Genomic DNA, 60,948 nt, shown 5'->3' on the forward strand with positions numbered 1-60,948 from the left:
TGCAGCCCGAAGGTGGGACCCGACAATGGCTGCCCGACCATTGCTAAGTCAAAAATGTCTATAAGTACAATGGGCTCGCCACACCCTGGTCCGAACTGCCAGTGGATGTCTACAACTTTACACTGAAAGTCACATTGACTATCCTTTTCCCACCCCCTTGTGGGGTGCTTAGCACAAGTCTGAACATAGATATATGATTTGCATTGTAACGCCTCAACCTGGGTGTAACGCCCCGAACCCTTAAACTCGGGTTCGGTGCATTATGCCTGATCATATCCTGATAAATTATATTCCATAACATACGCAGCGGAAAACGTAATCATAATCTCAATCTCTATATAACATAATATCAGAGTTTACTAATTCTATCTATAATCTATAATAAATCATCCAGCACCTGCATTTCCATAAATCTACATAACTCATAAAACAAATAAGTATTTTCACAATCATTCCTTATTCAATAGTCTTAAAACATAAAGACATAAAACATAAATTTTGTACATCCCAAAATTAATATAGAAATATACCCTTTTATTTTTCTATTTCCTAATAATGCTATAAAAACCTTGAGCTCTCAAAGCTCGATCTCGAGGAAATCCTGAAAAAGATAAATTCATATTCCGGTGAGACACATCTCAGTAAGAGAAGAAACCATATATTAAAACAGTGTGTGGCCAACATGAGTTTATTTATAACATAAAATTTAACATTTGAAAATCCTTAACATAATTTTCGAAATCATTCCCTGATCCTAATCAAACACATGCAAATGTCTAACCCACGAGATTACTCGAGGATAAGGGTGATTACCTACCCATACAAGTAGCACCCTTCTACTCTGATACATAAGACAACCCAAAGGTCACAACTAAAGCATACCAGGGCACTCACCTTACTCAGTAAGCTCTCAAGTCATAAATTGATCTCGTATTCACACAGTTCATACAAAAGTTTACCGGCAAAGGTCTTAAGGATAAGGAAATTTACCCGCCTATACAAGTAGGTTCCCTCTGCCCTAGTATGTTATGTGGCAACTGCCACATTTGTAGCTACTAGTGCACTCGCCTTATTTAGCAAGCCCTCAGACAAAAGGTACGCCTCCCAATCGTAACATGTTCTACGTACATACATACTTCTAATATCATAATACATCATTCTTTTTTGTCATTATACATTCATGCACATTCATTCATGTTCATGACTTAACTTTGCATTTCGTTTTACTTTAAGTGACTATTTCCCATTTGTATCATTCACATTTCACATTTCATTTCATTGCATTGTCATTCCTTGTCATTTCATTTCATAACATTTTCATTTCATTTCTTTATACTATAGTCGCTCTTTAGCCGTCATTTGTTAGTCCACATAGAAATGCACTAGAATCTACTAACACAGCTCCTTTTAGCTGTCATCAGTTAGTCTACACAGAAATGTGTTAGAATTTGCTAACTTTACTTTCAGCTGTTGTACCTTTATATGGTTGCATTTAACATACACAGTCAACATTGTCCATATCATATTTTATTCTCATTGTTTTACTTACTTAGCCTGCATCTTATATATTTAACATATATTTGCACACAACATTCTATTTACTAATGCCACACAATTTAACAATAAAATTCATACACTGCCTATAAAATAAGCCAACTAACATTTAATGTTTATATACTAAAAATACCTTTCATGTCTTACATAAATATTCTAAAAATATTTTTCCACTTTCATCAGTTCATTTTCACACATACATATCTAATAAACAGTTTTAAACTCAAAAAAAAATATAATTTAAACAATTGCCATTTTACCAATACTGAAACATATACACGTACATATAACACAATTTATTTTTTCATTAAATTCATAAAAATTATGATTTAATATATATTTTTTCCCTTGGTTTTTTGAACTACGCCAATAAGAATTTCGAAAAATACCTGTGGCGCTCACTCGGACCCTGAATCAAAAATCCTAATTCCATTAAATTAATCCTAAATAAAATATTTATTTAATACTTCCTAGACCCTTAAATACCCAATAAATAATTATCTCCTTAAATTTAGCGAAATTCACAAATCTCACTCTCGCTTTTGTGTAGGGCTTAGAAAATCTCAATTGGAAAATTACCTACGTCAAAATGATGACGACAACGACTAGGACCACGTGGTAGTGTCCAATCGTCAATTTAACTGCATATTAACAACGAAATTAAGAAAATAGGAAAAAAATACCTTTCCCCATGAGCAGTGCCTAAGTCGTTCCCATGAAAAATATGCTCTAATAGAAATGTCGGCAGTGGAACCAGGATTCCAACGACACCTTCCGTTTCCCGATACGTCGCAAACTCGTCGAGAAATTGAGAGAAAGAGAGAGACGAGGACGAACATGCAAGAAAATATAATTTTCAGAGGGGGGGGTTGCGTGCAGTTCTTCTCCTCCTTCTTCTTTCTTCCTTCTTATCTCTTCAAATTACTTTATATATATATTCTTATTTCAATTAGTTTTTTTTTTAAAATCCAATGTAAAAATATTTAATTTAATAACTTAATTTCTTTATTTTTAATTTTTTTTCTTCCTTTTCCCACACCATTCCTTTTATTTATTTATCTGTTATTTTATTTATATTTTTTTCTAATTATTTTAATCCTTTTAAATTTTCGGGTCTTTACACTGGGTTTGTCAGGGAGCACTGCATTTCTCCTCCTCCACCTAGACTAGATAACAGGGGGCGGTCGGGTCTTATCAGACTAATGACTAACCTCACAAACCAACACGCGTCTTTTTCAGTGTGTTTTGTCCTCACTCACACACTTCCTGAGAAAACTTCTCAGGTGGTCACCCATCCCAAGATTGCTCAAAGCCAAACATGCTTAACTATGAAGTTCTTATGGGAAAGCTCCCGAAAAGAAATGTGCACCTTGTTGATATGGGTAGTAACATCTAATCCTTTTTAAGTCTTTCATCCATAGGGTATCACATTCTCCCCTACTTATAGAACGCAACGTCCTCATTGCAAACCCACATTTCCAAACCCAGGCGATGTGAATCTCATCACACTTTCAGTTGAGTGTTAGCTCTGATACCATTTGTAACACCCCAACCTAAGTCTACCAGGGAGCACTGCGTCTCTCCTCCTCCACCTGGACCAGACAACAGGGCGTGGGCCTTATCAGACTAATGACTGAACCCACAAACCAACACATGTTCTTTTCAGTGTGTTTTGTCCTCACTCACACACTTTCTGAGAAAACTTCCTAAGTGGTCACCCATCCCATGATTGCTCCAAGCCATGCACGCTTAACTATGAAGTTCTTATGGAAAAGCTCCCGAAAAGAAAGGTGCACCTTGTTGATATGGGTAGTAACCTTTAATCCTTTTTAAGTCTTTCATCCATGGGGTGCATGTATAGCAATGGTATCGTGTTCCTGTAACTGAACTGAACTATCATCCGGGTTCTAATAATACATAATACATGATAATATACAGTTTAACGAAAATAGATTCATAGCATATGCTATAATAACATAAAAACATACGACCTTGCGCCGTTTACTTTCACATTTGTGGCCTTGTGCCAAAATCATATATACAGCCTTGTGTCAAAATCATTTATCATATACGGCCTTGCGCCGACTATCAATCATGGTATTGCACGTAACATTTCATAAATATCATTCTGGATAAATAATTCAATTATCATATATTTTGAAACCATAATATACTGCATTATCTCGTAATCTATAAAAATGTGCTTTATTCGTAAAATTTCCGTCACATAATACTTTTTAGGTAAAATAATATTCATACATTTCAACATAATAGCAGTATTTTCCCAAACAAGCATTACTACTATTCTTTTCATATATATTATACATGCTTCCTAAAAATAAATTTGTTCATAAATAATAATAATATAATTTGCATGGAAAATAACTGCTCTAATTTATTCCCTTACCTGACATTAAGAAGAAACCCCCTAAAAATCCATTGGTCCTGCACCCGTAGGGTTCCCTGTTCAACACCCTGAATTCAACAACTCTTATAACTAAACTTCAGTATTTCTCCGTGAATAACATTTCCTATAACTACGAGAAGACCAAATTTTGTATGAAAAACCTTACCTAAACTCAGGGATGAATTTCAACTCAATCCCACCAATGATCCGCTCCGGCAGATTGGGAAAGAACTTCCCCAGGAGCGTTGTGGTGGCCTCAGATTGTCGATCCGGCAAACGACGAAGCTGAGATCAAAAAGAGAGGAGAGAGAAATTGTAGGGAGGAGAGAGAGAGATTTTTACCGATTTTTCTGTGTAAAATATGATGTTTACACTATTTATAACATGAGCTTCGTCGACAAGCCACATCACCTTGTCGATGAGGTTAAGAGGCAATTCATCGACGATCTCTCCTCTTCGTCGACAAAATTCAGAGGCCCAAATATCCTTTCGGTATCTTCTCGTCGATGAAACACACCTTTATCAACGAGCTCAAAATGCAACTTTGTCGACAAATGCTAGTCTGCTGTGCCCCCTTTTTTTCTGTTTCCATTTTTCCACTCTCTTAATTATTATTTAAATACCATTATTCTTTGGGTCGTTACATTCTCCCCTCCTTATAAAATTTCGTTCTCGAAATTTACAATTCATACAACTTATCATCCTTTAAAAGTAAAACGGTCTACTTATTTTATTGCTTACCCTCACTTATGACAGAAGAATACCGTGGTTACATTCCAAGTCATGGGAGATTACATATACCAAAAGAAAATTCCCCCCCTCCCCCAAAACTAAAATACCACTTACTAACTAAAGTATTACATGTACCTGTAAAAGAAATACTACATATTTACTTACATTTTCTAATTACATCTGAACTTCTTGGAATAATTGCGGGTACTTTTGTCTGATCCGCTCCTCAAGCTCCTAATAAGCTTCTTCTACTGCATGATTCCTCCATAGAACCTTTACTAGAGAAATCTTCTTATTACATAGTTCCTGTTCTCTTCTGTCCAAAATTTGCACGGGTACCTTCTTATAGACTAGTGAATCACTGGGTTCTAATTCACCATAACTGATAATATGAAAAGAGTCTGGGACGTACTTTCTCAACATAGAAACGTGGAATACGTCATGAATTTTGGATAACACATGCGGTAAAGCTAACTTGTAGGCAACCGGTCCTATTTTCTCTAAAATCTCAAACGGACCGATGGACCTAGGGCTAAGTTTACCCTTCTTTCCAAACCTCGTAACCCCTTTCAACGGAGTTATCTTCAGAAATACATGATCACCAATATCAAATTCTAAATTCTTGTGGCTATTATCGGCATAACTTTTCTGTCGGCTCTGAGCTGCACTGATTCTATCCCTGATAAGCCGAACTTTATCATACACCTACTGCACAAGCTCTGGTCCCACAACTCTCTGCTTACCCATTTCATCCCAAAACAAAGGAGATCAGCATCTCCTACCGTACAAAGCCTCAAACGGTGTCATGGCAATACTAGCCTGGTAACTATTATTATATGCGAATTCTACCAGCGGCATGAACTGAGTCCAACTACCCCCAAAATATAATACGCATGCTCAAAGCATAACTTCTAGTATCTGTATCATCTTCTCAGTCTATCCGTTTGACTAAGGATGGAATGTCGTGCTAAATGATAGCTGAGACCCTAAAGCTTCCTACAAGTTTCTCTAGAACCGTGATGTGAAACGCGGGTCTCAATTTGACACTATGGACACAGGCACTCCGTGAGAACGAACTGTTTTTTAAATGTAAATCTCTACCAAATGGTTAAAAGGAGTAGTTTATCTTGATAGGGAGGGAATGGGCATTCTTAGTCAACCGATCTACTATCACCCAAATCGCATTCTGGCCATGTGATGTCGATGGCAGCCCTGAGACAAAATCCATAGATATATGATCTCACTTCCACTCTAAAATAAATAGTGGCTGCAACCAACCTGCTGATCTCTGGTGTTCAACTTGTATCCACTGGCATGTCATACACTGTGCTACATACTCAACAATTTCCTTCTTCATACCACTCCACCAATAGAACTCTCGAAGATCCCTATACATTTTCATACTTCCGGGATGAATTGTATACAAAGATCCGTGAACCGTATCTAAAATAGTATTCCTGATGTCAGCATCAGTAGGAATACATAATCTAGAATGGGACCGTAAAGCTCCATCATCTGTAATGCAGAATTCCTCTCCCTGACTAGTCTGCACTCTATCTATTACCTCTGCTAATTCTGTGTCTTCCTTCTGAGCTGCTTTAATTATTTTTTGCAGAGTAGGTTGTACCACTAAACTGGCGATACACTCTGGAGGATCACTCTTGATCACTTCGATATCGAGTCTCTCCAAATCCTTCATAATCAGATACTGGATCTTCCTACTCAATGCATCAGCTATCACGTTTGCTTTCCCTAGGTGATAACTGATGGTACAATCAAAATTTTTAATTAACTCTAACAACCTTCTCTATCTCATATTCAGTTCCTTCTGAGTGAATCAATACTTTCAACTATTGTGGTCAGATAAAATCTTACACTGTTCGTCGTATAAGTAATGCCTTCAAATCTTCAATGTGTGTACCACTGCAGCCAATTCAAGATTATGGGTAGGGTAGTTCTTCTCATATTCTTTCAATTGTTTGGTAACATATGCCACCACCCTGTCATGCTGCATCAATACACAGCCAAGTCCTTTCAAGGACGCATAACTGTAGATAGTATAACCCTCGCCCCCTGATGGAATGATCAATACAGGTACTGTGACTAGCCTCTGCTTCAATTCTTGAAAACTCTACGGTTATAACTAAGTGTCACATCAGATGAGATTTGGAGAGCTCAGGTAAAGAGTTGGTGGTAGGTGATCATCAGGCTTATCTTGCTGGTTTGGTGGTCCAACCGACTTTGTTTGAGCGTATAAAAGCCGCGCAGGTCAGTGATGCAGAGTTGGCAGAGGTTATAGAAAAGGTACAATAGGGACTAACTATAGAGTTTAACATCCTTGAGGAAGGTGTTCTGAGGTTTGGGACCAGATTGTGTGTTCCGAATGATGATGAGATCAGAAGGACGATTCTAGAGGAGGCGCATCATTCTATGTTTACGGTATATCCTGGTAGTACGAAGATGTATTGGGACTTGCGTGAGACCTTCTGGTGGTCTGGTATGAAGAGACAGATTGCTCAGTTCGTGGAGCAATGTCTGACATGTTAGCAAGTGAAAGCTAAACATTAGAGGCCGGCAGGGCCGTTGCAGCCTTTGCCTATTACAGTGTGGAAATGGGAGCATATTTCCATGGATTTTGTGACTGGTTTGCCACCAGCGCTTCACGGGCAGAATGCTATTTGGGTGAGCCTGGATAGATTGACGAAATCTGCTCATTTCATACTGATGAAAGTTAGCTATCCTTTGAATAGGTGAGCAGATTTGTATGTGCATGAGATTGTGAGAATGCACGGGATACCAGTGTCCATAGTATCAGATCGGGACTCGAGGTTTACTTTCCGATTCTGGATGAGCTTGCAGGAGGCATTGGGGACGAAGCTTACTTTCAGTACAACGTTCCACCCCCAGACTAATGGACAGTCGGAGAGGACGATACAAATATTGGAAGATATGTTGCGAGTTTGTGTGTTAAACTTCGGTGGTAGCTGGATACAGTTTATGCCACTTATGGAGTTTGCTTATAACAACAACTTCCAATCTAGTATCGGGATGACACCATTCGAGGCTTTGTATGGTCGGAGGTGTCGATCTCCTTTGTGTTGGGATGAAGTTGGTGAACTTCAGGTGTTAGGACCTGAACTTCTGCAGCAGGCGTCTGAGAAGGTGGGTTTAATCTGGGAGAGGATTAAATCGGCTCAGAGTCGGTAGAAGAGTTATGCAGATGTTCGCCGCCGTGAGTTAGAGTTTGAAGTAGGAGGTAATGTATTTCTGTGTATCGCTCCGAGGAAATGAGTGATGAGATTCGGCAGGAAGGGCAAGCTGAGCCCAAGGTATATCGGACCATTCGAGGTATTTGAGCGAGTGGGTCTGGTAGCCTACTAAGTTGCATTACCTCCAGCACTTTTGAGGGTCCATGATGTGTTTCACGTCTCCATGTTGAGGAGGTACATGTTGCATCCTTCACATGTGATTAGTTATGATGAGTTGGAAATTGGGGATACTTTAGCGTATGAGGAGATACCTGTTCAGGTTCTGGACCGTAAAGTTTAGAAGTTTCGTACCTGAGAGATACCGTTAGTGAAGGTATTGTGGCAAAACCATGAGGTTGAGGAAGCTTCTTGGGAACTGGAAACGGAAATACGTCGGAAGTATCCACAGTTATTTTGAGCACTTGTACATGATCCTACTGTGGGTTGGGATAGGTGGTTAGTTGTCGGGAGTGTAACTATTGTGAACTCCTGAGACTGTTATATAAGTGAGGGTATGTATGTGTATGTGTATGATGGGACCGTGCTGTGATGATCGTCAGTTCGCTCTTGAGTTGTGTCTATGTGTATGTGTATGATGGGACTGTGCTGTGATGATCATCAGTTCGCTCTTGAGTTGTGTCTATGTATTTGATTGTATGTATGAATCTAGAAATAAGAGATGACAAATTTCGAGGAAGAAATTTTTGTAAGGAGGGGAGATTGTAAGAACTCAAAATATAAAAATGGGTTTAAATATTAAGAGAGGGGCAAAATTAGAAATTACCGGGTCAAAGGGCTATAAAAGGAAATTTCCTTTGCTTACTCATTAAGAAATCTCAAATCTCTCTCTCTCTAAACCTCTCCCTACTCCTTCACTCTAGAATTCTTCACCGATCGTTGACGGAATCGGAAAACAGAAGCTACCACAAGGATCGTGGAAGGATTCTCTACAACTTCTACAGATCGGAATCTCGTTTCGGAGATTTTTGGGTTTCGGCGTAAAATCAAGGTAAGGCTCGATTTTCAATTCTGATCCAGTAGATTTGTAGGTAACTATCTTGTGAACATATTTTGTACTGTGATTTGTAGGTTTTGAAACTCGGTTCGCTATTTAGGGACCTCAGAGTTCGGGATTTGCTTACGGGGTTAAGGTAAGGAGAAACTGTGTTATATTGGTTATTTTTGAAATCGAACTCGGTGGAACTGTGGTCCACGGTCCTGTGTGTGTTTTGGCTACTCATTTGGGGGGATCTAATGGGAAAAACTATGAGTTTTTCATTATTACAGTTTTTGGGAAAAAGGGGGCAACGAGGTGAATCCCGAGTTTTATTGAAAATCAAGTATATGTGTGATTTATACTGTGATATTGGGATAGCCGTGCCTTAACTTTGTTTAAACTGTATTTGTTTAGAAAACCATGATTTAGATTACCAAATGAGTGTAGTTTGTTTGGTTATATGAGTATGCATGTGTGTGTGATATACGGAATTGCTGATAGGAACGCGGTTCCGGAATTGCTAATAGGATCGCGATTCTAAAATGATTCCAGGTGCTAAGAGTGTCCGGCTCTATATCCGAGGGTGTGAGTCTATTCCGGAAGATCAGGCCAAAGGGTGTGGATCCACCAGTTAGCACCGGTACGATGCCATGGGAGTCGAGGACTAACCATGTGTTGGTGGCGCCGTGCTTCGCAGGTTGGCTACGGGCCAACGCCAGAATGCAGGACCGGCTTCGGGCCGATGGGTGTGACGACACCGGGTTACTGATCATGTGTGTGTATTGTTATGGGGATGCGTATAAATGGCCGTCATGTGCGTGCGTGTGTGCACTCTGTAAATTAGTACTAGATTGCATTCAACTGCTTGTATGTTGTGTCATGATAACACTCAAATGCCACATACCGATATAACTTGTGTTCTTCCTTACTAAGAGGTGTCTTACCCCTACTGTACGTACATTTTTACAGGTCCTTCGAGTAACTGGAACTAGCGTCTTGGTGTAGGGAGCGTAGTGGCCGGTGTACTGCGTTAGCGCTTAGATAAGTGCTAGGACTGTAGTTTTATTGTGTTGCCATTTTGAGTTGTATTTGGGCACCCAATTTGTACGTTTTGTTAGAGCCATGTTCTGCTCTTGTATAGACTCTGGTATGGTACTGCATATGTTGATATAAAATGACTTTTTCCGTTGCATATATGATTATGATTGGATGTGTTTAGGGTGTCTGGGAACCCCACAGGGTCGGACCCTCATCCAGTGTACTGTATCTCTGATAATTTGTATGATACAGGGACATGTTAAGTTACAATTTTCACCCCCGGGTCCCATTTCCGAGTTCGGGCGTGACAGCTGATTTCCTGGACGTTCCTCATTCTAGCTCAATTCACTACTGCCTTAATCTTACTAGGATCCACAAAAATTTCGTCTCCTAAAATACATGCCCCAAAACAACTTTCTTAAGCCAAAATTCACATTTACTGAACTTGGCATACAACTTCTTCTCCCTGAGCGTCTGCAAAACCTACCTCAAATGTATCTTATGCTCCTCATAACTCCTCGAATAGACCAGTACAACATCAATAAAAACAACCACAAACTGATATAAATATAGATGAAAAATCCTATTCATCAAATCCATAAATATAACAGGAGCATTCATCAGATCAAATGGCATAACAAGGAACTTATAATGTCCACACTTGGTCCTGAAAGCCATCTTCAATACATCTTCTACTCTTACTTTTACTTGATGGTAGCCTAATTTGAGGTCGATCTTAGAATACACCCATGTATCCTAGAACTGGTCAAACAAATCATCGATACGAGGTAGATTGTACTTGTTCTTGATTGTTACTTTATTAATCTCCTTATAATCTATAAACATCCTCATATACCCGTCCTTCTTTTTCACAAATAGTACTAGAGCTCCCCACAGAGATACACTAGGTCGTATAAAACCCTTATCAAGTAAATCCTGCAATTGATATTTTAATTTTGCCAACTTTGCCGGCGCCATTCGATATGGTGCTTTAGAGATCGGTGTTGTGCCTAGAAGTAGATCGATAGGAAAATTCACCTCATGATTAGGTGGCAAACCTAGTAATTCATCTGGAAACACATCTATAAATGATGTCACTATTGGCGTGTCAATCAGATTCAATTCATTCTCCGACATTTCTTTCACAAAGGCAATAAATTCCTGACAACCACTCAAGAGTAGCCTCCTCACTTGAATAGCTAAGACCATCTGAGGTAGAAATTGCACTCGTGGCCCTGTAAATCTGAATTCTGGTATTCTTGGCGGTCTGAAAATCACTTCTCTTGAACGACAATTAATACTAGCAAAGTTGGCTGCTAGCCAATCCATGTTGAAAATGATATGAAACCCATGCATGTCTAGTACTACCAAATTAGCAGACAGAATCCTCCCCTGAATATCAACTAGACAATCCTGGAGCATCCTACTACACCTCACCGCTGACGTGGTCGGTGTAGTCACTAATAATTCAATTTCTAGTAATTGTTTCTACCCCACATAATTTAACATATTCCACAGATGCAAACGAGTGTATGGCCCCTGAGCCAAATAGTGCAATAACTTTAAATGAAAACATATTAATCGTACCTGTCACCATGTCGTCGACCGCCTCAGCATCACCCGACGTCAGAGCAAAGACTCTGGCTGGAGCCATGTTCCTCTGCTGGCCTCCACGTGGTGTCTAGTAACCTCCTCGAGCAGGTCTAGGAGTAGGAGCAGCATCAATTTGAGCCTGAAAATCCCTCATCATATGCCCTGATTCCCCACACCAGTAGTAGATACCTCGCCCAGCACGACACTTCCCCAGGTGTCTCTTGCCACAAGTCAAGCAAGCTGGAAGTGGCTGCATAACCTGAAAATCGCGAGTCCCTGTCTCTTGCCTCTGGTCTCTATAGTAACCACCTCTCTTCCACGAACCACGGCTGACTCCCTGTTGGGAACCAGAAGGTGTGGACCTTTTCTTCTGTCTCTGATCCTCAGCCTCCATCTATTATCCAATATCTGCTATAGTGGCTCTATCAACCAGCTCAGCAAAATCCTACAACTTCAATATCGACACCTGCTTAGATATTTCTCTCCTCAAACCTCTCTCAAATTTTCATACCTTTTTCACCTCATCCGGTATAATGTACGGGGCAAAGTAAGATAATTCGATGAATCTCGCCGCATACTGTTGCACGGTCTGCTGTCCCTGTTTTAGATTAAAAAAATCCTCTATCTTAGCTTCCCTAGACGAGGCTGAAAAATACCCATTGAAGAATATCTCTTTAAACCGCTCCTATGTCATCTTCACAGGTACTGTCCTCCGCTGCTTTAAGAGTTTCACCGCCGTCCACCATTCCTCGGCCTCTCCAGTCAATTTATAGGTAGCAAACAACACTCTTTGCTCTTTAGTACACTGCAACACTACAAATATTTTCTCTATCTCCTACACCCAGTTTTCAGCAACTGTAGGATCAGTTCCTCCTGAGAAAGTCAGAGGATTCATCTTAATGAATTTCTTGATTGAGCTGTCGTGGCTTGCCGACGGACGACCCAATTCACTGAAATTCCTGGCAATTTTCGCCCTAACCTGTTGTGCCATGCTGCGTAAAACTATATCTGAATCACCACCCACAGTGCTTGAGGGCCCAGCACCCTCATTTCCATTGGTGTGGGCACTATTGCCACTATGGTCCATCTTGAAAAACAAATAACTTAATTTAAGATCGTATCTCCATTACATATCATCTAACTAACATAATATATCCTTAACTAATTCATCACTCATGAAAATCACTCAAACCACCATGGAAGTTTTGCATTTAGACTAAAAAACCAGACCTCAAATTCCCTTATCCTATACTCTAGTATTATTACTGTTGCATTCTAGAGTCTATAAAACCTAGTATTTTAGGCTCTGATACGAAACTATAACGACCTGCTTATTTTATCATATAATAAAACATATTTAAAAATAAAGTAAACTCGAACCTGTGGGTAATGGTGACACATCTGACACTCACAGCGGAAACCTAAGCGGCAATAAATATAAATCGATACTCATACAACCATAAATTACAAATACCAGAATCAACTACATTTCCAAATATCTGTGTTCATTTACAATCCCCAAAAATACAGAATACATGCATACATACATATATATATATATATATATATATATATAGGAACCCATAATGCAAATCTTTTGTTCTTAGATTAAAACTTACCCTCCTAACGGGGTAATAACGTACTATCTCAACGGCGGCCTCGATTCGCTGGTCTTTCTAGGTTTCCTGAAATTTATTTAATGTTCGAGGGTGAGACACTTCTCAATAAGGGAAAATAAACTAAATAAAGTTGTGTGACAACATGAATATTTGGTGCTATCGTACATATACAGTGCATTTCATATGCAAGAAAACATAAATCATAACATACTGAATAATCATATACTTTCATAATTTCTAATAATTCATAATGATCATGAAATATCTGATAATGCTGAAATTTACCCAGGATGTATAGCTAACTGATGTCATGTATTACCCCCCATGATGGATTGTGCAACCCGACGGTGGGACCCGACAATGGCTGGCCGACCACTACTTAGTCAAAAATGTTTGTAAGTACGATGGACCCACCACACCTTGGTTCGGACTGCCAGGTGGACGTCTACAACTCTATACTGAAAGCCACATCGACTATCTATCTCCCACCCCCTTGTGGGGTAGTTAGCATGTAATGACCTGAAATTTAAAATAATTAGGAAACATAATAAATGAAATGGGTTAATGGGTAATAAGGGAAAAAGGAAAGAAATTAGAACAGGAACAGCAGGCCTCATCGACGAATGTCCTATCCTCGTCAATGAATGCCCTTCTAAGATTGTCTACGAACACCAGTTCCTTATCGACGAAGGAATCCTAAGAGAGTATATTTTAGAACTCTGAATTTCGTCAATGAAGGTATCTTCTCTTTGACAAAGTCTCTATATTGCCTCGTCGATGAATCCACGTGTCTCGTCGACGAAACCCTGCCTTTAAATAGAGAATTCTTCATTTTTCAGAGTAATTCACGAACCTTCTTCACTCTCTATCTCTAAAATACGAACCTCCAACCTTCTCTCTTCGATTTTGGGCCGATTTTGACCCAGTTTGATGATTCGGAACCACCACAAGGTTCGTAGGATTGTTCTCTGCAAGGTTGTAGAAGTTGATCGTTGGGTTGTGAGGTTTGGAAAACATACCAAAATCAGGGTAAGTAAGTTATTTTGGGATTTTCTTAAGGAATAATGTTGTATGGAGCCTAGGAAATAATAAATAAATATTTTCCTTAAGATTTGAGTTAATTGGAATTTATTTTAATTAAGTTAGGATTTTTGGATTCAAGGTCCAAGTGAAAGCTGCAGGTATCGGTTCAAGGATCCTATCAGCATAGTTTAAAAGTCAGGTAAGGGGGAAATTTATATATTAAATCAGATTTTTCATGAATTAAAATGGATTATGTTATATATATGTGTGTGTGTGTGTGTGTTTTATGTGGGTTTAAAATGCCAACCATGAAATTTATGTTTTGAGAGCCTAGGAATGTTTATATAGCTATGTATATTTGAAAGTAAATGGATGAAAGTAAAAAGGAAATTTTTTTAGGAATTTATATGAGAAATGAAATGTATTTTCAGCATTTAAATGTTAAATGTGAGTTGGTCTATTTTATACGAGTATGTATGAATTTTACTGTTAAATTGTGTGGCATGAGATTTTGTTCAAATATATGTTAAATATATGAGATGCAGGTTAAGTAAGTAAAGTATTATGAATAAAATATGACATGGACTATGTTGCCTTTGTATCTTAAATGCAATCATGTAAATGTATGACAGCATAAAACCATGTTAACAGATTCTAGCGCATTTCTATATGGACTAACTGTAGCAGATTCTAAAGCATTTCTATGTAGACTAACTGATGATGGCTAAAGAGCGGCTGTAGTACAAAGCAATTAAATGAAAATGTTATGCAATAAAATGACAATGGAATAACCATGGAATGAAATGACAAACATGAACGAAGTAAATGGGAAATAGTCACTTAAAGTAAAACAAAATGCAATGTTTAAGATGTGAACATGAATAGATGTGTATGAATAAATAATGGCATAAATGAATAAAGTATCATGATATTAGAAGTATTCATGTATGTAGAATATGTTACGATTGGGCAAGGCAAACTCTTCGTCTGAGGGCTTGCTGAGAAAGGCGAGTACACTAGTAGCTTCAGATGTGGCAATAGCTTCAGATCTGCCGATTTTTCTACGTAAAATTTGAGGTTTACACTATTTATAACATGAGGTTCGTTGATGAGCCATGTCACCTCGTCAACGAGGTTAAGGGGCAATTCGTCTACGAACTCTCCCCTTCATTGACGAAATTCAGAGGCCCAAATATCCTTTCGGTATCTTCTCATCGATGAAACACACTTTCGTTGATGAGCTCATAATGCAATATCATTGACGAACACAAAGCCTTCGTCGACGAAGCCTGCTGTGCCCCCTCCCTTTTTTTTTTTTCTCTATTTCCATTTTTTCACTATCTTAATTATTATTTAAATACCATTATTCTTCAGGTCATTACAGCTTCCCTCTACCATTACTACTATTAGGGCACTCACCTTTCTCAACAAACTCTCAAAATTATCCTATTAATTATTCGTATTCACATAAATTAACAGATATGCATATAAGATACTTCCTGTGACAAGCACGCCATTTACTTCCCCCATGGCATGAATTGTGCGGCCGAATGCTGGACTAAGTCTAGGTGATTAGCCAAACAAAGTAAAAAAAAACAACATCCTCTGCAACACACATCTGCAGGCATCAACAGCAAAGATGCAGGTCCGACGCCCTTACTTCAACCTCACGCAGGCAGTTGACTTGACCTCCTATACTTCTATCCAAAATAGTGTAGGTGCACATGACCTAACTAGCAATGGTACCGTGCTCACAATATACTGGTCTTCAATCGGCCAAGTATTCGCTGAGAAAATGAGGAGAGGGAGAGAGAGAGAGACAATGAGAGAGATGAGAGAGAGCGCTGGGAGGGGGAACGAATTCTAGAAGATGGAATTCTTCTAATTGCAATCTCATCAAATTGCTTTAAGTATTCTATTTAAAATCATATTATATTAATATTATACATATATCCTTTTTTTTCATTATAATACTATTCATTTTATTTGTTCATCTAATTAATCAATTTAATATAATATTAATTTATTATTATTATTTTGATTATATATATATATAATTACGCTTACTCACATATTATTTTTGCTGTCGTTACAAAATGTATGTTCTTTATTGTGATAGAAAAAGTGCAATTCATTTGAGTAAAAATTCTATCTTCCATTCAAAACCAAAACATATTGATGTTAGATATCATTTGATTCGGGATGTGTTGGATGAGAAATTGTTGCTGTAACGACCCGAATAAAATGGTAGTTAAATAATAAAAGAAAAGGGATATAGAAACCAAAAACAGAAGGAGGCCGCGTTTGTCGATGACATTGAACTTTGGAAGGACTAAAGGAAAGGGGGTCAGCAGGGCTTTGTCGACGAATACAGGAGATTCGTCAACGAAGGCTTTAAAGATTTCGTCGATGAACACAGGGCTTCGTCGACGAGAAAATACTGAGAGGGGTATTGAGGCAGCCTGAATTTCGTCGACGAATACAGGGTGTCATCGACGAAATTTGTGAAGGACTCGTCGACGAAGAATGGGCTCGTCAACAAAGAATGGGCTCGTCGATGAAATCTTCTGTTTTATATATATGAAAATCAGGATTTTAAAGCTTCATTAAGAAGCTAACTCACACTCCCTCTCTCCCCTTCAGCTCACTCTCTCTCTCTCTCTCCCTCTCTCTCTCTCTCTCTCTCTCTCTCTCATCATTTTTGGGCCAAATATACATCGGATCGACAATCCGAAGTCACCACGACGTTTCTGGCGGAGTTCTCTCCAAATCTGCTGGAGCGGATCGTGGGAGAAAGCTAGTTGGAAATCATTGCAGAGTTGAGGTAAAACTTTTTAAGCCATATTTGGTCTTGCGCTAGTTATAAGAAATGTTGTGCGCATGAAAATACTGAAATTTAATATCAGAGGTTTCCAGTTTCAGGTATTGGTCAGGGAACCCTTCAGGTGTTAAACTTGAATGCTTTTGGGTAAAAACTTTCTACTTAATATTTGGGTTTTTGACAATTGAGGAAAATATTATATGCTTAAAAATACTGAACTTTAATTATGAGATTTTTCATTTTCAGGGTGTTAAGTTAGGAACCCTGCGGGTGCGGGGCAGTTTTATTAGGGGCTTTCCAGGAATCAGGTAAGGGGATAAACTAAGCTAGTACTGTTTTGAAAAATGCTTATATATATATATATATACAGTTATCATTTGATTTATGGAAAATGTATATGTTTATATATGTATGTTTTATATTTGCAAAATACTGTGAAAAATGATCATATGTTGAATATGTGGAAAATCTACTGTGTGGCATGAGTAAAAATGTTGTGAAATGCTGTTTTATGGGAATGTGGATGATATGGATTTTTATGATGGAAAATCGGCATACGGGTCGAGATGTTTATATATATATATATATATATATATGTATGGATATGTTTGCCGGCGTACAGGCCATGTTATGTGGTTTGCCAGCGTACGGGCTGTGCTATGTGGTTTACCTGCGTACGGGCTGTGCTATGTGGTTTGCCAGCGTACGGACTGTACTATGTGATTTATCGGCATACGGGTCGTGTTATGATAAAATGTGTAATACTGGCGTACGAGCCGATGATTTTCATGATACACCGATATATGTGAAATGATATGATTGGTGTGAAAATAAATGATATGAGATATCTACGTATCACGATTTTAGTATATGTATATGATATCAGAACCTGGTTGGCTTGGCCTAGGCTAGCACTTACACGGTACCATTGCTATGTGTCCATGGTCCTCGTGATCATGATATCTGTGTTAACGCCGCTGTACGGAGTGGTGTGAGATTGGATGGTCAATGTGGTTATGTTAAAAAAATGTACTGTTATCGCCCCTGGTGTACGGACTAGTCTAGGTAGACCCATCAAACCTACAGACTAGACTATTGACTTGGCAGTGGTCGACCAACCATTGTCAGGTCCCGCCTTCGGGCCACACAACCCAGTCATCTGGGGGTAATACATGACAACAGCCGGCTAACCTACCAGGATGGTTTTTATGTTATTATTATTATCATGATATGAGATGAGAAATGTTTATGAAAATGCAGTATGTTCTACCATGTTTTGATATACATATGTTTTCCCAAATTTGATAAACAGTATTGAGTATGTTATGTATGGTATATGTAGAACACAATATACTCATGTTGTCACACACTAGTATTAGTTTATTTCCCTTACTGAGAGGTGTCTCACCCCTAAATTTTATTAACTTTTTAGGAGCCCCGGATAGAAGAGCAGGAAAAGCCCTGTAGAATTAGTGTTGTTTATCTGCCCTCTGCGAAGGGTAAGTTTTTGGTAGGGACAGTTAGGTTTTTGCGGGAATTGTCCCTAGATTCCATTTTTGGGATGTATATGTAGTACTCTGGTATGTTGTATTGCACATTATAGTGAGATGCATATGATTATATACTTTCTACTGCGTAGGCTTCTGTTGTATGTTCTATTATATCCCTGGTACTCACGGGTTCAGGTGGATAGTGACCTGTTGAGTTGGAGTCTATGATGTTGATTTTTACTGATTATAAAAATAAATATATAAATAAATATATGTGAAAAATGAGCAGGTTGTGACAGTTGCAGCTGGAAAAAATTCACACCAATGATAATGGTTTGGATACGATGACAAAAGCATTATCTAGAGACAAGCATGTGCAATGTAGAGTTTTGATCGGATTGGTGTAGTCATCCCCATAAGTTGGGAGGGGGAGATTTGTTCGGTTTCCTCTTTGTGGAGCCCAATTCCTTGAAAAAGTTCATATTTTTTTATTGATTAGTTGGCTTCTCAAGGAAGCACGTTGGAGCATGCCTCGCATGCTTTGTCTCCCACTCAATCTCAAAGCATCCGATCATTTTCTCCCACGCAGAGCATTACGCGCAACAATGCAGTAGCCCCTCTATTATGGTTTTTCCCACACAACACTTTACCAACTTCCTCTGCCTGCAGAGCTGCTTGTCTTCTTCTCTAGCAGCTGCGGCTCTCCTCCTCCAAATGCAGTAGTCTCTCCTCGTTGGCTTTGCTCATCAACGCAACCTACCGTTGCCCTCACTACTGGACTCCGACGGTGTATTATTATCAGCATATTGGGATTTCTTTGGTTTTGCTACTTTGGTTGGTTGTTTGGAGTTTTGTTCACAATTTGGTGAAGCCTTTTCATATTTGCTGCATTTGTTATACACCTTTGTGTATATGCAACGTTTGTATCTTTTGTACCCACTGTGTATGAATTTGGTGATAGTAGATTTGAATCGTAGTGTCCCATAGACATACCTCAATATTAGATGGAATTGCGTTAAATTTTTTATATCTCATTTTTATTTATTATTTGCATTACACCATTGATTTACTCGTGGGAATCGTTCATATATATATATTTTTTCCTAACAATTTCTGAACTCAAAACAATCAATAGCACTGACGTGTGGGGCTAATTTTTTTTAATTTTTTAATCATTTCAAAAATTTTAAAATTTTTTCTTTTTTTAGTTTCATGTGGGCCCTACTAAATTTTATTTTTTTCTTAAAATCTCCTCTCTCTCTCTCTCTCTCTCTCTCTCTCTCTCTCTCTCTTTTTATATTGATTACATTAATTTTATTTATTATTTTTAAAAATCTTTTATTTTCTTAGAGCATAGAAAAACCAACATGAATGAATTCCACTAAATAATTTTTGGAAAATGATTAAAACTCAACAACTTTCTATCATTTTCTTTTTCAATACTTTTATATTATACAATTAATTTAAATTATTAGTATATATATATATATATCCTATTATATTTTTGTTTAAATGCATTATATATATATTAAAATTAGCACAAATGACCGGGATTATTTTGAAAACATTAAATATCATATATACAATATAATACAAATTTTCTTCACTAAAATTATAGATATGATTTTTGAAACATTAAGGTTCATGTGCACCTTACACGTGACACAAACTTTTTTTTTTTTTTTTTGTCTTACTCACTATTAATGTTGATGCATAAAGCCATTTTCTTCTTCCTCTTTTCTTTTTTGATTTCTATTTCCTTTTTTATACATGACATTTAGGCCATTAGTAGAAAAATAGAGTCCTACTATTTACATCCTTTCAAGAATAGGCAACTAATGTGAAAATTTTCTCCTTTGATTAAACATATTTGATTATTTCTTTAAATAATGCTCTCCTATTGTTAAAATTGTCGGCTAATCAAGAAACTGATATATTTTTCAAGTGATTTAATTGGCAATCAATCGCACTAAAAACATACAAAAAAATTATACTCCAATCTTATTTATATGTATGTGTTTCAACGTAATGTTTAGTTTTATGTTAAAATAATATATTGTTGCAATTTTATGTTTTCCAAGTTTTCTACTAACCAAGGAAGTTAAGTTAATTTGTTTTTGCCGTGATTTAATTAACAATTAATTTCACTAAAAATATACTTAATTTTTCTTTTGCCTTATATGTTTTTTAAGCGTACTCTTTAACGAATTTGTCTATTTCATATATGCTTTTTCTATACATTTTTACTAATAGTAAGATTGTATTTATATTCAAACTCTATGCTATAAGTATATATTATTGCAATTTTGTATTGTTAATATTAGTCTTAATATTTAGATTTATTTTTTAACTTATATCATATGTATTTTATTTTATTTTTCTATTATGTTATGTAACGACCCAAAAAAATAAATAATAATAATTATTAATTAAAAATTTATTATTATTATTATTAAAATTAATTAAATTAAAAAATTTGAAGATTTTGGGTATATATATATATATGTATATTTAAATATATATAAGGATATATATATATATATGTGTATATAAAAGTATATATATAAGTATATATAAAAGTAAGGATAAAGGATAAAGGAAAGGGAAAAAAAAAAAGGAAAACTTAATGGTTAAGTTTCCTTGAGCAGAGGTAAGTAGAGAAGAAAACCGAAAGTTCCTTCTCACCGCAAATAAGAAAGGAAAGAAAGAAAGAAAAAGAAAAAAAATATATTCTTTCATGCTCTCTATTCTTCTTCTTTTTATGATTTCACGGCGGATTCTTACCCAATTGGAAATCTGAAAATATCACCGAACTTTATTCTCCACTATTCACATATCTACTGAAGTGAATTTATCGTAGGAATAACGTGGGCATATCTTCTAGGGTAAACCAAATTCTTATTCTTGCCTCAAATTTTTTTAATTTTTAAGCCAAATGGACGATCAGACACCACCACGAGAATCTATGGATGATTCTCTATAAGTCTAGCGGAGCGAATTTCTCGTGGGGTCGTTGTAACCATAATCCCAAAACTATGATAAATGAGTTATTTAGAAATTAATTGTTATTTAATTATTGTAAATTAAGAAAGATTAAAATAATATTTTATTGGGGTTGAGATGATTGAATCAGGATTCGAGTGAGCACCGCGGGTATAAGTTTGGGAGCCCTGCAGGCGTGATTCAGGGAATCAAGTAAGGGGGAATAAAATTATATTAGTATTTTATTAAAGTGAACCAATTATTTACGAGTGTATGAAATTTATTATTTATCTATATGATTTTCAGAATAGCCTGATTACTGGAAAAAATGATGATTTTGTTTAAAATTTATATTTGGGATAATTGTTTATGATATTAAATTCCTGTGACATGAAAGTAATTTTTCCTAATAAATTGAATATGAATTACTGTGGTATTTGGGTTTGCATGTGGGGGTGCTTGAAATGATTATGGCATGATGAATGAGTTGTTATGTCTGACTCCTGTGTGGAAATGTATTGATCTATTGGGATACTGTGTGGGAAATGTATTGATCTATTGGATTCCTGTGTGGAAATGCATTGATGCTTCTGTGTGAACTAATTGGTGTGGTTATTCGTATGCATCTCAATATAACGTTGGCATAAGGAGGTTGTTATATTGTTTAGATATAAATCATGATGTGATGTTGGTAGGTCGAGGAGCTCGTCATATTGTCATTTATATGGGGTAGGGCATTGGCAGGTCGAAGAGCTTGTTCTACTGATGCATGACGGGTAGGTCATGGGAATTGGATACTGGTGAATAATGGCACTTATGTGGGCCATGTTATATACCCTGTGTGGGTAGTGGTGTTTATGTGGGCCACGTTATATCGTGTGTGCATAATGGCGCCTATATAAGCCATGTTATATACCCTGTGTGGGTAGTGGTGCCTGTGTAGGTCACATTATATCCTATGTGGATAATAGTGCCTATGTGGGCCATGTTATGTACCCTGTGTGGGTAGTGGTGTCTGTGTGGGCCACGTGTAGATAAGAAGTACGTAGGTGCCTGTGTGGGCTACATACTGACATGTACGCAGTTGCTCTGTGTGGGCCACATACTGAATACATTGGAAGATGAAGTATAAGATGCATGATTCCTGTGTGGATGTGTTGTGCGCATGTGAATTTAATTATAACATAAAAATAATGGTATAACTGTGAATGCATGTATGTTCATGCGGCGAGGTAAACATACCACCGGGGGCTTGCTGAGAAAGGCGAGTGCTCTGCTAGGTTATTTCTTGGTATCAGTGCAAAAGGATGCTACTTGTATGAGCCGGTAGACATCCCGATCCTCGGAAACCTTCGCCTTTAAAATAATAAAGATGTGTGTACTCGCGGCGAGGTGATACTTCACTTGAGGGCTTACTGAGTAAGGTGAGTGCTCTGGTAGGTAGTTTTTAGTACCAGAGCAGAGGGAATCTACTTGTATGAGCTGATAATCTTCCCTATCCTTAGGGACTTTCACCAACATAAAAATTATGTACTTGTGTATATTGGATGTGTGTATGACATTAGATGTTGGGAATGTTATTAATGGTACATTTTCTCAGTTGTTATTGATACTATGTGAGAAGCAATTTATTTTGATATGTAAGTATTAAAACTCATTTATCACACACTGTTATAATTTATTCCACCCTTATTGAGAAGTGTCTCAGCCTAATGGATTAACAATTTTTTAGGTTCTTCTGGAGACCAGATTTGAAGGCCTAGGCTGGGATTGTATTTGGTGGTTTTATTTTGGGGTATTGTGAGATACTGGTATATATACAGATATATATTTGTACGGGATTATGTTTTAAATACTGGTTGTGGATATGGATATTTTGATGTTGTAGTATTTGTTTTTGGGTTGTTATATAGGATTCTGACATTTATTTGAGGTTATTTATTTATGTTCCGTTGCGAGCATATTAATTATGGTATCAGATACAGGTGATTGGAACACGTGGTGTAACGACCCCAACCCGCCACATGTGCCCGGAGTGCTACTTTAGTGACGTCAGTGTACGTGCTACCTTATTCATCAAATATAAAACACACATATGCAGCGACAATAAAATATAAAATCCTCAAATTACATTACCGGAGTTCTAACTATCTTTCTACATAAAAGTATCTATTCTCATATAACAACATCCCATAAAACTAAACAAAATTAAAATCTCTATCTACACACTACCTACATAAATTTACAACATTAGCCCGGCTCCTCTAGCTCACTAGACCCGATCTCTAGGATTTCCTAAAAAGACAGTTTGTAAAGTAGGGGTGAGATACAACTCAGTAAGGGAAAGACTAAGTTAATGTCAGTGTGTGGCCAACATGCATTTAGTGTACAAAAAAAATAACCAGTTCGCTAAATAGATAAACACATTTATGAAAACATTTTTAATTTACACTCACACACACAATTACCCGAGGATAGGGAAGATTACCCACCCAGACAAGTAGCTTCCTTCTGCTTTGGTACCATTACTGCTACTAGGGTACTCACCTTTCTTAGTAAGCCCTCAAAATTATTTTATTAATTAACCGTATTCACATAAATTAATAGATATGCATATAAGACACTCCCTGCGACAAACACGCCATTTACATCCCTATGGCACGGGTTGTGCCGCCCGAAGGCTGGACTAATGTCTTGGGGGATCCACCCAGACAGTAGTCATCCATACTCTCCACTAACATACTCTGCGGGTACATGCAGCTACAATTGTTGGTCCGATTGCCCTCACCCAAGGGTGCATTCTCCTCACGTAGGCAAATCGGACAAGGCCACCCTACACCTCTCAGCACAAGTGTGGGCGCACACAGCCACGTAACAAATCTTTAGCAACGGTACCATGCTCACACTACACTGGTCCCTAGGGTTCGTAAAGCATATCATGCAATTTAAATAATAGAAAATATCATTTAAAACATCATTTCACATATATTTCTTGTTATTCCAAAAACCCGGCCCCCTGCCAAAAATACAGTTCGACATATAGCCATCAAATAAAACTCGACCCTCGGTCATCAAATAATAATCCTGGCCCTTGGCCAATCAAACAATACCCTACTACTGGCCATTAGTTCAAACCCTTGCATTTCATAAACAGTTTCAGTATTTTCACAAGCATTTCCAATATTTTTCACAACAATTTCAGTATTTCAATATCTCAAATCCAAATATACAATAATCCATATGAATTAAATCATCTCCCACACAATTTTCCACAATTTAACATATCCATATAAATAAACAAGCTTTCCACTATTCATTTTATTCAAAAATATCATACCATATATCCTACGTTTATAACACCCATTTCGAACGTTTGGTTTTCAAAATTGCATTTAAATTCTCAAATGAATAAATAAATAAATTAATTAATTTAATCGGTTTAAATTAAATAAAAATCCTGACTTAACTTAATCCCTTTACCTAATTCGTGTAAAAAGTCCGCTAACACCCCAGCCTACGCCCTAGGTGTTCAAAAACCCATAAATCTTGAAATTCAAATTTCACCATATTATCCGTCATAATTCCTATAGTAACTTTCCCTAAGTTCTGAATACCCTAAATAACCCAATAAAATTCAAAATTACCAAACTTACCCCCAATTTAGGATTGGTACCTCGGAGCTTCAATTCGAAAACCCGCTCCGGCTAGATTGTAGAGAATCTTCCCACGAGTCTCCTCGTAATTTTCGTTCGTTAATGAGACTTATAGTTTAAAAAAAATTGAGATAAGTTTGAAATATGACCTTACCCCAGGAGATATGCCTACGCCGCTCCTATAACATATCCGCTCTAGTAGAAATGTCGGTGGCGGCAAGTAGAGTCCAATGGTATTTTCGGATTTTTGATTAGCCAAATATTGAAGACATGGTGGAGGAGAGTGGGAGTGAGGAGACGAGGAGACGAGAAGGGGGGGGCTCTGTAACTTGCTTACGCCTGAAGGATTTTGAATGAATCCTTCAGGATATATATATATATATATGTATATTATTTTTTATAATATTATATTATATACTTTAATTAAAATTAATTATTTAATTAGTTAAATTATTTTTTGTTTTAAATTTTAATTTTAATTTAATTTTTTAATAATAATATATTTTTTAATTAATTAATTTTTTATTAATTATTATTATTATTATTATTTTTTTTAGGATTATTACACGTGGCACTTGAGCTCCATTTGGCGGGTTTCGAGGCATCACATTGTGGTATCAGAGTATTAGGTTATAAATTCTGCAGACTTTATTATTGATTAATACTAGAGTATAGGTACGAATAAGGATAACGATAGGAATGGGTAGATTAGGATGTTGATAGGAGATTTTGAGTTTTGTTTCGTAGCTTAGAAGCATAAATCCCTTGATGGACTTTTGTGAGTTTCTGAATCCTGTCAGTTTCAGAAAATCACAGTAAATCCGTTGACGGTGATGTTTTAGAGCAGAGAGATTGAAACTCAAAATTAGAACTTGAGGGTTAGGTTGATTTTGAGATAAGTCGATTGTTTGATGTTTTAATTGAGGATTTAAATGTTAAATTGATTCGTTGTTCTATAATTGATTGGTGAATTTCGAGGACAAAATTCTTTTAAGGAGGGGAGAATGTAACGACCCAAAAAAATATATAATAATAAAAAATTTTATTAATTAAAAAAATTTAATTAATTAATTAATTAATTATTATTGAGAAAACTAATTAAATTAAAAAATTTGAGGATTTTGAGTATATATATATATATAAAAGTTAAGTATATATAAAAGTAAGGATAAAGGATAAAGGAAAGAAAAAAAAAAAAAAAAGGAAAACTTAATGGTTAAGTTTCCTGGAGTAGGGGTAAGTAGAGAAGAAAAAAATAAGTTACTTCTAATGCACAGATAAGAAAGGAAAGAAAAAAAAAAAATTCTCTTACGCTCTCTATTCCTCTTCTTTTTACAATTTCGCGATAGATTCTCGTCCAATTGGAAATCCGAAAATACCACCGAACTCTATTCTCCGCCACCGACACATCTACCGAAGTGAATTTGTCGTTAAAGTAACGTGGACATATTTCTTAGGGTAAGCTAAATTCTTATTCTTGCCTCAAATTTTTTTAAATTTTAAGCCAAATGGGCGATCAGACACCATCACGAGAATCTATGGATGATTCTTTATAAGTCTAGCGGAGCGAATTTCTCGTGGGGTCGTTGTAACCATAATCCCAAAACTATGATAAATGAGTTATTTAGAAATTAATTGTTATTTAATTATTGTAAATTAAGAAAGATTAAAATAATATTTTATTGGGGTTGATATGATTGAATCAGGATTCGAGTGAGCACCGCGGGTATAAGTTTGGGAGCCCTGCAGGCGTGATTCAGGGAATCAAGTAAGGGGGAATAAAATTATATTAGTATTTTATTAAAGTGAACCAATTATTTACGAGTGTATGAAATTTATTATTTATCTATATGATTTTCAGAATAGCCTGATTACTGGAAAAAATGATGATTTTGTTTAAAATTTATATTTGGGATAATTGTTTATGATATTAAATTCGTGTGACATGAGAGTAATTTTTCCTAATAAATTGAATATGAATTACTGTGGTATTTGGGTTTGCATGTAGGGGTGCTTGAAATGATTATGGCATGATGAATGAGTTGTTATGTCTGACTCCTGTGTGGAAATGTATTGATCTATTGGGATACTGTGTGGGAAATGTATTGATCTATTGGATTCCTGTGTGGAAATGCATTGATGCTTCTGTGTGAACTAATTGGTGTGGTTATTCGTATGCATCTCAATATAACGTTGGCATAAGGAGGTTGTTATATTGTTTAGATATAAATCATGATGTGATGTTGGTAGGTCGAGGAGCTCGTCATATTGTCATTTATATGGGGTAGGGCATTGGCAGGTCGAAGAGCTTGTTCTACTGATGCATGACGGGTAGGTCATGGGGATTGGATACTGGTGAATAATGGCACCTATGTGGGCCATGTTATATACCCTGTGTGGGTAGTGGTGTTTGTGTGGGCCACGTTATATCCTATGTGCATAATGGCGCCTATATAAGCCATGTTATATACCTTGTGTGGGTAGTGGTGCCTGTGTAGGTCACGTTATATCCTGTGTGGATAATAGTGCCTATGTGGGCCATGTTATGTACCCTGTGTGGGTAGTGGTGTCTGTGTGGGCCACGTGTAGATAAGAAGTACGTAGGTGCCTGTGTGGGCTATGTACTGACACGTACGCAGTTGCTCTGTGTAGGCCACGTACTGAATACATTGGAAGATGAAGTATAAGATGCATGATTCCTGTGTGGATGTGTTGTGCGCATGTGAATTTAATTATAACATAAAAATAATGGTATAACTGTGAATGCATGTATGTTCATGCGGCGAGGTAAACATACCACCGGGGGCTTGCTGAGAAAGGCGAGTGCTCTGCTAGGTTATTTCTTGGTATCAGTGCAAAAGGATGCTACTTGTATGGGCGGGTAGACATCCCGATCCTCGGAAACCTTCGCCTTTAAAATAATAAAAATGTGTGTATTCGCAGCGAGGTGATACTTCACTTGAGGGCTTACTGAGTAAGGTGAGTGCTCTGGTAGGTAGTTTTTAGTACCAGAGCAGAGGGAAACTACTTGTATAGGCGGGTAATCTTCCTTATCCTTGGGGTCTTTCGCTAGCATAAAAATTATATACTTGTGTATATTGGATGTGTGTATGACATTAGATGTCAAGAATGTTATTAATAGTACATTTTATTAGTTGTTATTGATATTACGTGATAAGCAATTTATTTTGATATGTAAGTATTAAAACTCATTTGTCACATACTGTTATAAATTATTCCACATTTACTGAGAAGTGTCTAACCTTAGTGGATTAACAATTTTTCAGGTTCTTCTAGAGACCGGGTTTGAAGGCGTAGGTTGGGATTGTATTTGGTGGCTTTGTTTTGGAGTATTGTGAGATACCGGTATATATATATATATACAGATATATATTTGTACGAGATTATGTTTTAAATACTGGTTGTGGATATGGATATTTGGATGTTGTAGTATTTGTTTTTGGATTGTTATATAGAACTCTGGTATTTATTTGAAATTATTTATTTATGTTCCGCTGCGAGCATATTAATTATGGTATCAGATATAGGTGATTGGAATACGTGGCACCCGGACCCCACTTGGCGGGTTTTGGGGCGTCACGTGTTTTCTTGCCGCTAAGCATGAGTAGTCTTTCTAGTATAGTATAAATTATAAAACTACCATTTTTATTTTAATTTTTTAACCAAATGATACCTTTTGTATATAATAAAGATTTTGATGGTTGTGAGAAATAAAGATTTATTTTAATATTTTTTACCTGATCAGCAAGACCTAGGGGAGGATGCTGATCCGTAGGTTTGGAGCTGTACCAGGGGGTCCGAATAAATTGTTGGTGGTTGGAGTTCATATGTAATAAAAAAAAAAAAAAAAAAAAAACGGGGAAACTTGTGCACAAAGTTTATGTTTATGCAAGGTCCCAAAAAAGGTAAATCATGATGGGTCTATAGAGCCGCAAAATTAGTATTGAAGGAAAGTTGTATTTATTAGCAAAATTATTCAAGCACAATCTCATACTCGCTTAAAATAAACTTTTTAAATGTATTTTTTACAGAATTTTCTTCTATTTTAAAAATATTTTACCTTACTTTTAAATGATAAAGGTAATTTTCTTTATTAAAAAGTAATATATACTATTTAATAATATTACTATTTTGTCTTATTTTAACAAATAGTCATAGTTATTTTCATTTACAAAATCTATTACACTATTTATCAGTTTGTATATATTTTATATAAGCTATTACTATTATCATCATGCAACCTAAATTCAAACGGCATTAATAAAATTTGAAACTCATGAATTCAAGATGTCCGTCAATATTGATTGGTCTGCACCCGTTGAACTAGAGAGACTAAGAAATTAATATAATATAATACAACCCTTGTTTTAAATTTAGAAATGACTCATTTTGAGACTTTCTTAATTTTAAAATCGTAAAACACAATATAATATGAGCTTTAGAGCTAATTATATTTTGGTAATCTTTTAAAATTTGGTACCTTATGAGTATTTCAACACATAGAAGGTGAGGATATACTCTAGTTTTTGATGTACTATATGTAAGAGGTGTTCATAGTTCGGTTACTTGAACCAAACATTCAGAAACCGAATCGAATCGAAACTTTCAATTTAGTATTTTTGTGGATCGTAACCGATCTAAACCAGTTTTTAAATCATTATAAATTTTTTAAAGGAAATTGTACCTTTTACTTAGATTTTGATTTAGTATGCGCATTAACTATATTTATTTAAATTAATCACCAAAATAATATTTAGTACATACTACTTTTTAACTTTAAGATATGTTATATAAAAATTACTATATAGTAATGTACAATATAAATAATATATATTGTAAATAAATATATATATTAATTTGTTTTGAGTAACCGTTAGCTTATGAACATAAAAATCGAAATTGAACTGAAAATCAAAAATCATAAAAAATAGAATCAAAGTCAAACTAAACAAATAAGTTAACCAAATTTTTGATTCGATTTAGATTGGATTAATTTTTAAATACTTTTAAACAATCCTACCATTTATTCTAATTATTTGTGCACCAGATAATTTTGAGAAACCAATTTGGGAAAGTCTTCTTTATCAGATAAAATATAAAATTCTTTAGAAAGCATGGAGGGAATGTCCTAAATTTAAATGTTCATAAAAGAAAAAAAAAAACAAAGCCTACTTTCCTTCTAAAACCCTTATTCCATGGGCTCAATATTTCTCTTTTTGTTTCCCTCCAATACAATAAAATCTTCCACAGCCCAACGCCCTTTCCCTGTCACTCCTTTGCCCCACTCCCTAATCGCAACGAAGCTCCTACCTGCAGCAACAAAAATCCCAGCACCTCCGGCCCATCTCCATCTCCTTCAATCTCCCACCACTCCCACTTACATACTCAGATCAAGCCAATCCTCAGAAACCCCAATTCAAATCCGCCATGGACGTCGCTCGTCTCTCGACCAATCGCATTTCCCCGTCGCCGCTCCGTACTTCTCTGTCCGTTCTGTCCAGAGCTTCCGTTTCGGTCCGCAGGAGCCCTAGGCGCGATTCTCCGTTTCGGATAATTCGCCGCGGGAACCTGTGCTGCGCCTCTTCGGGTTCGGATACGCTGGTCGCCGGGTCGCGCAAGGAGGACGGGAGGCGGCTTGGGGGGAAGAAAGGGCAGGATGAGGAGTTCGGTGACTTGAAAACTTGGATGCACAGAAACGGACTCCCTCCTTGCAAGGTTGTTCTCAAAGAAAAACCCTCCCATGATGAGAAACACAGGCCTATTCATTACATTGCGGCGAGCGAGGATCTTCAGGTGACATGGTGCCGCTAATTGTCGGTTTTCTGAGTTTTTTTTTTTTGTTCGATTGTGGTGTTCTGTTGGTTTATTTTGATGGAGGTGTTTTCTTGCAGGCTGGTGATACCGCCTTCTCTGTTCCGAATCCGTTGGTTGTAACTCTTGAGAGGGTTTTGGGGAACGAGAGTATCGGTAAGGTGCACTGATTATTATCATTATTCTTTCTTTCGTTCTTCCTCCTTTTTTTTTCTGTGGTCATCTGTTTTTATGAGTAAGGTTTTCCAAGAGTCAGGATATTATTTTGAATTGTCAGTCCCTGGAGCAGTTAGTTGACTGCCAAAAGGCACCAAATAGCAATAACAGAGCATAGCCACTAGGCTTTCCCATCCTTTTGCCTGCCAAAACGCCTAAAAGTGAGAGCACAAAAAGCCTTCATAGTGGTGGGGCAAATCCAATTTTCACCAAATATACAACAATAACAAAACCAAGCCTTAGTCCCACTACGTGAGTCGGCTATATGAATCATTTTCCACCAATTTATGCGATTATGGACCATTTCTTTTGATAGATTCAAGGATATTAAATCCTTACTCACTGTACCAATAATTTATTCCAAACAGCCAAATTAAAGAAGGCAGTGAAGAAACATTTGTGAGCAAGTTTCTCCATTCCTTGAACTAAGGACACAAACATCATGTGAAAGGCCTTCACTTCTAAAGCAAATCATTGGTGTTGATTCTTTCAAGTATGGCAATCCAATAAAAAGCTTTTATATTTGAGGGAGCTTTAGTTTTCCAAATTGTGGAATAAAATTCACAGGATTCACAATTTAGTCACGAGTCAAGTAGGTGAAAAAAAAAAAACCTACTAGAGAATTTCCTAGAAGGATCTAAGCTCCAATTTCTTTTATCACTCCCCAAGTGAACATGAAACAAGTCGAGCTAACTAGTCAAGATAGTGGACTCATTAATCTCTCTCTCATTAATATTTTCCCCAAAATAGAAGTACCAAGAAGATCCATCCACTTGCAAAAGAAGAAGAACAGAAGTAGGGGTATTATGAATATTAGAAAACAGAAAAAGGGGGTGAAATTTAATAGCCAAAGGCATCTCCCCCACCTAGTGGTCCTCCCAAAAACAAATTAGCTCCCATTATCCACCGTATAATGGACTTTAGGAAGGAAATAATCATAAATCCAAGACACAAGCTTCCAAGGACTTGAATAAGTGATATTAGCTACCACTTTAACATCGACCTGTTGTGTAATAGACCAATTTACTTCAAACTAAATCACCTTGTGCCAAAGAAAATTTGGTTCTAAAGGAAAGCACCATAACTATTTTCCCCCAAAAGAAATGTTTCTAGACACCACATTAATGAGGCCCAAACTTCCTTCCCTTTTTGACCCACACAAACTCTCCCAACCTACAAGATGATCTCTACTACCTGCTCAGTCAACCACAATAAATCCTTCATTAATTTCTCAAGCCTTGACGCCTATCTCCTTGGAATTCTTAAAAAAAAGAAAGATCAGACAAAGGGATGGAGGAAAAACAAGTGTGAATAACGGTAATACGACCCCTAGAAAGTAAAGTATGCTCCTTTCTACACCCATCCATTCTCCTAGACACTCTTTCAAAAATAGGGTCTTAGAAAGAGTTAGAATTGATATTACCAGGTAGGGGGACACCTAAATAGGTAATAGGCCAAGTCAAAACAACACAACTAGCTAGCATAACAAAAGGGTCCACATTAATGCCTACACCCACCAAATCACTCTCAGAGAAATTGATTTCAACCCAGATGCTTTCTCAAACATGTGTAGGATAGTCAACAAATTAGAGAAGAGCCCTGTGTTTCCGAAAGGAAGAGGATAGTATCATTTGTGAACTGAAGATGCGATATAATACAATCCTCATACCCTACCTTAATCTCCTCCACCAACCCTCTATCAAATCCTTTTTTAATTGTCCTACTAAAGGAATCAATCGCAATAGTAAAGATAAGGATAAAGAGGATCTCCTTGTCTTAGACCCTAGATGTTCAAAACCAAGACCTAGTGATATAAGACAACAATAGAACTTTAGAACAGAGGAAGATTGGGAGAATTGAGAGAATTATAGAAGAGAAACGGGGAGAGGAGAGATGAAGAATAAGAAAGGATAGGGATGTTGATGTCGTCGACAAATTGCAGGGATAAAATAGAGAACAACAAGAGAGTAGAGAACAAAAAGAGACAGAAAGAGAATTAGATATAAAACAGTGAAGAAGGGGAGAAGAAGGAAGAAGAAGAAAGGAAGTAGGAAAGGAAGGCTGCATGAGAGAGAGACAGAGAGATAGAGAGAGAGAGAGAGAGAGAGAGGGAGAGGGAGAGAGAGAAACTGAAAGTACACTAACAACCAGCCAAGTAACTTACAAACCAGTATTTATGCCCATTTCTACTAACACATATTTACATAAAAACCCAAATCAAATTTGAAATTTTTTTATTACAAAGGAAAATCTAATACAAACACAATTTACTAAATCAATGCCTAAAATAAGTGTGGCCAATGGGCGTCCTAAAATATGTAGGCAGTTCTCCGCCACTTAGCCTCACCATTTACTAAGACAAGAAAGACCATAGAAGATAGTCACCCTCTAATCCATTTTCTGCACCTCAAACCAAAACCTTTTCTAGCCATAACCTTGTCTAAGAAGCTCCAACCCACCTTATCACAAGCTTTCTCAAGATCCAATTTCAACACTAGACCCTTCTTTTTCCTTTGAATAACATCTTCAACTACCTCATTTGTTATCAAGGCAGAATCTAGGATTTGTCTATCACCTGTAAAGTCACTCTGGCCAAGAGAATAGTGTCCTCCAAAATTATAACCAATCTCTTAGATAACACCTTAGTCAAAATTTATAAATAGTCATTACCAAGGTAATTAGTCTAATGTCCAAGGAAATAAAAGTAGAATTCATGCTCCTTCCCACCACTCCATTCCCAAAGAATTTGAGAAAAACATTGAGAAGGTCTCCCTTTGTAATAAAAAATTTGAGAAGGTATCCTGTTAGGATTCTCAAATCAATTGGAATTTTCTATTTTAGAATAGGATTACCAAATCAATTGGGATTTCTAATTAATCTATTATGATTCCCAATGAATTCTATTTAATGTTAGGATTATTCAATGTTGGAATTTTTATTTAATGTGTTAGGATTCCCAAATCAATTCAGATTGAGTCCATTAAGGACTCGGGGTGAGATCTTTTACATTCAAAATAGGAGTAAGTTTCCTTACCCTATATATATGTAACCCTATGGGGCTTTTCCATCCAAGCAATAGCATAATTCATAGCTTTTGGCTAATTTGGAGGCAGATCCCCTTGAAATGATCAAACCTTACCTTCTTTTACTATTTTCCCTTCTTAAAATTTTTCTTAATTTCTTCACGTTAAAACCCTAGGGTCTTATCATTTGGTATCAGAGCTGACGTTCTTGTGGATGTTGTTAACCCACCAACAAAAGCAAGATCTTGGAATCCTTAATCTTCACTCATATGCAATGGTAGCAGAAAATTCAGCAGAGTCCTAGATGGAAGCTAGGCTAAAGGCTGAACTTAACAATATGTTTTTTGTCTCAATTTGAAGAGATCTAGACATTGTTCTTTATACTACTCATTACATCTTCCCATTAGCAAGCATAATGTTAGTAGCACTATCACACTACCTGCTTTTCGCAATCCTCTTGCCAAACGATTGACATAGGAGGAACTTAAAGAGAGAATGACAAAAGGTTTGTGCTGGCATTGTGATGAAAAGTGGCATAGAGGGCACTATTGCAAAAAGGGACGATTGTTGATGAATGATGATTGAACCAGTGGAGGAGCCAGAAGAGGTTTAGGATGACCCCCTTATTTAGATTAGGAAGGTGTGGAATCTAATGATAATGATGAATCTATCACTTTTTCAGTTCATTCTTTAGCTGGTTATGCTATTCCTCAAACCTTGAAAATTAGTGGCTTCTTAAAACGCCAACCTGTTGCTATCTTAATTGATTCGGGTAGCACTAATAATATCATGGACACTAAAATTGCTAAACGGCTAGTCTTTCTTGTGGAACAATGTGAAAAGTTTGATGTGAAGGTTGTAGATGGAAGGGCCTTGACATGTCAGAGCAAGTGTTTGAAGGTTAAATTTACTATGTGAAACCATGGCTTATATGTTGATTTCTTTTTGCTGCCACTAGAAGACTATGAAGTGGTTTTAGGTATTGAATGGTTAAGGACTTTTGGTGGTATAGCTTAGAATTTCTCTAAATTGGTTATGAAGTTCGTTGTGAATGGCCAGAGAGTGACTCTTAAAGGCAAATGTTATGGTAATGTCACTGCAGTTTCAAACCATCGTATGGAGAAGCTCCTTAAAAAGGAGTGACATGATTGCTTGGTACGACTTTGAGCACCAGGGCTAAAACATCAATCTGGCCAAGATGAAGGGCTAGACTATCTTATTTCAGAAGTTCTTGACCTATTTGTAGAACCACAGGGGTTGCCACCTCAGCGAACACATAATCACCGTTTTCCTCTATTGCGAGGTAGTGCCCCCACTACTATTTATCCTTATTGCTATCCTTATTTTTAGAACGCAGAAATTGAAAAGATAGTGAAAGAAATGTTAGATGCAGGCATAGTTCAATCAAATGTCAATCCATATTCTTCTCTTGTCTTATTGGTGAAAAAGAAGGATGGCTCTTGGTGGATGTGTGTTGATTATCAAACACTAAACAAGAACATTGTGAAGGATAAATATCCTATCCCTGTTATGGATGAATTTTTAGATGAGTTGGGAGGTGCCCAATAGTTCACCAAACTCGACTTGAGCTCAGGCTATCACTAGATTCGGGTACACAAGGATGGTATTTAGAAGACTGCGTTTAGAACTCATGATGGCCATTACGAGTTCTTGGTTTTGCATTTTGGGTTAACCAATGCACCTTCGACCTTCCAAAGTCTCATGAATGACATTTTCCGACCTTACCTACGTAGATTTTGTTGTCATATTTTTTTGATGATATCATGATATATAACTCATCTCTTGAAGATCATTTAGTTCATTTGCGAATTATACTCACCACTCTTCGTGAGCATCATCTATTTGTCAGGAAATCTAAATGCAGTTTTGCTGGATCACATATGGAATACCTTGGGCATATTGTTTCCTAAGAAGGTGTTTCAGTTGAACCTTCTAAAATACAAGTGATGACAAGCTGGCCTATTCCACAAAGAATCAAAGTGCTTCGAGGATTTTTGGTTAATGGTTACTACTGTAAGTTTGTCAAGGATTACGGAAAGACTAGTGGTCAACTAACCATTCTATTGAAAAAAGATGCATTCAAATGGAGTGAGGAAGCTGAACAAGCCTTTGTCAAACTTAAGCATGCAAAATCCTCTACACCATTTCTCGCCCTACTAGATTTCATTAAGGTGTTCATCATTGAGTCTGATGCATCAGGAGTTGGCATTGATGCAGTTTTAATGCAAGATAGATGTCCCACTGCTTTTAGTAGTAAGGCTCTTTCTCCATCCCACATTGGGATATCTATTTATGACAAAGAGATGCTAGCCAAAGTGCATGCAGTTACAAAGTGGAGACTGTATTAATTGGTCGACATTTCCAAGTCTGAACTTGTTGTGCAAATTAATGCACAGCGGAAACAAACGATTTTACAATGCAGCAACCAACAGTGAAATATATAGAAAACACAATCATGTAGATTATCTGAAAGCAAAAAAACAATAACACGAAAAAATTACGTGATTCGGCAATGCCTACATCCATGGGAGCAAATGGTAGTGATTTTTCACAATCTTCTGTCAAAATACATAGAGTTACATCATACAACATGTATATATAACCCTCTTGAAGGTTTTCCCCATGAAACCTAACCTATACAACTTTGCAATTCAAAATTTGAAAACTAGCGCTGAGTAACCAAGCAAAACTTTTGACGGCTTTAGACATACCGTCGACAGTTTGAAGTTGAGATCAAACAGTCGAAGTAACAGGAACAAATCCATTGACTGTTTCTCTGCACCTGGACAAAGTTGTCGACGGTTTTAGGACAACCGTCGACGGTTTGGCCCTACAAACCAACATCTCTGTTTTCCACCATGTTTTCTCTTTGTACATGTGTTCTACTTAACATATGAGCCACATATTACAACAAAACTAATCACAAGAGTCTTGGAGCAAAAAATCTCTTCCATGGAACAACATAAATGGGTCACTAAGTTGTTGGGCTATGACTATGAGATTATTTACAATAAAGGGACCAAGAATGTGGTGGCAGATGCACTCTCATGACTTCTTGAATAAGTTGAAGTCATAGCTATTTATGTACTTCCATGTACATGTACTACTTTTGAAAAAATTAGGAAGGAATGGTGGCAAAATCTGGAGACTAGAGGTATTATTCAATAGCTACAAGAAGAGCCAACTTCAGTCACTCCTTACCTTTGGGACTCTCTAAACTTATTGTATAGAGGGAGGATTTTGTTAGTGCCTAATTCAACCCACAAACACCATACTTTAAGAATTACATGCATCACTGGTCGCAGGCCACTTTGGTTTTCTTAGAACCTACAAGCACATTTCTCACGAATTTTACTAGAAGGGAATGAAGGGTGAAATCATGAAGTATTTTTGTTGTTGTGGACCGTCTCGTAAAATATTCTCATTTTTGTGCCATAACTCATCCTTATACTGCTATAAGTGTTGCCGTACTTTTGCTGAAAATATTGTCAATTTACATGGAATTCCTCAGTCTATTGTCAATGATCGTGACAAAGTCTTTACCAACAACTTTTGGAAGGAGCTTTTCCGTTTGCAAGGAATAGAATTGAATATGAGCACTGCATATCATCCACATTCAGATGGGCAAATTGAAGTTATTAACAAGTGCTTGGAGACTTATCTTTGTTGCTTTGCTAGCGACAAATTGAAGGATTGGATGCGATGGCTTCTATGGGAGGCATGGTGGTATAATACCACTTATCATTTTTCCATCAAGTTGGCTCGTTTGAGGCTGTTTATGGTCGAGCTCCTTTTTTTCTTGCTAGGTATTTAGCTGGGTCATCTAGAGTTGATAAAGTTGACAAAAAGTTACATGATCGAGACAAAGTGCTTTAGCTCCTCAAGGAAAATCTTGTTGTAGTTCAAGCTCGTATGAAGCAGCAAGCTGATAAGAACCATACTGAAAGGGAATTCTTAGTCGGAGGTTGTGTATTTCTCAAGCTACGACCCTATAGATAGATATCCGTGATTGTTCATTCTTCAATGAAGTTGTCTCCTCAATTCTACAGGCCTTATAAGATCCTAAAACGTATAGGCCTTGTTGCTTATTGTCTTGACTTACCAACAGTTTCTAAGGTACATCTAGTTTTTCATGTCTCTTGCCTCAAAAAGAAGTTAGGGGAGCAAGTTACACTTGCCCGATGTTGCACCTATGGGTGCGGTTCAAGTGCAGCCACAAGCAATATTGGATCGCCGGGTGGTCAAGCGTCGAGATATCATGGAAGTTTTAGTTCGGTGGTCTCACTTACCATTTGAAGATGCAACTTGGGAAGCTTATCAATCCTTGGAGGAGAGATTCCTAGAGTTTATAGCTGCTCAGCCTCGAGGACAAGGATGATTTGGAGGAGGTGAGAATGTTAGGATTCCAAATCAATTGGGATTTTCTATTTAATGGTAGGATTCCCAAATCAGTTGTGATTGAGTACATTAAGGACTTGGATTGGGATATTTTACATTCCTAATAGAAGTAAGTTTAAAGGCATGTTGTTGTTAGTTGAATAGGAGTAAGTTTTCCTACCCTATATATATGTAACCCTATGGGGCTTTTCCATCCAAGCAATAAAATAATTCATCGCCTTTGGCTAATTTGGGGGCAGATCCCCTTGAAGTGGTCAAACCCTATTTTCTCTTACTATTTTTCCTTCTTAAAATTTCTCCAATTGCTCCGTGATAAAACCCTAGGGTCTTATCATCTCCCTTCAAAATCTCCTAATAGTCCTAAAAGAATGCCATAGTAAAACCATTTGGCCTAGGAGCCTTCTCTTTAGTTCTTAATCTCCTCTTCTCAAAAGGTCTCTCTAACCAAACTACATAATCAGTTGATATAGGAGTCCAATCCAGCCCCTCAACCATAACTTTTACCTCATCCTCCTTTGAAAGAGGGTCTTGCAAAAATCAATAACCAAACCCATAATATGGTTAGGATCCCTAATAACCTCTTCCCTTTCATTCTCAAGTTCTTTAATAAATCCCTTCTTCTCATCCTTTGGAAGAGTCTAGAGTTCATACCTCATTCCTGATCCAATTCATTCTAGATTTTTCCTCCAACTCCTCCCTTCCCTAAAAACAACTTGTTGAAATTCACCAATGGCCCTTACCTACAACAACAACAACAAACCAAACTCTAAGTCCCACTAGGTGGGGTTGGCTACATGAATCTTTTTCCGCCAATTTATGCAATTAGGGATAATTTCTTTCGACAAATTTAGGGCTATTAAATCCCTACTTATTATCTCATTCTAAGTTATTTTAGGTCTACCCCTATCCCTTCTATATCCCCTCGCACTAACTAATTCACTCTTCCTCATTGGCACACTATGTGACCTATGTTGCAAGTGCCCAAACCATATAAGTCGTCCCTCCTTTATCTTATCTTCTACAGGAGCTATGCCTAATTTACCACTAACATGTTCGTTTCTTAATTTATCTCTTATTGTTATACCAATCATCCATCTAAGCATTCTCATCTCGGCAACTTTTACTTTTTGGATATATTGTTTCTTAGTCGTCCAACATTTTGCTCCATATAGCATAGCTGGTCTTACAATCGTCCTATAAAACTTCCATTTTATTTTTAAGGGTATTCTATGATCACAAAGCACACTTGAAGCATGTTTCCGTCTTACTCAACATGTTTTAACTCTATGCATTACATCCTCTTCAATTTCTTCCTCAGCTTGCATAATAGATCCAAGGTATCAAAATCTGCCAGTGCTATTGATTTCTTCATCATCAAGTTTAACTTTGTCTTTAATATTCCTCCTACTGTTACTAAAATTACATTTTATATATTTTGTTTTTTTTTCTACTTATCCTAAAACCTCTAGATTCTAAAGCTTCTCTCCATAATTCTAACCTAGACTCTACTCCACCCCTAGTTTCATCAATTAAGACAATATCATCTGCATGCAACATACACCATGGAACCTCATTCCAGATACTCCTAGTTAATTCATCCATTACTAGAGCAAAAAGATGAGGGCTCAGAGTAGATTCTTGATGTACACCTATTGTGATTGGAAATTCTTTAGTCTCTTCACCTTTAGTCCTAACAATAGTCATTACTCCATGGTACATATCCTTAGTAACATCAGTATACTTACTACATATACTCTTTTTTTTTTCTAAAACCAACCATAGAGCTTCCCTAGGTACCCCCAAGTGGCCCTTACCTATGACATCTAAATTAACATGCACAAAAAAGGAACCAATTAGAACATCCAATTTGCTAGCAAATTTGGTATCCCAAATGATCATAATACCCCCTTCCCCCCAAGGAACTAGTTGATGCCAATCTTTTGAATCTAGAATCCTAGATGCTCCTAACAAGAAAACCATCCACTGCCTCCAAATGAGACTCTTGAAACATAACAATATTTGGTGCTCTAGGGCAACCTTAACCATAATATCCTTGATTTAACAAGGTTTGCTAGGGCAACCCAAACCCCTAATGTTCCAGCTCAAAATCTTCATTCTACCACCTTATTGGCCCTAGCCCTCTTACCCTCCCCCTTCATAGTTTATATTAGAGTTCAATTTTTGCAATTCTTTCTTCATTCTCTCTTTCTCCCCACTTTCATAGGCTCTAGGGAAACAACAACCTTAACAACCTGACCTAAAGGATTAGCTACAAGCAACCCGTTCTATCTGTAGTAGCTCCTTTGGATCCCAACTGCCCCTCTCACCTTCTAATGGATCAAGGGTTAAGGTCTTTCTTACAGAAACTACTTCTCTTTGGCAAGAAAGGTGATTCATTTCATTAAGGCCAACCATGCGCGTAGCAGGATACCTTTGCCAGAATTAATTAACTCATTGCGAGTATCAGAAAAGTACTAGCCTAGATTTAGGATTAGTCAAAGAATGGAGTGCAGAATGACAACGGGAATTATCTAGGAGATCTTAAGCAACCAAAGCTTCCTCATCAAAACAATTTTTTAAGGCAATGAGAATAATAACAAATGAAGTTATTAGAGTTGTCAAATATCTTAATGATGTGGGAACTTTTGGAACTCAAATTGAGTTTGGCGATTTCAGGACAAAAGAGCAGAGCAAGAAGAACATGATTGATAACATTTAGGGGTCGGTAATTTACCGTGTCTTCTTGTAACCATTTTAAAAAATATATATTTATGGTTGTAATAATTTCAAAAATATTAAGATGAGTAGGTTAGAGCATGGTAAAGCTGTGTATTGGTCCCTCACAGCCCAGTGGTAAAGACAAGCTCTTGGGTAAGCCGTCTATCTACATGTCTTTAATTCAATTCCTTGCTTGCCTGTATTTGAGTGGATTGTTGATGTAGGACGGGAAAGGGTGACCTATGTCCTACGGTTTCAACCCTCACACAAGCTGTTAAAATATCAACCCCGAATATCTTTGTAAATAAAATACAAATTAGGAAAGTGGGCAATTATAGGGGATTTGATATTATTCAGTAGGAAATTGTTTCCTTGTTTAGAATAGGTAATTGTATTATATATTGGATTGTACGTAAGAACAGAATAATGAAGAAATATTTTTTCCCAATCATTTCTTCTTTCATGGTATCAGAGCTAGGGTTTCTTAAACCTAGCTAAACAATGGCTGACAGCAGAGACTCTACCTCCTCCTCTGCAAACATCACCGGCGATTCATAGGTTACATCCGGTGGGAGTATGAATGATAACACAGTCTTTCCACTCTCATTGGAAAAACTAAACGGAAAAAGTTTCCGTGAATGGGCTCAGTCCATGAAACTGGTGATTGAGGGAAAAGGAAAGCTTGGTTACCTTACCGGCGAGCGAAGGAAACTAGATCCTTCCGACGCTGTAGCCTTGCAAAGATGGAGGTCCGAAAATTCCATGGTCACGGCTTGGCTCGTCAATTCGATGCAACCATCAATCGGAAAAATTTATTTGTTTTTGCCGATGGCGAAGGAGGTTTGGGAAGCTGTACGTGAGACGTACTCCGATGTCGAAAGTTACTCCCAAATCTTTGACATCAAGACTTGATTGTGGCAGATGAGGCAAGGCGAGAGAGGGGTTACCGAGTATTTCATGGAGATGAGTCATCTCTGGCAGGAGCTCGATCTGAGCATCGACGAAGAGTGGGAGTGCTCCGGTGATAGCACGCGATACCGAAGGAGGCTCGAAAACGAGAGGGTCTTCGAGTTTCTTGCCGGCCTGAATCGAGAGCTCGATAACGTGAGGGGACGGATCCTTGGCCGGCGACCTCTCCCTTCAACCCAAGAAGTCTTCGCAGAGGTTAGGAGGGAGGAGAACTGGAGGCGGGTGATGTTGCGGCCCCAAAATGAATCCCAACCCGGCTGTACATGGATCCGCCCAAAAATTAGATGGGCTACACGCTGGGCCGGATGCCTCAGCTCTTGCATTAAAAGGCCTAGGGGGACCTAGTCAACGACCACAAAGAGGAAAAATATGGTGCAAACATTGTCGAAAAACAGGTCATTCAAAAAATACCTGCTGGGAGATTCATGGAAAACCAGCAGACTGGAAACCAAGACAATACCACAAAAATCGTGGGTACCAGGCTAGCACTGGCGGATCAACTGAAAGATCACAAGGAGAGAACAATGATACCCCGTCCGGCAGTGTCTTCAGTCCTGAACAGTTGGATTAGTTATATAAGATGTTTTCATCAATGCAAGCATCGGGTCAGTCTTCTTCTGGTTCTCTGGCTCATCGAGGTAATCATCTGTCAGCTTTAAAAACCACATCTTGTTACAAATGCCCTTGGATAATTGATTTGGGTGCATCCGATCATATGACTGGGTCGTATCCATATTTTTCATCCTACTCCCCATATGCCGGGAATTTGAAGGTAAAAATTGCAGATGGATCTCTCTCACCAGTTGTTGGAAAAGGAAGTATTTGCATATCTGATTCCTTAACTTTACAATCAGTCTTACATGTCCCCAAGTTATCGTGCAATCTGTTATATATCAGTCAGTTAACAAAAGACTCGAATTGTTCTGCATGTGTTTTTCAGTACCTATCATCGGGGAAGACGATTGGCACTGCTAAAGCGTATGAGGGACTCTACTACTTTGAGGAGGCAAGTTTGAGTGAACTATGTAATACTGCAATTTGTGATTCTGCATCTACTTCTAGAAATAGTGAACTTTTGTTATGGCATTCACGGATGGGTCATCCCAATTTTCAATATTTAAAACGTTTGTTTCCTTCTCTTTGTTAAAATACAATGGCTTCTGAGTTTCATGTGCTTGCTAAACATGCACACCATCGCGATAAATTGGATTCTTGTGCCATTAAATGTGTCTTCATTGGTTATTCACCTACCCAAAAAGGCTACAAATGCTATGATCTGGTCTCAAAATGACTGTTCGTTAGTCTTGATGTTACCTTTTTTGAAACCACTCCTTATTTCTCAAAGCCCTCTCTTCAGGGGGAGAAATGGAGGAGTGAAGATCGGTTCTTTGATCCTTTTACTACTGAATCTGTGGTTACTTCAGTTACTTCATTCCCTGACCCATCTATTGAGTCTTCCATTACATTACTTCCTGACTTGCCAAACACAACTGAACACTTACCCTCAGGGGGAGATGCAGGAGAGCAAAACAACGCAGACATACTGGTTTACTCAAGAAAGCCGAAAACAAAGGAGAGGGAGAATCTCATACCTGAGGCACCAAGAGCGTTGGAACCGGTGATGGCTCTGAATAATCATGAGCCCTTGACTCATCCTGATCTGGTAATTGAGTCTTCCTCTGATAATTCTGCACCTGATGATATCAATCTACCTATTGCAATCAGAAAACAAACCAGGTCATGTACTCAATATCCTTGGTCGAAATACATGTCTTATAAAAGCTTGTCTACAGGATATCGTGCATTTGTCTCTAATCTTGACAGGATGAAAGTACCAAAAAACGTTCAGGAAGGTCTAGAAATACCAGAATGGAGAGAGGCAGTGTTGGAAGAAATGCGAGCCCTAGAAAAAAATGGAACTTGGAAGTTGACAGATCTACCGAAAGGGAAGAAGCTAGTAGGTTGTAAATGAGTTTTCACAGTGAAATGTAAATCTGATGGAACAGTTGAAAGATATAAAGCCAGACTTGTTGCTAAAGGCTTTACACAGACCTACGGCATTGACTATACTGAGACATTTGCACCAGTGGCAAACTTAACTACTGTTCGGGTTCTCTTGTCCCTGGCAGCCAATTTAGATTGACCACTACAACAACTTGATATTAAAAATGCTTTCTTAAAAGGAGAATTAGAAGAGGAAGTTTACATGACTATACCACCAGGATTCAGTAGAACAGGTGAAGAAAACAGAGTGTGTAAACTAAAGAAATCGTTATATGGCCTCAAACAATCTCCGAGAGCGTGGTTCGACAGATTCTCAAAGGTACTAAAGAATCAAGGGTATCGACAAGGGCAATCAGACCATACACTATTCTTCCAACAGTCTGAAGGAGGTAAGAAAACAATTCTAATAGTGTATGTTGATGATATAATCCTTATTGGTGATGATACTGTTGAAATGGAGAGATTGAAGAAGGTTTTGGCTACTGAATTTGAAGTTAAAGACTTGGGACAGATGCGGTATTTTTTGGGCATGGAAGTGGCAAGAACGAAAAAGGGTATTAGTGTTTCTCAGTGAAAGTATGTTACCGACCTCCTAGTTGAAATTGGCATGCCAGGGTGCAAACCTAGCAAAACCCCGATAGAAACAGTAAAGAGGGTTGAAGATTGTGGAAAACTAGTAGAAAAGGAGAGGTATCAGAGATTGGTTGGCAAACTGATCTACCTATCACATACTAGATCAGATATTGCATTTGCAGTTAGTTTAGTAAGTCAACACATGCATTCACCCAAGGAAGTTCACTTCGATGCTGTATACAAGATCCTTAGATATCTCAAGGGATCCCCAGGAAGAGGACTCTTCTTTAAGAAATGTGAAAGTAAGGAAGTAGAGATCTTTACAGATGCAGATTGGGCAGGATTAGTGGAAGATAGAAGGTCCACCACAGGATATTGTACATTCGTCTGGGGAAATCTCGTGACTTGGAGAAGCAAAAAACAGAATGTGGTGGCTCGTAGTAGTGTTGAAGCTGAATTCAGGGCAGTTGCTCAAGGGATTTGTGAAGGATTGTGGTTACGAAAATTATTGGAGGAATTACGAGTACCGGTGAACCTTCCTATCAAACTCTACAGTGACAATAAGGCAGCTATTAGCATCTCTCTTAATCCAGTCCAACATGACAGGACTAAACATGTGGAGGTAGACAGACACTTCATCAAAGAAAAAATTGAAGAAGGAATTATATGTATGACTTAGGTACCAAACAAGGAACAAACTGCAGATATCCTCACTAAAGGTTTGGGACGACAGAGTTTTGATGATCTTATTAGCAAGTTGGAGATGATTAATATTTATGATCCAACTTGAGGGGGAGTGTTAAAATATCAACCCCGAATATCTTTGTAAATAAAATACAAATTAGGAAAGTGGGTAATTATGGGGGATTTGATATTATTCAATAGGAAATTGTTTCCTTGTTTAGAATAGGTAATTGTATTATATATTGGATTGTGCGTAAGAACAGAATAATGAAGAAATATTTTTTCCCAATCGTTTCTTCTTTCACAAGCGCATACACTCAATACACTTTAAATTAAGAATTCAATTATCCGAACATAAACATCAAAAATCATGCTATAGCTCACATGTTGTTGAATTTTTAAACGGTGTATGATGCTGTCCAGAAAATAAGACCTATGAGTTCTTTCACAAAGGAATCAAGTTAGATGCGGAAAGATGCTATTTTAATATTTCAAGAGTAAAAGTCCTATGATTAGCGCAAAAATATTCCCATAATTGATTTAAAGCTAGCAAGTATCAATATTGCAATCTATGGATTCAAAGAGCTTATCAAATATGGAATTTCAGATTTCCAGCAAAGGCTTACAATATAAAATAAGGGTTCAAATAAGTGCTGAGATTACCAAGAGAATTGTTTGGATGACTCGACGTTGTTCAACACAAGTCTTAGACCATGTTAGAAAATTCCTTGGAACAAGCTTTGAAACACTGAGACGAACGCAGCAATGTAATGGAGGGGAAGTGGCCGTATTGGGGTGGGGGGGTTTATTTTGGTGTGGCCTTGTGGATGCATTGGAGGATAGTTAGAACTTGTCTGAAGTTCTTCGTGCACACTTTGAAATATGGATATGTATGCAGCAAATGAAATGATGGATTGGTGGCCTTGGGGTGTAACTTGGTGATGGCCGTGTGGGTGTTGGAGGGAAGTCGTGAAGTTGGGGTAGGGATGGAGTCGCTGGATAGAATAGTGGTCTCTCACCACTAGATCTCCGAGGAGAACAACATAGCCTCTCACTACACAATCACAAGGATTGGACAAAGCTTAACAAGCTTCACAAAGGAATTTCCTTTCAATATCAATATTTTTTCTCTGCATAGTTCTTACAATGAAGGGGTATATATAAGCTAGCATGGGGTGACAAGATTAGCTAGCATGGGGGACGCTAACAATTAGCACTAACAATTCCCATACAAGCATGGGAGACAAAGAAAATAAATAAAACAACTTACAAGACATAATAAATACTATGCACAACTTACTAACACTCCAACTCACTAGACACAATGAATGCTAGCACAACTTACAACACACACAACTTACTAAGACATGCACATGCAAGCAAGCAAGTTGTCTTGTAAGATTACAAATTAAATATAAAACAAAAGTCAAAGGGAGACCCAATTCCGTGTGGCGCCTAATGGAGTAGTGTGGGGCCACAAGACTGTGTGGGGCCCTTATGGGTCTTCTTGCTTCAACACTTCTCTTGGATCTTCAAATAGGGTCTTCAAGCACCTAATAGGCTTGAAATGAAATGTCCAAGCAAATACAAATCCAAGCAAGATATAAAATCAACATAATTATAATGGCCTTCAATCAAATGTCTTCCATCAAAAGTCTTCAAATAATCCATGCAAAACCTACAAACAATTATGAACTGATGTGGACATCGGAAGGTCATCCACGTGTCATCATGTCGGCAAAGGAAATGTGGACATCAGGAGGTCGTCCACGTGTCACATCATCTGAAAATGAGATAGGTAGGGCTAATCCCCATCAATTGTTGTGGTGGAAGATTGTTGCTCCAATTTTCTAGTCAGTCAATTTATAGTTGGACCCTTCCATTATCCCAAAAAAAAAAAAAAAAAAAAGGGTAGTGTAATTGTGTTTTGTGTTTTGTAGTTAATGTCATGGAAGTGAAAATTGGACAAAGCTTTGTGATGGATCACTAATTTGAGATTTGGGAATAAGAGCAGTGGTTTGTTTAGGATGATATGGTTACCAAGTGCTAAGAAACACAACACCCAGTGTATCCACACCATATAAGGAATCTTGGGAGGGCATGATGCATGCAAACAAACACCAACAGTTGGAGAGGCTGTTTCTGTGACTTGAACCCATAACCTTGTGGTCTGAGTTTAACACCCTTGCCATTGGGTCAAGGCTTGCCCTCATGGTTAAAGAGTGTAAATTGGAACGCATCTAGTGCATAAGGCTACCATACCATCGAGGGGTTTAGGAGGGTAAAATCCATGCTTGGAGACTCTCTGTGATTTCAATTTGTGACCTTTGGATTTGGTACCCACTGAGTCAAGTCTTGCCCTGGCCCTCCACGGTTACCTGGTGCTTAATAAAAAAAATACATGATTAAAGCATAAATATTATAGTTATTGGCATGCTCAATTGAGGCAATACTGTCTTTTTTGAGACATTAGCTTTATTTAAACCTCCACTCAATCCAATAATGCTTTTTCGAAGCACTTTGGCTTGTGCAAATGAATCCTTTCTTAGCATGGCATAAATATTGGTTCAGCTGTGTAATGTCTTAGTTGCTTCATTCTTCATGTAGCGGAACTCTTGACGACAAACAAGTTGTCAGAATTGGCCTGTTTGGCATTATATCTAATGTACGAGAAGAAGCAAGGGAAGAAGTCCTTTTGGTACCCATATATCAAAGAGCTTGATCGTCAGCGAGGGAGGGGCCAGCTGGCTGTGGAATCTCCCCTTCTATGGTCAGAAGCAGAATTGGATTACTTGACAGGCAGCCCCACTAAGGTACATTGTACTACTATTCCATTAGTGTCATGAAATGATTGTGAAATCGTCCTGCATTTCTGAGTGTCTGCCTTTCTGACCAAATTATGAAGTGCTTAATGTTTTCAAATGTTCTAAAACTGGACTTTGATGATTTTAATTCAGGATGAAGTCGTCGAAAGGGCTGAAGGGATTCAAAGAGAATATAATGAGCTTGACACTGTCTGGTTTATGGCTGGGTCTCTGTTTCAGGTCATTCTCTTGTGCTTTTTAACTTGGTATTTAATAGTTTGTGTTTGCATATAATATTTTTTAAAGTCACTTAGAGTTCTAAAATGATGGGCTTTTAAAACCTAGCACTCAAAAATGATGCACCTCTCAGTTCTGTATGAGACAGAGGTTTGCAAATCTCATAATAATAAAGAAAGTAAAATGGTAAAACTGTCTTCATCCTCTTTCATTGGGCTGAGTTGTTAACAATTGAGCATTTTTTGTATCATTCTGTATAATTGGGTGCTTCCCATTCAAAGGAGAATCTGCAAACAGTTGCAGACATTTTCATATGGGCAGAAATTCTGCTGCTTTAGAATCCAAGACTCCTTTGGAAAGATGCATTTATTCAGCAAACATGCTTGCGATCAATTTAAACCCAACCTCATTGAGTCATTGTTGTCTATTTAATGCGACATTTTCAATCTTATTGGCATCAACGTGCTTCTTGCCATTGACCTTGGATAAGCCATCAAGTTCAGTCAATCTTCACCATCACAAGATGATGATGACAACGAGAGAGAAGGGGGAAGGGGGGGGGTGGGAGGCTCTCCTGCTGGAGGCAGTGGTTAGGGGCAAACATAGGACTGGTAAGGCTAGGAAAGGGATGGTTAAAAATGACTCCTGTTTAGATGCCATTTCTACTGGGAATTTGGAGGGTGAAAAATTGCAAATATCATCTAGAAACTCTTTGGGAACTTAGAATCACATATCATTTTGTTGTTATCAACAAAGATTTTAGATAGTGCGCATTTTAAGTACTTCCTGAAAATGAAATCACCTCCAAAACTGCCCCAACCAAAAATAATCTTAAAGTACTGCTCGTTTCTTGGTAATGAATGTGTGAAATTTTTTTCAAAAAGTCAATGAACTTGCTGATCTTTTATGATCTCTGACAAATCCATCGACAGTCTGGCAAACCCCCAATTAAAAAATAAAAAAGAACCTCCAAAATTATCTGCACTTTCACCTCTTCTACTAAAAGCAGCCAGTTTGCAATCATTTCCATAGATGTTGCATCCACTGTTGTGCCAGTCCCATCAATAGCAACTTTACTGCCTTTGTAGCTTCTAAAGTTTCTATCCTTACCATCTAGATAGCTACACCTCCCTGCTTTACTAGACCACCACATCTCCACCTAATCTGGGGACTGAATGCATCGAAGGCCAAAATGTGAATATAAGAATTCAAAGTTTCAAGGATTTGAACACTTTGAACAAAATGACATGTTCAGCATCTTTTTTCCTTTTTTTTTTTTTCTCCTTTAGGTAATCTGGAATAGTGAATTGTGATCTGACATACTGTGTTATTTGCATTTTGCAGCAATACCCTTATGATATACCTACTGAAGCGTTCCCATTTGAGATTTTCAAACAAGCTTTTGTTGCAGTTCAGTCTTGTGTTGTGCATTTGCAGGTAAATTTGTCTGTCTTGTGGGTCTTGCCCCTGCTTTTCTAGCAGTTACAAGTATTTTCCATATCTGCTATCAGTGTTTTGTGCTGGGAGTACATTCATTATGTTTTACTTGACAGTGTGCAATTCTATGTAATAAGTTGGTTTCTAAATGAGTTTCTTTGGATGAATGAAATGATAGGGCTTCGAATACATCACAGGGGGCAGAAACTCATTTAAGAAATAAGAAGTACATGCAGATTGTCTAACCTGCATATCTTCAAGAGTTCTTCAGTTCTCAATGTCTAATAACTAACTACTTTTGTCTAGAAACAGCTCGTATGGTTCACAGAATAGTTATTCCGCGGAATGAGGTGGAATATAGTGAAATTTTTGGAAATGTAGGTAATAGCTATTCCTTGTATGTTTCTTATCATTTCATCCAACACGTAATAAGAAAGGAATAGATGTTTCCATGGTGAAATTTTGGGAATTTAGTTTTCCTTGTTTATTACTTGCTTGTTTATTCCTTGTTATGGACTCATAAAAATTTCACATTTGTTGTTTGTTGTATAGTATCAATATAATTTTTTGTATAACTAATTGTAACTAACCTATTATAAATAATCTATTTCTAGGAATAGATATTCCGCAAACCAAACATAGGGTAAATGTTATTTTGATTTCCTTTTATAAATCCAAATTGATAGTTCAACTCTCTTTTAAACTCAGAAAGTCAGTTTGGCCCGGAGATTTGCTTTGGTTCCTCTTGGACCTCCATTGCTAGCTTATGGAAGCGACTGCAAGGCAATGTTAACTGCTGTTGATGGGGCCGTGCAACTTGTTGTTGATCGTGCATACAAGGCTGGGGATTCAATTGTTGTATGGTACAATATTTTATTTTCTTATGATTGCGTAACTGGTCTAAGTTTCAAGTGTTTTATGTTCTCATCTTGGTTATGCAACTGCTGCCTCATTGTTTGCCTTTTTTAGAATCTTATGTAACAAAATTAAGATTTGGTTCTAGGTGTGGGCCACAGCCTAATTCCAAATTGCTTCTGAACTATGGTTTTGTTGATGAAGATAATTCTTATGACCGTTTAGTGGTAGAGGTGCATCCTCCACTCAAGTCTTCTTTCACAATTTTAATGACACGTTTGTTGATATTAATTTTTGGCCTACTTATTTTAGGCAGCACTGAATACTGAGGATCCTCAATATCAGGACAAGAGAATGGTTGCTCAAAGAAATGGAAAACTATCAATACAAGCTTTCCCTGTACGCAGTGCAGCTCTTATTACAACTAATTTTATCATATGATTATTTGCATGAGTTTTTTTGTTGCATCCTCACTTTAGGTGTACAAGGGCAAGGAAAAAGAAGCTGTCTTAGACATGCTTCCTTATTTGCGATTGGGCTATGTTTCTGATCCTTCTGAGATGCAGTCAGTTATTTCTTCTCAAGGCCCAATATGCCCTGTAAGTTCATCTTAATTCAAGTTATCTTTAGATTGTGAATTTGAAGCATGTAATTTTGGTCGTGGAGTATTGACTTTTTTTTCCCCCTTTTTTGAGGAGAGTGAGTGTTGATATAAATTATGCTGGAGTCTTAAAGTTTTTGACATTATTAATCTTTACATGCTATTATATGCACTGAATATGCAGGAATTAAAGAAAAATGAACTGATTTTATTCCACAGGTCACAGCTCTCTCTTGCCTATAAGTGGGAGTTATGCTCTGTTTGCTTCTCTTTAAAGCGTAGCTGCATGATCTCCAGAAATCTTCAATGCCTGTTCTTCAATTTAATGTTTAATGTTCTATGGTTTTAATTTCTCTTTTATAGTGCCATCAAATGGAAGTTTGAGACTCAGTTATACCTTCACTTTATGAACGTCAAAACACTACTATTTGGTACTTGATTTTCTTGCTTCGCACTGCTTGAATGAAATGATCAGCATTTGTTTCTTGTGGTTGCATAACTGAATAATACAGGTAAGCCCTTGCATGGAACGAGCGGTTTTAGACCAGTTGGCCGAGTATTTTAGAGCACGACTGGCTGGCTACCCGACTACCTTGAGCGAGGATGATTCTTTGGTAATTTTGACTTCTAACTTTGTGGATTACTGGATTTTTATGTATTGAATTTTCATTAATATGGCTTTAATTATGGTAGTTGGCAGATTGCAATTTGAACCCAAAGAAGCGAGTGGCTACTCAACTCGTCAGATTAGAAAAGAAAATGCTAAATGCATGCTTGCAGGCAACAGTTGATTTAATAAACCAGTTACCTGATCATACTATATCACCCTGCCCAGCTCCTTATGCTCCTCTATTAAAATGAAAGGCATTTCTCTTCTCTTTCTCTCTCTCTCTCTCTCTCTCTCTCTCTCTCTCTCTCTCTCTCTCTCTCTCTCTCTCTCTCCTGCACATGTGGTTCTTTCCATGTAAATATTGTAAATGCATGTGTGCATATTTATGCATGTGTGTATTTCCTTCTTGATATTTAGATTTAATGAAATACCTCCTTTTTGTGCAGCAACCAGTGTTATCCTCTGTGATCCTGCTATATTGTGAAATTTCCCTGCTGTATTTCTTGTATTCATATCAAAGAGGAAAATATAGATCAGGTCAGTCAAAAGAAACCTTCCAACATCACAATAGGATTTTTTTTTTTTGTGAATACATGGATTGCAGTCTTAATTTTGGAGTGAAGCTGATACATTGATTGCTGCATATTTTGAAAATCAGTTGCTCACATTTTGTCAAACAAGGTAACAAGAGTCCAAGAAGGCAATAATTTACTCCAAAAGAAAATGTTACACAACAATTGAAGGAAGAGATTACCTATTTGATAGATTTAGAAATCTCTTGCAAGGTCCGGGTTTGTGTTTAGAAGGCAAAAAATGAGTAGTTAGAAACCTAGTTCCATGCATGTTAGACACCTGAGTTTGAGAAATAGTGTTAAAAAATGGAATTTTTATGTTATGTGAATTGCACTTGAGCTCTTCTTTGGCATGTTTGGAGATGTCAAGGAGATTGCAAGCATTTGATGACAAATTCTTCAGATTGAGGTCATTTTTTCTAGTAAAAAAATATCATTTTGGACTAAAAATGATGAAATGAAATTTATAAAAATTATAACTTATGGTAAGAATTTGAATTCACTGATCCTGTAGGAGCTTTGTAATGAGTTGTTATTAATGATGCGGAAATGGCTTATTTTAAATTCTGTGTAAAATACAGTCAGACGGAAAAAATGGCCTTGTTAAATACAATTTGGTGATCACTTTTTCATGGATAATCGATTTTTTTTTTTTCCCATTTAAACAATGTTTCATAGTTCAAATATTGAATAAAAAAAGCTCTTCAGACCTTAGTTGCTATTAGGTGATCATTCTTCAAACCTTGATTAGGTGCTTCCTACACTGAATCTAGGTAGAACCTCATCCAATCATGAATTTAAAAAAGAAAAAGAAAAATTGCTCTAGTGATGGCAAATCCTTGCACTGATCATTATAAACGTTAAAATGCTTTTGGTAGGCCATCTGCTAACAATATGTTTGGGAGAGATTTTGAATTTAGATTTATGTGGATTTGGATAGAATGCAAAATTGTATTGTATTTTATCTAAATTCACCCAAATCCAAGGTCTGAAATTTATGCTCCCAAACGCGGCGTAAGAGTTTATTATTTTGATTATTTTGCATGTAATTGAGTTGATTTTTGCAATTGAAATTTATGTATTACATAGATAATTGAAATTTATATATCACATAGATGCTTCTATACTTTTAACTCACTACATCTCTTTGTTTCATAGCACCCTCTCTTGTCTTGTGTGATTATGCTTCTGATGATGTAATGGAAATTTATAAATTACATAGGTATATGTTGCTTGAGGGAAAATTAGATTTGACAGGGAGGGAATTATAGAGGTGGGCATTTCTTTTCTCATTAAGCTAGTTGGATATTATCGAGGATTTACTGGACAATCACAAAGAATTGTGTTGCTAACGTATTTTCCTCCGAAAACTTTTCTGTTGCTTTTGATTGTAAATTGTTTGGATGGGAACTTCTGCATTTTTTCTGAGACAAATCTATTTCTGAATTGAAGCTCTTCCCCTGCTTCTTCGTGGAAGGATGCTTGCCCATTATTGCATTTGTATATGAAGTTGAAATCAGACCATGTTTGTACAATTATTTTATCATTTATTCAAATTTTTACAGGTGGAGCTATGAACTTGGGTACAGTCTGGAGCAGTCAAGTAATATGGCCAAATCTGTCACTGGTTCCAGTAGCTCTGAACAAGAACTTGAAAGGCATGCTGTTTTTGAGTAACTGATTCTGGAGCTGTAAATTTCAAACCTTCCCCACTTCCCTCCCACTCTCCCCCAAAAAAGAAGCCCATGTAATTTCACTCTCTTCTGGTTTCCTTTGGTCATGGGGTGTCTGTATGCAGTGGGTCACGTATGGGGCCATCGCATTGTAAAAGAAAATTCTCATTTTGGGTAGGTTAAAATTTTCACTTAGGGTAGGTTAGATTATCCTGACCACTTGTAAGTTGCAACTATGGTTGTTCTTTGTAAATGTTCTTCTTCTTCTGGACGCATGCATGTGTTTACATGTAGTGTTGGGTCATTTTTATTGGTTCATTGTGCATGTAGTCGGTTATTGGAGTTGAATGGACTAGATACTTGAGAGTTACTTTTGAACTTGAACCAACTTGAAAATTTTAGGTTAGTAGCTGTTTAATCTTTATAATTGTTGGATTTGTACTCTAGTTGTGAAGTTTTTAAAATTCAATTATAAAATGTGTGTATATGCATTCATGCGTGTAGTTAAAACTTAATTGGGTGGGTTTGTGTTAGTATTGTAAAATCCAAAGTTTACTTCAGTCTAACTCGGTTCAAGAATTACAAAATAGATTGGTCTTTTCATGTGGTCATGTACTTAGTGTCGATATTGCCATATGACTAGCTATTCATTTCTATCCTCGTACTTTAATTTATAATATTAATTTTCAGTAAAAATGGTTGGACTTAATTGTCACATGGGTGGAGAAGTTCAAAAGTGTGTTGGGTGCATGTGCATTAAGTGCTTCATCATCATTATCATTCACTTGGTAAATTTGTGCGACTATATTCGGTAAACAATATTGGGCATGCTTAACAATTCTGTGTTGTGCAATTGAGAAATTTGATTTTACCAATAGGTGGAAGCTGAAAGGGAACATGAGAACTGGTTCCGAATAGAAAATTGATGCTTTGGGATCTCTTCTTCATATACTAACTGCATCCTGGAATGGAAATAAAAATAAAAAGAGAGATAAAACCTTTAAGTTTAAAGAGCTTAAGCCAACAAATTATAACCCAAAGCTTGAGATCTAAGCTACCAAACATGGACTTAATTGCAGTAGAAGTTGAGGGCAGTGTATTGGATCACTTTCCACCGTAAAAATGGTGATGTTTACACGAGAGTAAAATGAACATTGCTGGTGAGCAAAATTCTCACCCAAAAAATAAACAGTAAGCAAAAATTAAATAAATATATAAACTGGGCCCATATGGAGACCCAAAAAATGAACAGTAATCACAGATTTGGTAATGCTACATGTCAGTACAACGAAGCTAAATCAGAAGTTCAGTTTGGTTCTCCACATTTCTCCAACGACCTTCCCTGGTTGTGGATTATCTGGCCCTCTGTCTCGCTGTCCAGAAGTGACATACAGCCATCCATCCGAGAAACCAGCTAGCGCAGTTTTCACCCGGTAGGGAAGCTTTCCAATCACAGACCATTTCTGTATAATTGGCATAAAAAAATAAATTCCATAGTTCTCAGAAGCTGAATGTAGCCATGGAGGAAGAAAAGGGAACACAAAACTCAATTTAACATGTGAGCATTCTGGTTTTTTTTCCCCACCTAGAGGGTTTCAAAATTTGAATCACAAAGTAAGGAATCAAGCTTCTTCAGAGCTAAAGTGCACATTTAAGAAGAAATGTAAAAATGCAAGAGAAATGAGCCCGTTTATAAGCTCTTTAAAATTTAATATTAACTTTTGACCTACAAATAAGAATGAAACCCATATGAATGAACACTGAACAACGACGCAATAAAGACCAAATAACAAATTTGCATCCTAAGAGGCTAGAGGTAGCAGGAACCTTCTATTTTCTTGGTTGGGCTAAGGACAACAAATGAAAAATAAAGAATGTGGAAAGGAGAAAAAGGCAAACAACACATGCTGAGCACGCCTTTGACTGACAATAGATTCTCAAGAACAGTGGCTGCTAAAAGAAACTCTCAAATGGTCAAAGCAAGCAGGAAAGGTTTAATTTAAAGTTCAGTGTATATGACAACTGCACCATGGAAGAACCTGCATTGTGTTTGTACGCATGGACGTGGGGCATATGATTTGAATTGTGTGCGTTTGGACAAAATGCAACACAATTGTATTTGACAATGCAAAGATGCTTTTAGGAGTTGTTAAATCAGAAGAAGATCAATACCAGTGAGTCTAGATGGAATTGGAACACCTCTCCAACCAGGACCATCCGTTTGGTGACTGCATGCTTTTGCGTTGTACCTCCAGTGATTATTATGGAATTATTCACTACCACCCAAGAGCACTCTATATGGGAGTTGGGTTTGGGCATGGGCGGTAAAACTTTCCACTTCATTTTGTCATCCAGCATATAAACATCACCATACATTACCTGCAAGCAAAGAACCTGAGGTTATATTCTGGAAAGGAGTACAAATAATGCATGTAAAAAGGAAATAATATACAAAAAGTCCTAAAAGTGAATGTACAACAACAACAAAAACAAAACCAAGCCTTAAGTCCCACTAGGTGGGGTCGGCTATATGAATCCTTTTCCGCCAATTTATGCGATCATGGACCATTTCTTTTGACAAATTCAGGGCTATTAAATCCTTATTCACTATCTCATTTCCTAGAAGTATATGCAAAAATGAAAAAAACAATAAGAGAATATGCATGCAAGAAAGAGTTGATCAATTTATGCACTTACAACATGTATGCAGCATGCTAGAAGTCAATAAACATCATCTAATTAAAACACAATCATTTGGTTATTATGTACCTCATGCCTACGAGAACACTTGAATATAGGTGACCCAGGCTTGGCCATAAAATCACCCTCTTGGCCACCAATCACAAACAGCCGATCATTAACCACCACACAAGCCCTGATAAAAAAAAAACATTTAAATTAGAAAAGGAGATGCATTATCTCTGTAACTATATGAAATAGATGTTTTGATACTCTAAGCAGAAATTAATGGTTAAAAGGTGGCAGTTTTTCATTATTTATTTATTTACTAGGGAAGAGCATGGCAGTTAGAATCCTCCTAACTGAACTTTACTGTCTAGAGTCCAAACAACTGCCTAGAAGAAGTCTTCTGGTCCTAATATATTAGGTAATAGTGAGAAAATTATGGTTAGTTTTTTAAACCATCAATGAAGATGGAAACATTAAATTTCACAACATAAACCCTGCATGCTGCTTTGACTTGTTAACCATAAACTGCTCGAAAAATACTTGTGCTCCTATAAACAATAAACTGCAACCAGTATCTAAATAAAACACGTAAATAATTCAACAAGCAGCCATAAAAACAAACAGTAAAAGTAAAGAAAAAAGCATGTAAGTTATCACTCTTAACAGCAACCAGTTAGCAGGAGGCGTAAAAATTTAAAACCAATGAAAATGGTATAACAAGCATATTGAATAAATTTGGTTGATCTACGGCTCTAAACAAGGGCAACAAGTACTGATGGTTTTTTTATCACACATATTCTTCAATGAACCAAAAACACTTTTCATCTGAGAGCATACAGATATCCACCATTCAACAATGATTTGTACTAGTTAACCAGTTATCCATAGAACTGGTTCTTGACATTTTTTTTGTCTTTTTAATTTTGAACTTCTCCTGAAGCTCTTCTTAGCATTGCATTTAGAGATTTGTTTAGGTTGATCAAATAAGATTATGCACTTGTCTTTTGTGCTATAAAAATTTTCATCCCTTAGGTATATACTTCAAAACAATGAACATAGAGTCCATGTATATTGCAGGATAGAATTCTATGTTCCATTAGTGACGTGATTCAGAAGAAATACATGTATATGGAAGAAGTCTCCAACAAACCTATGCGGTCCCCCATGGGGAATTGGTATTTCATCGCGCCATTTTCCCTCTAATGCTTTGCCATTCTTTACTGCAAGACTCCAATGATCTGTTCCCGGTGTGTGGCGGTTCTCCTTGCTCCCACCCATCACATGAAGTCTGCCTCTCCAAAGTTGAGTTGCTGGAGCATACCTAAAAGATCTCATACCTATCATCCAATGTTTTGACAACTTATACAATTTTTGCAACTATAGGAGCAGCTCAACTAGCAACAAGATACCTGGGGACCGGCAATGAGGGCATTTGCTGCCATGTTTCTGTCCTGGTATCCAGCACAAATGAACGGGATATGGGCTTACTACACTGGGGACCATACTGCCCACTGACAACATATACATATCTTCCATCCGTTGCAATTCCTAAATGAGAATGAGCCATTTCTTTAGGCATATCAATCCTTCCGCTCCATGTGTTATCTGTGAAATTATAAATGTCAACATGCGAGTGCACCTACACAACATGAACAAACACAATTCACAAAGAACATTAAAACCGGCTGTTGGAACTCTAACCCTGAATGTGAGTGCTGAAACTCTATAAAGCAAACATTATTTTGCAGGCAAGTAAGGAAAATCAACACATTGATCTAGAATGATGTCAATCATACACAATTATATAACTGATTATTTGAGTTGTTTTGGACTTTGTATTGTTGGAACTCTATCTCTGAATGTGAGTACTGAAAATCTATAAAGCAAACCTTATTTTGTACGCATGTAAGGAAAATCAGCAAATTGGTCAGAATGAAGTCGATCACACCATATTGTACATCAGATTATTTGAGTTGTTTTAGACTACGTATTAATTTATCTTCAACTTGGTCATTTCCTTTATTCCCATACCTGGCATAGGGCCTTTGTTAGAAATCAATTAAAAGAAATCCATCCACAGTACAGTCCAACATCTTGTAGCTTTTGCCCATTACAGTCTCAGCAGACACAGCAAACAGTAGAGATCTAAATAGATAGATCGAAGAATAATCCAATTTCAAAAACGAAAGAGCTTGAATCGGGTTCTCTTTGGGCATCTAGTTTGGACCAAAATCATGAAAGATGCAAATAATTTAGAAGTTGATAAAAGAAACTCACATGATCAAGGGAGCCATATCCTGCAAATACATACAGCAGATTCTTTATCTGTACAGCTGACCCATCCAAACGTGGTACTGATGCTGATGGCATCGCCTCCCATTCTAACTCTGGTGCGGGTATATCAGCATAAGTTGCCGATAAGAATCTCTCTGGAACAGTGTTAACAGCTTCTCTCTACATATAGAAAATGGCTAATGAGTTTCTTCCTACTAAACTCTGAATTTCAAATCAATGCAGCTTTTGGGAGCATATGAGATCTGAGCTTTGGGTTTGAAATGGTGTGGATTTGGACAAAATACAAAATTCTATTGGATCTTATAATGTTCCACATTATTCCAAACACAATACTCAAACTCCATGCTCCCAAATGCTATGCAAGTGCACCGATCATATGTGAGTGTAGTATCAACATCACAAATGAAAAGATCCGCAGTTTGTTCACTGAGAAAATGTGTAGAGAAACCAAAAAAAAAAAAGATTTTATACTTTCCAAAGAAAAACTCACACTGCATTTGGGTGCATGAAGTTCAATGTTCAAAAATAGTATCTTATGGAATCCAACAACATTCAAGACAATTTTGCAATTTAATCTGCTTAAATTTACGCAATTCCAAATAAAGTCGCATTCCATGCTTCCAATCATACCCTTATAATTTTAACCTAAGTTCTAGTGACTTGGACTAGAAAGAGCAAAGCATCCCCTCGACCGAGCCCGACACCAAGTACGACACGTAGCATAGAATGCATAAATTATGTTTTTCTTTCTTTCCCTATTTTTTTCCCAGCAACCAAACGGACAAGCTCGCGAGAAACAAGGCGAATCACAATCCCATTGATAAATTCATAAGAAGACAAAAAAAAAAAAAAACAAAATGAAACCCAAAATTGGTCAGGAGCATTGTGGTAGAAGGGTAAGAACCTTTACAGCTCTGCCGGTAACATTTGAGACGACAAGGACTCCAGATTTCTCAAAAGCCCAGTTAGATGAAGAAGACGAAGACGAAGCCCACATGAAATCTGCAATGAGAGCGACTCCGATGAGACCTGCGCACATTAACGGAACGGCGAACTTCGCCGGAAGGTGTTTTCCGGCATGCCTGACCATTTTGATTGAAGCCATGAGAAGCAGAACCGACCCATCTTGCCATTTTATAAATCGAGGCAGTCATTGGAAGACAGAGGGGGTTGAGGGAACAGAGGGGTTCACAGAATTCTTGAGGTGAAAGAGCGGGCGCCGCTGGTTTCTATTCCCCTTCGCAGTTTTTCTTCTGTTTGTTTTGAGAATTGAGACCGTGTGTACTCTCTCTATCGCTTTGCTCTGTTCCCATGGATTTGTCTATTTATACTTCACAGGAGAAGAAGGCTTACCGAAGCAAAGGAACGTATGTGTGTGTGTTTGGCTTTTATTTATTTTATTTTATCTTTTTTCTGTTTTTTTAAACATTAGGGACCAGCTGGTTGAAAAAATAAATATATTTTTTCTCTATACTAAAAATTAAGGTCCGTGTGGAACTTATAAAATATGAGAGGAAGGAAAGAAAAAGACCAAAATTCAATTTGTCATGTTATTGAAAAAAGTAAAAAAATAAAATAAAA

At 37.2% G+C, this 60,948-nt stretch overlaps 2 protein-coding genes across 4 annotated transcripts; one reads left to right on the plus strand and one right to left on the minus strand.

Moving 5' to 3' along the window:
- The first annotated feature begins 30,384 nt into the window (after positions 1-30,384).
- On the plus strand, positions 30,385-54,762 carry LOC131167814 (ribulose-1,5 bisphosphate carboxylase/oxygenase large subunit N-methyltransferase, chloroplastic). 2 transcript variants are annotated; one of them, XR_009140157.1, is made up of 13 exons: positions 30,389-30,971; positions 31,070-31,145; positions 48,203-48,408; positions 48,553-48,639; positions 49,981-50,073; positions 50,782-50,936; positions 51,077-51,161; positions 51,241-51,327; positions 51,408-51,527; positions 52,042-52,143; positions 52,223-52,393; positions 52,586-52,676; positions 54,277-54,762. XR_009140157.1 is itself a non-coding variant. In XM_058126736.1 (12 exons), the coding sequence occupies exons 1-11, from the start codon at positions 30,606-30,608 to the stop codon at positions 52,388-52,390; spliced, it is 1,545 nt and encodes a 514-aa protein (XP_057982719.1). In that variant the 5' UTR covers positions 30,385-30,605; the 3' UTR covers positions 52,391-52,393; positions 54,277-54,762. The 2 variants fall into 2 exon arrangements, 1 of the variants encoding a protein (XP_057982719.1); XM_058126736.1 differs by lacking the exon at positions 52,586-52,676 and having other exon boundaries at positions 30,385-30,971.
- Positions 54,763-55,457: 695 nt separating this feature from the next.
- Positions 55,458-60,728, minus strand: LOC131167815 (kelch repeat-containing protein At3g27220-like). 2 transcript variants are annotated; one of them, XM_058126737.1, is made up of 7 exons: positions 60,272-60,728; positions 59,350-59,526; positions 58,482-58,711; positions 58,223-58,393; positions 57,154-57,259; positions 56,557-56,763; positions 55,458-55,847 (listed from the first exon to the last, which is right to left on the minus strand). In XM_058126737.1, exons 1-7 carry the CDS (start codon positions 60,470-60,472, stop codon positions 55,683-55,685), a joined length of 1,257 nt encoding a protein of 418 aa, XP_057982720.1. In that variant the 5' UTR covers positions 60,473-60,728; the 3' UTR covers positions 55,458-55,682. The 2 variants fall into 2 exon arrangements, with proteins under 2 accessions (XP_057982720.1, XP_057982721.1); XM_058126738.1 differs by having other exon boundaries at positions 60,278-60,665.
- Positions 60,729-60,948: the final 220 nt, after the last annotated feature.

This window comes from Malania oleifera, chromosome 11 (assembly GCF_029873635.1).
Source record: "Malania oleifera isolate guangnan ecotype guangnan chromosome 11, ASM2987363v1, whole genome shotgun sequence".
Taxonomy (NCBI): domain Eukaryota; kingdom Viridiplantae; phylum Streptophyta; class Magnoliopsida; order Santalales; family Ximeniaceae; genus Malania; species Malania oleifera.

Excerpts from the sequence above, each read along its gene's own strand:
- LOC131167814 (XM_058126736.1), top strand. The coding sequence starts at position 30,606 with ATGGACGTCGCTCGTCTCTCGACCAATCGCATTTCCCCGTCGCCGCTC. Across the intron at positions 48,409-48,552 it reads TGACAGGCAGCCCCACTAAG|GATGAAGTCGTCGAAAGGGC; the intron begins GTACATTGTACT and ends ATTTTAATTCAG. Across the intron at positions 52,144-52,222 it reads TGAGCGAGGATGATTCTTTG|TTGGCAGATTGCAATTTGAA; the intron begins GTAATTTTGACT and ends TAATTATGGTAG.
- LOC131167815 (XM_058126737.1), bottom strand. The coding sequence starts at position 60,472 with ATGGCTTCAATCAAAATGGTCAGGCATGCCGGAAAACACCTTCCGGCG. Across the intron at positions 58,394-58,481 it reads CCCTCATTGCCGGTCCCCAG|GTATGCTCCAGCAACTCAAC; the intron begins GTATCTTGTTGC and ends GAGATCTTTTAG. Across the intron at positions 57,260-58,222 it reads CCCCATGGGGGACCGCATAG|GGCTTGTGTGGTGGTTAATG; the intron begins GTTTGTTGGAGA and ends TTTTTTTATCAG.